The sequence below is a fragment of the Eumetopias jubatus genome, unplaced genomic scaffold, assembly GCF_037043125.1.
Source record: "Eumetopias jubatus isolate StellerSeaLion01/CBP00866 unplaced genomic scaffold, mEumJub1_p1.0 scaffold_2, whole genome shotgun sequence".
In the NCBI taxonomy this organism is placed as follows: Eukaryota; Metazoa; Chordata; class Mammalia; order Carnivora; family Otariidae; genus Eumetopias; species Eumetopias jubatus.
In genome coordinates this window covers 130,489,494-130,561,582 of record NW_028274808.1, presented here as the reverse complement: position 1 = coordinate 130,561,582, position 72,089 = coordinate 130,489,494, and the positions used below count along the sequence as shown (strand labels likewise).

Here is a 72,089-nt window from a genome sequence, read left to right as displayed (position 1 = left end):
CTGTGAGGTAGTTTCAAAATAATATATTCCAACCTTCTCTTTTATATCTAAGGAGAGTTGAAGAGATATCATCAATTCCCTAAAGTACTAAGCCACTCAGCAGTAAAGCAAGCACTTGAATAAAATGCTCCTACCACCAGTTCATTTGTTAATCTTATTATTTTGCTTCCAACTTTGAGGGGCCTTTGATAGTGTATTTTCAATCAAATTTTGATGATTAAAGATTTATTTTATGCTTAATTAAGAAAAAAACCATTGGGGCACCTGGGTAGTCGTTAAGCGTCTGCCTTCGGCTCAGGTCGTGATCTCAGGGTCTTGGGATCGAGCCCCGCAACGGGCTCCCTGCTCTGCGGGAAGCCTGCTTTTCTCTCTCTCCCTCTCCCCCTGCTTGTGTTCCCTCTCTCACTGTGTCTCTGTCAAATAAATAAAATCTTTAATAAAAAAAAAAAAACACAAAAAACAAAACAAAAAACATTAAGAAACTAAAATATATATCATGGATATTTATATAGATTGATTTGTTTATCTCTATCTCTACCTGTATAGATATCTATATGTATACATATAACCAGCTTATTTTTTTTTTAAAGATTTTATTTATTAATTTGCTAGAGAGAGAGAGCATGGGTGAGAGAGAGTGAGCGCGAGTACAAGCAGGGGGAGCTGCAGGCACAGGGAGAAGCAGGCTTCCAGGCGAGCAGGGAGCCAGATGTGGGACTCGATCCCAGGGCCCTGGGATCATGATCTGAGCCGAAGGCAGACGCTTAACTGAATGAGCCACCCAGGCGCCCCTAACCAGCTCATTTTATCTATAGGTTTATGCTTTACTTTGTTTTTAATATTCCTACATCACTACCAACACTTGGCATTTTACCTATTTCTAATTTTGACCAGTCCTAAGGATGTGAAGTGATAGTTCTTAAAAACAATCCTCTGATTACTGAAGAGTTTGAACATCTCTTTATACACTTATTACTCTCCTATGAACTATCTGTTCATTATCCTTTGTTCAGTTTTCTTTACCATTCAGGAGTTTGGGTTTTTTTGTTTTGTATATTCTAGATATAAATCTTTTGGTAGTTTTAAACATTCCAAGTGTCTTCTCTGAGCCTGTCATTTGTCATCTTTTATTGACAAAAATCTTTAATTTTGATATAATAAAATTCATTTTTTGATTTCTCCATATGGTTTGTGCTTTGGGGATTTTATTTAAGAAGTTCTTCCCTTTCCCTAGATCACAACAGTATCCTCCTCTACTTTATTCATTTTATAATTTTTCTTTTTTTTTAAATTACATTTATTTATTTATTAGAGGGAGAGAGAGCACAAGCAGGGGGAAACAGCAGAGGGAGAGGGAGAAGTGGGCTCCCCACTAAGCAGGGAGCCCGACATGGGGCTCCATCCCAGGACCCCAGAATCATGACCTGAGCCAAAGGCAGACACTTAACCGAATGAGCACCCAGGTGCCCCCATTTTATAATTTTCCTTTTCATATTTAAACCTTGAGTCTATCCAGAGTCTACCTTTGGACATGATGCTAGTTAGGTATCCCATTTCCTTTTTTCTCCATGTTAAAGAAGCCAGTTGTCCAACACCATCTACTAAAACAAGTGCATAGGTTTTGGTTTATGTGTAGGTTTACATTTTAAGTAAGTAGAATTGATAACCTAAGTACTAAAAAGGAAAAGTGCTAAGAGATTCACTAGTATTTTGTTCTTCTTTGAAGCCATTTTCAAAAAAGAAAAACTAAGTTGTAAAACTAATAACCCAATGTTGCTCTATTTTAATATTAATTAAGCTTAAAATATCCCAGTCTTTAAACTCCCAGACCACCCCATTTTCCCATCATCCAGATTGTTTGATATAGGTAAGCAAACCCCAAGTTATAAACTATATATCAGGCTTTGTACATCTGAGATTTTTATTTTATTTTTTAAAGATTTTAAATAGAGCTACCCTATGACCCAGCAATTGCACTACTGGGTATTTACCCCAAAGACACAGATGTAGTGAAAAGAAGATGTAGTGAAAGATGTACTGTAATTAGCCTTGGACCCCAATGTTCATAGTAGCAACGTCTGCAACAGCCGAACTGTGGAAAGAGCCGAGATGCCCTTCAACAGATGAATGGATAAAGAAGATGTGGTCCATATATACAATGGAATATTACTCAGCCATCAGAAAGGATGAATACCCAACTTTTACATCAACATGGATGGGACTGGAGGAGATTATGCTAAGTGAAGTAAGTCAAGCAGAGAAAGTCAATTATCATATGGTTTCACTTATTTGTGGAACATGAGGAATAGCACGGAGGACATTAGGAGAAGGAAGGGAAAAATGAAGGGGGGGAAATCGGAGGGGGAGACGATGGACTCTGAGAAACAAACTGAGGGTTCTAGAGGGGAGGGCGTGGGGGGATGGGTTAGCCTGGTGATGGGTATTAAGGAGGGCACGTATTGTATGGAGCACTGGGTGTTATATGAAAACAATGAATCGTGGGTCATTACATCAAAAACTAATGATGTATTGTATGGTGACTAACAAAATAAAATTTAAAAAAAGATTTTATTTATGTGAGAGAGAGAGAGAGAGAGGGAGAGCAAGTGGGGGGAGGGAGAGGGACAGGCAGCCTCTTCACTGAGCTCAGAGCCAAATGTGGGGTTTGCTCTCACAACCCTGAGATCACGACCTGAGTCAAAATCAACAGTTGGATGCTTAACTGACTGAACTACCCAGGCACCCCATCCTAGTTTTAGTACATCAATCTAACTTAATCTAATTCTGCCATTTCTCAGGGTAAACATGAACTCTCCAGTAAGGAAAGCACTTTCATTTCTTCATGCGCACCTGATTTTATGTAGAGAGAACAAAGGTGTGTACCTGATTGAGCACATGGAATAAGAAAGGGGTGAATTCAGGGCATAGCTGGAGATAAACTACTATTTCCCTGAGTCACCTTGGTTTCTCTAAGATAATTAGATTTGGAATAGGACCATTTTATCCATTAGATAGAGAGCCTAGGGCTTAAGAGTTTTTATGAGACAATAAAAATGTTTGAGATCTCAGAATTCCAAAATGTAACAACAAAACTCAAACAAAAAAACAAACAAAAATCCCTGAAGACTACAAAATTAAAATTGGTACTTAAATGTCTTAAAATATAATATTGTAGCAGTTATTTAATCACAGCTCAATAGAAATCAATTTTAAAAATACATTATGATTAATATGGATTGTGGGTGCATTTTAACACATTTGAGATGATGTGGTGTGGAGCTGCCAAAAGCAAGAGAGTTTAGGACCTGGGAGAGTCTTTGAAAAGATGAAAACAAAAAAAGGTCTAGAAAAGCAATACACTGAACTAAATGAAAGGAATATTTGCCTTCTATGTTTAAAAGTATGTCTATAAGTAAGATTAATCCCCTAGATTAACTGATGCTCATGGAAATTACATTTTATGGTAGAAATTAATATTCTACCTAACTTTAATCGTACCTAACTTTATATACGTCCCTGGGCTTCTCTCTCCCCGAAGACACGGAGTTGTGTCCTATTTTAAGGATAAATTTGCCATTTTAATTCTGTCACTGATCTGAAACACCATGATGGGTAAATTTGCAAACTGAAGTGAATTTGCTTTTTTAGAAAATCACTAAGCAATAATAATATTAGTACATTCCAGGAAATGTTCCAAGTCTCACATATATTATGTAAATATATATATTCATGTATACACTCACACACATGTATGTTCATAATATCAATGACCACTATGTAAGATAGTATTTGTATCCCTAAAGAAATGAGAGGTTAAATAACTTGCCTCAAGTCTCATTCATAGAAAACAATGGAGCAAAGTTTAAAACTGAGCTAGTCTGGTGATATTGCCTTCCTTTATAAAATTATATAAAACCTGAATTGTAAATTTTGTTACATCTTGGTTTATCACAAAATTGTTCCCATGATCCAACAAAGTAATTCTCTTGGCTCATTAGGAAGGAAAAAAATTTGCTTATTAGCAACATCAAGGAGAACAAGATACTGTAAGACTAAGTCTGCTTTTAAATGTTCTATTAGTCTTTACTCATGACTGGGGTCTCTTTATTTCTAGTTGTAATAGTTAAATCTTTAAAAACCAAACTGATTTAACCTACCTGAGCCCAATCCAACACAAAAATATTCCAATCAACTATGTATACATATAGCAAACATGTTATTCAGTCAGATTCTATAAAATTCATATAAAATTAGGTCATCATTCATTTACATTCTGCTTTTGGAATCAAACTAGAAAACCTACCTTCACATTTTCCCCTTTTGCTCTCTCATGGATAACTTAGAGGTGGACTGACAAATTTAACAAAGACCGTATGAGATGGTAAAAAGTTGAGAACTTTAAGTTTAAAAATTGAGTCAGTCACAATTTATATTAATACATCTTAAATGAGTACTAATTCCAGAAACAGAGGTTTCTTTTCTGGTCCTAAAGAGTTAATTTTTTCCCCCATGTAACATTATGCTTCTTATAATATTTTCTCAATGAGTGTTATTCAGAAGATTGTTCCTTTGGAAACTGTGTGAAGTGTCACTGTGTCTGCAATTATTGGTTTGAATGACCTCTACATCTCCAAATCCAGGACACGTTCCTCAGTTCTCTTTTTTCTTGATCTCTTTCTATACTTCACCCTTTCTTTGAAGTTCTGTTTTCTTTGGCTTTGGTGCTGCTACACTAGCTTATATTCCTATGATCTCTCCGACTGTTTTTTCCAATCTCTTAACTATGGACATTCTCCAGGATGCCACTGTTCTTGGAGAGTTTGTCCATTTTGTTTTCAAGAAATAAATTAGAATGACTTTTCAATACTAGCTCAGCCTCCAGATTTTCCTCTGACTTAATTACAGTTGCCTATCTCCAAATCCCTAATGGAGAGCTCTTGGGAAGTAGTGGCAACAAGTTGAGCCTCCACAAGAAATTACAAACAAAATCATTAAAGGCTTTGAATGCCGTAGGAGAGAAAAGAGATGGAGGTTTTGGAAGCAAGACAGGGGTATGATCGTATTTTTTAAATATGTAATTCTAGGGCGCCTGGGTGGCTCAGTTGGTTAAGTGACTGCCTTCGGCTCAGGTCATGATCCTGGAGTCCTGGGATCGAGTCCCACATCGGGCTTCCTGCTCGGCAGAGAGTCTGCTTCTCCCTCTGACCCTCTTCCTTCTCGTGCTCTCTCTCTCTCATTCTCTCTCTCAAATAAATAAATAAAATCTTTAAAAAAAATGTAATTCTAGCAATACACGTTTTTGGGGTTGAAGTGGGAAAAGGAAAACCAGAAATTATCAAAACCAGCAAAAGAAGAGATGAAGAGATCTGGCAGGGGGATGCGGAGTGCATGAAAAAGGAGGCATCTAAGTCAACTAAGTTTGAATGAAGCACAAGCAAGCCACTTCTCTGGCATACACACTCATAAATTCACATGATCAGGATCTCCATTATTCCACTGCAACACATATCACAACTGTAATTCAGTAATTATCTAAGGAATCTCCTCTTTTCCTCATATTGTATAGTTCCCTGAGGGCAGAACCATGATGTTTGGCCAACATCCGGTACATTGTCTGTTGACACATGGTATATGCTTTAAAAATATTTAGCAAATTAATAAATTCACCAAATTAGTAAATAACAATTACAGAAAACTAAAATCATATAACAAAAATCTTACTGCTGAAAAGAAATTTACATATCTAGTAGCAAATAGTGGGTTAGAAAAATTAAGTGATTTGCTTGAAGTCATAAAGCTAGTTAATAACAGAGAAAGGAGAATTCTGTTCCTCCAAGACTGGGTCTCTATACTAAACCTCATGGGAGAAAATAAAAGACAAGTGTATATGCAGAAGGCAGACATGGAGGTGTTAGATAATAATTTCTGAAGACTATTATATAAGTGTACATACACACTCCCACAATGTTGAGAGTATAAATTTGCCACTGGATTTTGTCAACAGCTAAGAAACATGACTCTCCCTCCCTATCTCCCTTTCTTTCTTTCTCTCTCTCTCTATCTATATATACATATATATGTGTGTGTATGTCTATATATATATATTTTTTTTTTTTTGCATGTATGCCAAAATTTGCCACTTGTCATCACTGGATGAGATTCGGGGAGTTTAAAAGGTCACAGCTATTTTCAAGATTATGTTGAACAAGACATATGGCACTAGTTTTAATTTTGAAGTCTTATAGACAGCAACCACACTCCATTAGTAAAATGATCTTGCTTTCACTTTTTCTTTTAGAGCCATTTAAAATAAGAAAAATAGAATTATTAGATTCCACATTTGCTGTTTTTTTCCCCAAAGAAAAGACTATTTGCTTTAAATTCTTTCATTTCTTCAAGCCTGTACTTTATACACACATGGGCCACATCAAGGCAAGTGCTACAACACAGATCATGACTGGCAAGAAAAAGTATGGTGCAGTAAACAACATCTATAATATTATCTTAAGAAAATATGTGATCTAGTAGAAAACATAGCAGGCTAGGAGTATGTAGGCACCCTATTCTTAGTCTTCCTGCTTGGTAGTTAGATAACTTGAGGCCAATTATTGACACCCACCCCTCTATCAGCCACCCCATGGAACCTCATGTCAGCCTTTATAAATGAAATCATCTGGCTTGTTCTCTAAGACTGATATAAGAAATAAGCAAATCATGAATGTAGAAGTCCTTTGAAAGTATGTTAGAAAAGAAACATGCAATTTTATTTTTTAAAGTAGTATTTAGCAGAGTAGTGTTGATATCTTCTGGCTGGGCATTTCTCTTTAATAAAAAACCGACTGACTTAAAGGACCTTGAATTTATGCTGGACCATATATTTCTCCAGATGATCATTAACTGCCAGACAGATGTTACTGCTTAATCACTGCATTCCCAAAGAGATTGAAGGGCTCCAGGGATTATTTTTAAAAGGATAAGAAATCTTTGACTCTGACCCCAATCAGCAATGTTCAACCACTAAGCGTGGTTATTTCTCTAGAGAGGTATATTCCAGAGAAGAGTTCACACATTTTAAAAACATTGCATCACAGTGATGTGGTAAAAGACTACAAACCACAGTGATGTGGTAAAAGACTACAAACTACATATTTCATCTTTTCTCATATCAGCACTGACTTATAATGCACTAAACTAAGATTAGTAGGAAAAACAAAATCCCTGCTCTTTGCAATATAACAAAGTAAATTATTTCACATAAGAAAAAATGTAAATTACACTGTTTATTTATCAGTACTATTGGTTGCTTATTTAATTTATTACAAACAAGCAATCAATATGCTGGGCAACCACTTATAGATCTACTACCACCTCTCAAGTGAGACCAAGGTCAAAAAACATTTTTTCTGATTACTTCTGTTTGAAAAACCAAGGTTTGAAGTATCATTATTACCACTAAAGTAATACAGTTTACCCTTCACACAGAATATCAGAAGCAATACTATGTATGGTTTATATAAACTTATAAAACATCATGATTTCTGAAAAAAAATAAGTGGACATCTAATGGAAAATGTATAGTACTGTTTTCAGTATGCATATTGTAATTTCTTATGATCCAATTTCATGGTCTTAACTGATAATACTAGAAACAGACTTGAGCTTACTATTAGATTGAATTATATGAATTTCAGTATTGGACCATTTTGAATTAGAAAAATAGCAGTTTTATATGGTCAACATAATACTTTAATCTATCTGATAACAAATCCAAGGAACAATGATAATGTAGAAATCTTTCGGCACCAATTTGGTTTTTACTCTCTTTAAAAAGCAATTGATTATTCTCTTGCCTACTTCCGAGTGTCAATTGGAATGGACCAAAATATATTCTAGCAGTTCTATTTTAGCTCTGTAATCCCAGAAAATGATATTTCATATACTTCAGTTGTTTAGCCATGTAAGTATGAGACTACCAGTTATGTTTTTGGATTCCCCATGAGAAACAGATGATTGTACTTGTTGTACACACACAGAGTTTAATAAATACAAGTCTCTCATCTTCTGTATAAAAAGTCCTGGCTATCGGGGCGCCTGGGTGGCTCAGCCGTTAAGCGTCTGCCTTCGGCTCAGGTCATGGTCCCAGGGTCCTGGGATCGAGTCCCACATTGGGCTCCCTGCTCAGTGGGAAGCCTGCTTCTCTCTCTCCCACTCACCCTGCTTGTGTTCCTGCTCTCGCTCTCTCTCTCTCTGTCAAATAAATTAAAAAAATCTTAAAAAAAAAAAAAAGGCCTGGCTATGAGCAATTAGAAAATGATGTAAACCAACAGATTTCAGTGACATGGGAGAGCTTTATAATTTAATGTTCTGTAAAAATGCAGGATTAAAAATGTATATGAAATAGAACACTGATAAAATTTTTAAAAAGTATCTATACCTGGGGGAAAAGCTGGAAGAAAATAGATAAAAAATTTAAAGTCATTATTTTTAAGTAATACAACTAGTGGATGATTTTTCACTGTATACCTTGCAATTTTACATATTTTTTTAAGCCTCTCTAATTTTATGAAACAAAAATACATAAGTAAAAACTGGACCAAATGAGGGGATATGTCCTTTTATTAAATGAATGATTCAATATTAAATATTTCAACTATACCTGAAAAAACCTAAAAGCTCATTGGGAATTTTTAGATCTAGAAAAATATGCTGAAGTTCTTTTGGGAGAAAATATGCCATAATTAACCAGGACAATCCTGAAAAAAGGAGAATTAAATGGAAAAATACCACACATGTCATTAAAATATAAAGCTTATGATACTTGCACCAGAGAAGCAGACAGATCAGGGTAGTGGAAGAGAGCCTGGGGAAGCCAAAATATATTTAAGAACTTGATATAATGATAAAAGTGCCATTTCAAATTACTTGGCAAAGCATGAATTACTCTCTAGATACTGTGTGGTTAACAGGTTAACTATTCAGTGAAAAACTATTTCCCTAAATCATACCTCATCCCAAAATAAATTTCACTAAAATTCAGTACCTAAATGTTAAAAAATGGCATATACCCTAAGATAAAATCTAAGAGAATATTTAATAACTGTTAGATTCCCATAGCATACTTGCTGTAAAACAATGTTCACATATATTCTAAGTATAAATATTAAAATACAAACCTCAAAAACACAGATAGTACTAGTAAATATTCTTATAACCTTGAGGTTGAAGGCCTTTTAAGGACAACATCAAACCCAAACAACACAAACTGACATATATAGCATTAATAAAATCTCTCAACTTCTTTATGGCAAAAGAATTATAAGGTTCTAACATGAATTATAGGATTTATAATTATATAAATTATTATTAACGTGAATTATAATTATATGAAATATAAGCTGTGAGAAACATTTTCAATGTATAACAATAAATTAATAGTGATACTCAAAAGGAGCTCCTACAAATCAGTAACAACAACAATAAAAACAACAAGAGTACCATCATAGAAAAACTGAAAAAAGAGTTAAAAGGCAATTGACAAAAAAACTATTTGGGGAAAATAGGCTTTTAAATGTTATACCTCACAATAGTCAAATAAGCAAGAATTTTAAAAAGAAATAATGTTCACTTATTATATTGGCAAACACATCAAGGTAGGATAACATCAGTGTTGGAGAATGTGGGAAAGGAGACACGGTCCTAGACTGCTGCCCACAGCATGAACTGGTACACCCTTTTTTTTTTTTTAAGACTTTATTTGACAGACAGCGAGGGAGGGAACACAAGCAGGGGGAGTGGGAGAGGGAGAAGCAGGCTTCCCGCTGAGCAGGGAGCCTGATGTGGGACTCGATCCCAGGACCCTGGGATCATGACCTGAGCCGAAGGTAGACCCTTAACGACTGAGCTACCCAGGTGCCCTGGTACACCCTTTCAATGAAGAAAAAAATTGCTAATACGAGTATTCCTTGACCAGGCAAGTCTACTTCCAAAAGTACATCCAAAGAAAATAATTAGTGAAGTGTGAAAAATGTATGCTCAAGAATAGTCACTGTGATGCTGTTAATAGGGGAAACACTTACAGAGCAGTGATTAGAGCTTGGAGCTCAGGAGCCAGCCTGTCTGGATTCAAAACCCTGACTCAAACTTCTTCTTAGCCATGTGACCTTGAGCAAGTTAAAATTTCTGTGCTCCAGCTTCTTCATGTGAAAAGTAGAGATAAGAATAGTATCTGCCTCATAAGGTTTTGAGGATAAATAAGCAAATAAATAAAAAACACCTAGAACACTACCAGGAATTGAGTAAGCACTCAATAAATACTACCTGTAATTATTGCTGAGAAAAAACAACCGTGAAATGCCCCCCCTTTTTATAAGATTTTTATTTATTTATTTGACAGAGACAGAGACAGTGGGAGCAGGAACACAAGCAGGGGGAGTGGGAGAGGGAGAAGCAGGCTTCCCGCTGAGCACGGATCCCGATGTGGGACTCGATCCCAGGACTCTGGGATCATGACCTGAGCCAAAGGCAGACACTTAACGACTGAGCCACCCAGGCGCCCCCATGAAATGCCCTTTATAGGGACAGCTTAAATAAAGGATATTGATCAAAGGATGAGAATGCAATACTGTCATCAGAAATGATGATGTAGAATTTTAAGTATGGAAAAAATGTCATGATAGAGGACATTAAGTTTTAAAATAAAGGTTAAAACCAGTATTTTATTACCCCATCTTTAATCAGACATCAATATAAATATACATGTGAGGATGCAAAGAATATGGAAGCACATAAGCCTAAGTGTGAATAGTGACTAGGTCTGGATAATAGAATTATGGATGATTTTCATCTTCATCCTTATTCCTGGGTTTTTTGGTTTGAAAAAAAATTTTTTTTACAATGAACATATGTTACTCTTGTAATAAAAAATAAACTTACACCCATTTGGGGGGAAAAAGGCAACTGCAAAGTTAATTATCACAGTTACAAGTGACAGTGGGATAAGACAGACTTAAGGCAATGAGATAACCACTGAAAAGTGCAGGTACAGGTTTCAGTAGAGACAGGAGGAACTTTCCAATCACCCACTCTTTAATATGCCAAAAACATGTTTATGGAGGATAGCAGCAATAAGTACAATTGTGCTAAAAATTAAATGAACAGGGCGCCTGGGTGGCTCAGTTGGTTAAGCGACTGCCTTCAGCTCAGGTCATGATCCTGAAGTCCTGGGATCGAGTCCCACATCGGGCTCCCTGCTCGGTGGGCAATCTGCTTCTCCCTCTGACCCTCCCCCTTCTCATGCTCTCTCTCAAATAAATAAAATCTTAAAAAAAAATTAAATGAACAACTTGCATTTTATAAATAGTATGTTAATGAGGTTATAAACATATGACTACATGAAACCAGGGTTGGGCTTCATTTTTAAAAAATTTCAACTATCTATATTTTTCAATCCAAATTACCAATTTTCTAAAAGTAACATTTGGGCTACAAACCAAACAAAGCTGCTTAGTAGCTATTAGCAGATAACATGATGGCAACATTATAGGCTTATCTGGTTACACATCCTGTTTGTGTCTATGAATTTAGCTGATCTCATCTAATATTTACTGATGTTGTCCAAATACATAATTACATACACATACACTGAAAGATCATGAACTACAGGTTACAAGTTAGTGATCTGGTACCATTAACTTACCGTGTTATTTTTCTGCAAGATTTGAAGGAGCCCCAAAACAGTTTAAAAATCTTTTTTAGGGATGCCTGGGTGGCTCAGTTGGTTAAGCGACTGCCTTCGGCTCAGGTCATGATCCCGGAGTCCCGGGATCGAGTCCCACATCGGGCTCCCTGCTCAGCAGGGAGTCTGCTTCTCCCTCTGACCCTCTTCCCTCTCATGCTCTCTATCTCTCATTCTCTCTCTCTCAAATAAATAAAATCTTTAAAAAAAAAAAATAAAAAAAAATAAAAATCTTTTTTATACTTTTTTATAAGCAAAAATGTGACATCTTGGATTAAGGCACACATTGGAGGCTTTATTCAAACTCTAAAATTCCTTTTCCTCTTTAAGCATCAGAAATAGCTAGAATATTACCAATTACCTTATTGATTAAATTGATACACAGGTTTCAAACAATAGGATTAATTTACAGATCTATAGACAAAAGTCAAAGGAAGCAAAGAAATGACACGGAATTTGATCAAAATGGATCATCATCAGTAGCAATCAGCAAATTTAATTACTGGAGATTACATTTTGATGTTACTGATGTTATTAAAAGATGGAAACTAAGTGTGCACAGTAGGTTTAATGCAAAGTGTCAAGAATATTAACAAAAAATGGGGCACCTGAGTGGCTGAGTCGGTTAGGTGTATGCCTTTGGCTCAGGTCATAATCCCAGGGCCCTGGGATGGAGCCCCGCATCGGGCTCTCTGTTCAGCAGAGAGCCTGCTTCTCCCTCTGCCTGCCGCTCTGCCTATCTGTGCTCTCTATCTCTCTGTCAAATAAATAAATAAAATCTTGAAAAAAAAAAGAATATTAACAAAAAAAACTCAGCTAAAGGTCTTTAAGGATCTTCAGTATCTTTGTTAGTGTCATTTAACAAATACATTTTTCAATTAACTTTAAATAACAGTGGAAACAAATATGTAGTTTTTTCTAACATTCTCAACTTTTGAACACTTTTTTGTCAAAGGAAACTTTAAATTCAAAGGAGTCATATAATAGTATTGGGGAAGTATAACATTTACAGTGGAATTGCTACTTATAGGGAATTTAGCTTCCAGTCAGCATTTGAAAAAAAAAATCATGCATAGCTAACAGTATCCTTTAAAATACTTAAAGTATAACATCTTTCATCATATCTTAAGAAAACAAATTTTCCTCCTGTACTGGAACAGTCTGCTCTCTGTAGGTGCATAGGTGCAGAGTGCCCTAAAAATTTTCAAAAAATTTTTGGGAGTCTCAAAAAAAAAAACCCAAAAAACAAACCTGAGGCTGAGCCAAGAATAAGGATTTTGGTGCGCTATTTTGGGATGGGGTATGGGACAGCATGGGTGAGGAAGGAAGGGAAGTAGGGATGTGAAACAAAGTAAAATGTCAATAGCTATTTCACAAAGAAACCCCAAGCCACACAACAGTTTGCTTGACAGATGCTTTGTTTGGCAGCCTGGAATTCACCAGGTTGGCAGCAAGAAGAAACCATGGGATAGAGAATTCCATGGGAGGGAGAAAAAAGGGATCTACCTAGTTCCCTCCTGATTTCTATTTCCCATTGCCAAGGTTCACTCAGAGGAATTTAACTGTTCTAGACTTTCAGATTACCTTATCCAGCTCCTCTGGCAACCCATCAGGAATTCAGAGCCTAGTACAGGGTCCAATGGTGGGGAAAGCCAGAAACTCCGTGCAAGTGGCTGGTTGACCCAGCTTCAAGGCAGCAGCCAAGGATAAGAATCCAGCATTCCCAAGGCAGGCAGAAGGTCAAACACTGGTGGCAGATTGGTCTGGGAAGTGGGTAATGCCAAGGCAATCTGAGGACAGCATAAGACTTGCGTCTGCTACAAATACTAAAGTTGAAGAAGTTGGTCTGTATTTAGAAGTTTTATTGGACCAGAAAATTTTTCTTTAAATATTAAAAAGTATACTCAATACTGTAAGAAGCTTGTACCAAATGTAAGAATAAAGTGAAAACTAAGATAACTGAGGTAAGAAAAAAGTCATATCCCGATCTCATGTTTCTAAGGAGCCCAGTTCACTAACTGGTATGATGGACAGAATCTATAAAACCTGATCTTTCCCTTAATTTTAAATGTGTTCAGTTAAATGCACACGTTTTCCAACACTACTCTACTAATTGAGTACCATGAACCAAGACTTTCTCTTATGGTCTTAAGTTTCAAAGCAAACCTTGTATGTCGCATTTTACATAAAAAGTAACGGAAAAATAAATAAGGCAGAATATCAAACCTACCAAATGGCAGAAGACTAGATTAACTTTCTTTTATTAGGTCATACCATCCAAACCACTGAAACTCCAGTACCCATTTTAATAACTATCAAAACTTAGGGAAAACAATTCCTATTAATCTCTAAGAATAATATTCCTTAGGAGGGCTTTTACTGGTCCTAGAAATAAGGATACTAGAAATTTCCTTAGGGCACTTGGGTGGCTTAGTTAAGTGTCTGCCTTCAGCTCAGGTCATGGTCCCAGGGTTCTGGGATCGAGCCCCACATCAGGCTCCCTGCTCAGCAGAAAGCCTACTTCTCCCTCTTCCATTCCCCCTGTTTGTGTTCCCTCTCTCACTGTGTCTCTGTCAAATAAATAAAATCTTTTAAAAAAATTTCCTTAGAAAAGTCACATATAACAAACATAGCTTACCGTCCAATGGTTGCTTCATAGAAAATATTACTGTGCCATGGTATACTATAAAAACATTATTATCACATTATAAAAATATAGTGGTTTCTGTGGAATGATATCAGATTCCCTTTTCATGTTTTATTCATTAGCCCAGCTGCTGAGAATGTTGCCTGCTTACGGCTCATGGCTACCCCAAGATTATACCACCTTCTTAGGCACAGCTCATCTCCAGTGACTGATGGAAATGGGTTAAATGGATCAGTCTCCTTGACTCAATTTGAGATAACTCTGAAAGGCCATCTAAACTTCTAAGTAAATTGGGGACTGATTGAGGCTTTTGTTACAACTGCATGAAAGTTCAACTTCTTCTCCCTAATCCTACATTTCGCTATGGTTTATAGGAGTAACTCTAAAGAGCATTACCCAATACAACTACTGTTTGAAACCTCAGTCTCAGGGTTTATATCTTGGACAATTCAACCCATAACAAAAAGTAATACAGTGACAATGAAAGTAATGTTCTAAAATGATACTGAGAGAAAAATTCATTTTAAATGTGTTTATTAGAGGATAGAGAGGCTAAAAATAAATATAAGTTCAACAAGGAAAAAAAAACCCTTAAAGACTTCACAGGAAAATGGGCAAAAGACAGGAATAAACACATCACAAGAAAGAAACACAAATGGCCCTTAAACAGTTATTCAGTAAAGATGTCTAACTTTATTCATAATAAAATGAATGAGAATTAGAACTATGTTAGTACCACCAATGAACAAAAAACAAAATTAAGAAAACTGTATTTAGAATAGCACCCAAAAGAAATATTTAAGATTCAACAAAAGAAGTATAAAATTTGTACCCGAAAGTGATAAAACACTGTTGAAATAAATTAGAGATAAGTAAATGGAAAGATATCCCATATTCATGGATTGAAAAATATAATATTAAGATGGCAATACTCCCTAAACTGATCTACAGATTCAACAAAATTCTTATAAAAATACGTCCAGACTTTTTTACAGAAATTTATAAGATGATCCTATATTCATTTGGAAAAACAAGGGACCTAGAATAGGTAAAACAACCTTGAAAAAAAAAAAACAGCTGGAAATTGACATTTCCTGATTTGAAAACTTACTAAAAAGCTACAGTAATCAAGACAATCGGTACTGGACTAAGTATAGATGTATAGAGATCAATGGAATAAAACTGAGAGTCTAAAAATAAACCCTGGCAATCACAGTCCATTAATTTTCAAAAAGACTAAGATAATTCAATGGGAAAAATAGTACCTTCAAGAAATGGTACTAGGATAACTGCACATCACATGCAAAGGAATGAAATTGGATTCCTTCCTTACACGGCACAAAAATGAACTTGAAATGAACTTCATAATGAGAAGAGTTAAAACTATAAACCTCTCAGAGAAAATATCTTCATAAGTTAGGCAAAATCTTCTTAGATGCAACACCAAAGCATAAGCAACAGAAAAAAAAAATCGATATACTGAACATCATCAAAATTTTAAAAATCATGCTTAAAAACACACAATAAAGAAACGAAAATAGTAGGGGATTGCTGGCAGACGACTGAGTAGGAGGACCCTTACCTCACCTCATACCACAGTTACAATTAGATAACACCTATATCAGTGTAAATAACCCAGAAAATGACCTGAAGCTTGGCAGAATTAACTCCATAATTAAATGTAGAGAAAAGGCTATATCAAAGAGGGTAGAAAGGGCAGAGATAGGGTCCAGAGCTAAATGGACCCAAAGGACTGTCCTCTGGAGGGAGGACACTAATGTGAAGAGGGGAGAGAAACAGACCTTCACACCAGAGAACACGCATGGGGCCAAATTTCATGACTTCTTACAACCAGTGGGACTTAAAACCTGGAATTTTAAAAATCAACAGGCTCCCTCTGGGAAAGCCAGGAAGGCAAGAAGAAATGAGTCTCCAACCTCAAGAAGACAGCACAAAAAGACCCTATAGAGATATAGCTTGGAAGCAGCAGTTTGAAAAACACCTGGGACATATGGGAGGGAGAGCTGTTTACTCCTCCCCCTACCATGGTTTAGATATATACTGTCATACTTTACTCCTTTTATTTTGTGAGTCCCTTGACTGATTTTTATAAATCTCAGAGGGAATCCTGGAGGGATAGAGATCAATGGGAGACTCCTCCAGGAGCAAAGGAGTTGACAGGTACCATTTCCCTCCCCTGACCCCCAGCATAAACACACAGCTACCTGCAGAAACCACCATGATGCCTATATTAGCTACCTAACTTGCTAACACCATGTCTCCCCTGCCCCCTCTTGCCAGGCTTGCCTCAGTCCCTGCATAGCAGGTCCCCTCCAAAAGAAAATCAGCACAAAACTTGCTAATACCATGCCTCTCCCCACATCACTTTGTGGATCCACCTGCACCAACCTGACTGACCTTGGTTCTGGCAGTGGCAGGTCCCTTCTTGAAGAGGACCAGCTGCAAACCTTGCTAACACTGTGAGTCCTGCCCCAACTCATTTTGGATATGCCCCCTCCAATATGCTCTTGGCCAGAGTCCATCCAAAGTGGTGTCATAAGCTAGGCAGTGTGCAAGCAGCCCTTACAGGGGCTAGCACTACTTCAAAGGGACTCCTGCCCCAGGGAGAGGGAAAGATAACCATACACACCAGTGAGACTGGCTCCAGCAGTAGGCTGGAGGCAGACATCTGGTCTGACTGCAGCTCTGCCTACAAATGAAACCTTCCCAGGGGAAAATTCAGGCAAAGCACCCTGCAGTTTGGTGTTACTGCATCTCTGACAAACGAAAAAGCAGCTCAGCCCCAACAACAGGGTACAATAAACACACATAGGAGACGCCCCTCAGGTGCCAGGTTCTAGTGAATGGGGGGATACTGCACTGCAGAGCAGGACCTCTTCTTCATAAGGCCATTACTTTCAAGAGCAAGAGACATAGATGACTTTTCTAACACACAGAAACAGACCCAGAGAGTTAGATAAAACGAGGAGACAGAGGAATATGTTCTAAATGAAAGAACAGAACAAAATTACAGCAAGACAGCCAGACAAAAAGGAGATAAGTAATTTGCCTGATAGAGAATTTAAAGTAATGATCATAAAAATACTCACTGGACTTGTAAAAAGACTGCAGGACATCAGTGAGACCCTTAACAAAGAGATAAGAAAGAATCAATCAGAGATGAACACAATAAAACTAAAAATACACTAGATGGAATAAAGAGTAGATTAGAGGAAGCAGAATGAATCAGCAACCTAGAGGACAGAGGAATGGAAAGTAAGCTGAGCAGGTGAGAGAAAAAAATTATGAAAATGAGAATAGACTGAGGGAACTCAGCAACACCATCAAGTGTAATAACATGCACATTATAAGGATCTCAGAAGAGAATATGGGGCAGAAAATTTATTTTAAGAAATAATAGTTTAAAACTTCTCAAATCTGAGGAAGGAAACAGAAATCCAGATCAAGGAGGCATAGAGATCCCCCAACAAAAACAACCCAAGGAGGTCCATACCAAGAAATATAGTAATTAAAATGGCAAAAAGTAGTGATAAAGAGAGAATTTTAAAAGCAGCAAGAGAAAAGAAAACAGTTACATATGAAGGAAACCCCATAAGGCTATCAGCTGAAAGGGAGTGGGACGGTATATTCAAAGTGCTGAAAGGTAAAAACCTGCGAGCAAAAAATACACTATTCAGCAAGGCTATCATTCAGAATAAAAGCAGAGATAGAGTTTCCCAGCTAATAGTTAAAGACATTCATTATCAAAGAAATGTTAAAGGGGACTCTTTGGATGGAAAGGAAAGACCATACATATGAACAAGAAAAGTAGGAAGCACAAAAGGAGTGTTTATATTTATAAAAATCAGTCAAGGGACTCACAAAATAAAAGGAGGTAAAGTATGACACTATATATCTAAAACATGGTGGGGGGGGAGGAGTAAAGAACAGTTTCAAACTTAAATGACCATCAACTTAAAACAGAATGCTATATGCAAAAGATGTTATATACAAACCCATGGTAACCACAAATCAAAAACCAGTAATAGATATTCAAAGAATAAAATTAAGAAATCAAGTATATCATTAAAAAGCCAAATAATGAGAGCACAAGGGAAGAAAGGAACAGAAAAAAACTACAAAATCAACCATAAAACAAGTAACAAAATGGCAATAAAAACATACTATCAGTAATTACTTTGAATGTAAATGGACTAAATCCTCCAATCAAGAAACATAGGGTGACTGAAATGGATAAAAAAACAAGACCATCTACATGCTGCCTAGAAGAGACTCATTTGAGACCTAAAGACACCTGCAGATTGAAAGTGAGGGGATGAAGAAACATATATCCTGCAAAAGGATGTCAAAAGAAAGCCAGAGTAGCAATACTTATATCAGATGAAACAGACTTTAAAACAAACACTGTCACAAGACATGTCACCGTATAACCATAAAGGGAACATTCCAACAAGAAGATATAACTGCTGTAAATGTTTATGCACTAAACATGGGAACACCCAAACACATAAAGGAGTTAATAGCAAACATAAAAGAACCACTTGATAGTAATACAATAACAGTAGGGGACATTAACACTCCACTCACGTCAATGCATAGATTATCCAAATAGAAAATTAACAAGAAAGCTGTGGCTTTGAATGAACCAGGTGGATGTAACAGATATATTCAAAACATTCCCTTCCCCCAAAAAATCCACCCTGAAACAGCAGAATACACATTATTTTCAAGTGCACATAGAACATTCTCCAGAAGAGATCACATATTAGGCCACAAAACAAGTCTGAACACATTCAAAAAGATCAAAGACATACCATGCATCTTTTCTGACCACAATACTATGATATTAGAAATCAACCACAAGAAAAAATCTGGAAAGAGCACAAATACATGGAGGTTAAAGAACATGCTACTAACTAATGAATGGGTCAACCAAGAAATCAAAGAAGAAATTAAAAAGCATATGGAGATAATTGAAAATGAAAACACAACAGTCTGAAATCTTTAGGATACAGCAAAAGCTGTTCTAAGAGGGAAGTTTATAGCAATACAGGCCTACCTCAAGCAAGAAAAATCTCAAACAACTTAACTTTATACCTAAAGGAGCTAGAAAAACAACAAACAATACCCCTAATCAGCAGAGGGAAGGAAATAATAAAGATTAGAGTAGAAATAAATGAAATAGAAACTAAAAAAAAAAAAAAAAAAATTGAAAAACAACAAACAAAACCCCAGAACAATAGAAGAGATCAATGAAACTAGGAGCTGGTTTTTTTTTTTTTTTTTTTTTAAGATTTTATATATTTGAGAGAGAGAGAGAAAGATTGAGAGAACGAGTGGGGAGGGGGCAGAGGGAGAAACAGACTCCCCACTGAGCAAGGAGCCCAATGTGGGACTCGATCCCAGGACCCTGGGATCATGACCTGAACCAAAGGCAGATGCTTAACTGACTGAGCCACCCAGGCACCCAGGAGCTGGTTCTTTGAAAAGAACAAAATTGATAAGCCTTTACCAGTTACATCAAAAAAAAAAAAAAAAAGGACTCAAACAAAATCACAATAAAAGAGTAGAAACAACTGATACCACAGATTTGTAAAGGATTGAAAGAGTATTATGAAAAATTATATGCCAACAAACTGGACAACCTAGGAGAAATGGTTAAATTCCCAGAAAAACATAACCTCCTAAAACTGAATCAGGAAAAATAGAAAATTTGAACAGATGGATTACTAGCAATGAAATTGAATCAGTAATTGAAAAACTCCCAGTAAACAAAAGCCCAGGACCACACGTCTTCACAAGCAAATTTACCAAACATTTAAAGAAGAGTTAATACTTATTCTTCTCAAACTATTGTAAAAAATGGAAGAGGAAGGAAATCTTCCAAATTCATTCTAAAAGGCCAGCATTACCCTGATATCAAAACCAGGTGAAGACACTACAAAAAAAGAAAACTACAGGCCAGCACCTTTCATGAACACAGATGCAAAAATCTTCCACAAAATATTAGCAAACCAATTCAACAACACATTAAAAAAATCATGATCAAGTGGAATTTATTCTTGGGGAGGCAATATTCACAAAGCAATCAATGTGATACATCACAGCAATAAGAGAAAGGATAAAAACCATATGGTCATTTCATTTGATATGGAAAAAGCACTTGACAAAGCACAACATCATTCATGATAAAAATCCTCAACAAAGTAGGTTCCGAGGGAACATACCTCAACATATTGAAGGTCATATACAAAAAACTTACAGTTAACATCATACTCAATGGGGAAAAACAGAGATTTTTCTCCTAAGGTCAGGAATAAGACAAGAATGTCCATTTTCACCACTTTTATTCAACATAGTACTGGAAGTCCTAGCCAGAACAATCAAACCAGAAAAAGGAATAAAAGGCATCCATCCAAGTTGGGAAGGAAGAAGTTAAACTTTCACTATTTGCAGCTGACATGATACTATATATAGAAAACCCTAAAGATTTCAACAAAAAAAACTACTAGAATGATAAATGAATTCAGTAAGGCTGCAGGATAGAAAAATCAATGTACAGAAATCTGTTGTTTTTCTATATACTAATAATGAAGCAGCAGAAAAATTGAGAAAAAAATCCCATTTACAATTGCACCAAAATAATAAAATATCTAGGAATAAACTTAACCAAAGAAGGGAAAGACCTGTACTCTGAAAACTATAAAACACTGATGAAAGAAACTGAAAATGACACAAATGGAAAGATATTCCACGCTCATGGGTTGGAAGAACATTGTTAAAATGTCCATACTTCTCAAAGCAATGTATAGATTTAACGCAATCCTTATCAAAATACCAACAGCATTTTTCACAGAAGTAGAACAAACAATCCTAAAATTTGTATGGAACCACAAGAGTAGCCAAATAGCCAGAGCAATCTTGAAAAAGAAAGCTGGAGGTATCACAATTCCACACTTCAAGTTACACTACAAAGCTATAGTAATCAAAACTGATATGGTACTGGTACAAAAACAGACACATAGATCAATAGAACAGAATAGAAAATCCAGAAATACACCCACAATTACATGGTCAATTAATCTTCAACAAAGCATGAAAGAACATGCAATAGGAAAATAATAGTCTCTTCCACAAATGGTGTTGGGTAAACATGCAAAGGATTGAAACTGGATCTCTTTCTTACACCATACACAAAAATAAATTCAAAATGAATTGAGGACATAATATGAGACCTAAAACCATAAAAATCCTGGAAGAATCACAGGCAGTAATTTCTCTGACATCGGCTGTAGCAACATTTTTCTAGATATGTCTCCTGAGGCAAGGAAAACAGAAGGAAAAATAAATTATTGGGACTATATGGAAATAAAAAGCTTCTGCACAGCAAAGGAAACAACCAGCCAAACTAAAAGGCAACCTACCGAATGGGAGAAGATATTTGCAAATGACATATTTGATAAGGGGTTAGTATCCAAAATATATAAAGAACTGATACAACTCAACACCCAAAAAACAATCCAATTAAAAAGGGGACAGAAGACATGAATAGACATTTCTCCAAAGGACATACAAATGGCCAACAGACACATGAAAACATGTTCATCACTCACCATCAGGGAAATGCAAATCAAAACCACAATGTGATATCACCTTACACCTTTCAGAATGGCTAAAATAAAAACTCAGGAAACAAGTGTTGGTGAGGATGTGGAGAAAAAGAAGCACTTGTACACTGTTGGTGAGAATGCAAACTGGTGCAGCCACTGTAGAAGACAGTATGGAAGTTCTTCAAAAAATCAAAAACAGAACTAGCCTATGATCCTGTAATTGCACTACTGGCTATTTATCCAAAGAATATGAAACACTAATTCAAAGGGATACATGCACCCCTATATTTATTGTAGCATTATTTACAATAGCCAAATTAGGAAAGTAGCCTGTGTCCATCAATGATGAATGGATAAAGAAGATGTAGTGTGTGTGTGTGTGTGTGTGTGTGTGTGTATAAATACACACACAATGGATTATTTAGTCATAAAAGAATGAAATCTTGCCATTGACAACAACATGGATAGATCTAGAGAGTATAATGCTAAGTGAGATAAATCAAAGAAACACCATATAATTTCACTCAAATGTGGACTTTAAGAAACAAAAGAAATGAACAAAGGAAAAAAGAGACAAACAAAAAAACAGACTTTTAACTATAGAGAACAAACTGATGGTTACCAGAGGGAGGTAGGTGGGGATATGGGTGAAATAAGTGAAGGGGATTGAGGGTACACTTATCCTGATGAGAACTGAGTAACAGAATTGCTGAATCACCACACTGTACACCTGAAACTAATATAATACTGTATGTTGACTATACTGGAATTAAAATCTAAAAAAAAAGGAAATGAAAAGGCAACTCAGAATGAGAGAAAATATTTGCATATCCTATATTTAATAAGGGACTTATATCCAGAATTATGAAAGACTCTTATAACTCAATAATAAAGAAAATCTGATTAAAATATGGGTAGAGAATCTGAACAGACATTTCTCCAAAAATATATAAATGGCCAATAAGTACATGAAAAGATATTCAACATCTGGGAAATGCAAATCAAAACAATGAGATACCAGGATGCCTGGGTGGCTCAGTTGGTTAAGCATCTGCCTTCGGCTCAGGCCATGATCTCAGGGTCCTGGGATCGAGTCCTGCATCGGGCTCCCTGCTCAGCAGGGAACCTGCTTCTCCCTCTGCCTCTGCCTCTCCTCCCTGTTCCTGCTCTCTCTCTCTCAAATAAATAAATAAAATCTTAAAAAAAAAATGAGCTACCACTTACCAGGGAAATTCCAAAATTCCTCTGAAAGAGAAAATTTGATAGAAAAATAGAGGAGCACAAGAATAAGCCATATAAAAGCCAGAAACAAACTGAGGTATGTGTGCAAAGTTAATATGTGATAGAGCTGGCACTGTAAATTAGCAAAGAGGTAATGCTGCTCAGTGTATTATTTGGCAACAATTAGCTATCTGAAGAAAATCAAACAATCTATACATGACACATGATACATTTTAGATAAAAGTGTAAAGTTATTTATCATAAAAAAGCTATAAATATAACAAAAGAATATATATTATAATACCTTTGTTATTATTAAGACAATATTACTAAGCAAGAAATAGTATTCAGATTTATTATTAAGCAAAATACAAATCCCAATAAACAGAAAGGGGAAGAGTTGACAAATTTAAGTGAATTAAAAATTTTAAAAATTTAATATAATAAATCACCATAAAGCTAAAAGGCAAACATAATAGGAACAAAGTTCTGCATTTTTTTTAGCAAAGGATTAGTGTTTAGAAAACCTAAAGAACTCCTACAAAGCAAGAAGAGCCATAAATATAAAATAAAGTAAAAAGCAATCATAAGACAGAAGCAGAAACTACAGAGAAACACAAATACTAATGCCACCCACCACATAAATCTAAAATATACACAACCTCACAATTGGGAGAGCATTTTTTCCCATTAGATCAACAAATATTTAAACATGTGTTAACACTCAGTATAGCAAGCTTACAGGGAAATGAGTATTCCTAAACACCAATGGTAGAATCATATAAATTGTTACAGCCTCATGAAGGGCACCACACATTAATTTTAAAATGTGTAAACTCCTCAGCCAAGCAATTCCACTTCTAGGTTATCTATTCTAGAGAAATAGTTGCAGATTTACATAAAGAGTTACAACATTCAACATGTTCACTGCAACTCTGTCTTAATATATAAGAATTGACACCTCAGTGCTTATCAGTACAGGGAAAATTAACCAAGTTAGGGAAAATTCATAGTATTCAAAATATTAAAGAATGAGGTATATAAGAGTGATATTAAAAGTTCTAGTGGTACTGTAAAAAAATCAAGCTTCATAATATATGCATCATGATCAGACTTATATTTAAAAAATAAAGATCTATGGCTGTGTTCAGAAATTAGGAAGGATATCTACCTAGTGGTTACGGATTTTATCCCTGGGAAGGAGAGGTTGGTGTGGGAGGTACTAATGGGGGATACTTTATTTTTATCCTATATATCTCTATACTATTTGAGTATTTACAATGATAATATCACATGATCATCTAAATTTAATAAACTTATAACTGGAATTACATGTTGAAAACCTATAATTAAAGAGCCACCCAAAAGCCCAGCATTCAGAGCACCATTCATCTATTGTTGGTGCATATTCTTTCATTTTATGATTATACACTTCATAGCCAATACCTTTTTATATCTGAAATTTTATGTTCTTTCAGAAGTTAACATTATTTCATGAGGATGTTCCCTTATTAAAAAAACAAACACTTTTCCTCATCTATTGACTAAGGCAATATAGTCATCTTACGTATTAAGAAAAGCATTTCCTTTGATTGTCTTTTTGTGGTTCATGTGAGAATTATCCTTGAATCATAGTCCATACATGTGATAAAGATGATCAGCGGAAAGCTAAGTGAGGTCACTGGAGTTGAAGTGTTTGCTTTTCCTTAACCTAAACAGAAGAACTTCAAGGACAACATAAACCACTTCTGCCTCTTTAGAATCAATCAGATAAATGAGACAGTATAGTACTTGGTAAAAGCTCAATAAACAGCTGTTTTAAGAAGTATACTCTATTTCTTTTTTTTTTTAATTTTTTAAAAATTATACTCTATTTCAATGTGAAAAGTACCTAGTGGCAACTTCTATATTTGTAAGTTTAGAAATACGTACCAAGTTGATCACAACAATGCACATGTACTTAATGCCACTGAACTGTACACTTAAAAACGGTAAAATGGTAGATTTTGTTATGTATATTTTACCACAATACAATAAGCTTAAAAGCTATACTAATTAGTAGAGCCTATAATAAAAACTCATTACTTATTTGATATTTGATTGATTGAAGGTTACCAGAAATTCCAGATCAAGCCCAATCCAGAAAGTCAGCAACAAAGTATGGATCTGTGTGTTATAAAATAAGTACTCTAGGTGCACCTGGGTGGCTCAGTTGGTTAAGCATCTGACTTCAGCTCAGGTCATGATCCCAGGGTCCTGGGATCAAGTCCCACATTGGCTCCTTGCTCAGTGAGGAGCCTGTTTCTCCCTCTGTGTGCCACTCCCCCTGCTTGTGCTCTCTCTATGTCTCTCTCTCTCTGACAAATAAATAAAATATTAAAAAAATAAAAATAAAAATTTGCTTTCACCTCTCTTAGAATCTAGGGTTTCAAAGTTACTGAACAGTTTTCCACTTATCTTAATTTCTTACACGTAAATCACCAAGGTTTATTCTGAACGTAGGAGTAAAAAGAATAAATACAGCTTATTTCATTAACACAAAGTTCGTGAGTAAAAAGTTAGTGGAGCCTATGTTTGAGATATTTATTCATGAGACCCTAACATATCCTATGAAATGCTACTATTTAAAATTTAAATCTCAGGACACCTGGGTGGCTCAGTCAGCTAAGCATCTGCCTTCGCCTTGGGTCAGGGTCCCAGGGCCCTGGGATTGATTCCCACAACAGGTTCCTTGCTCAGCAGGGAGCCTGCTTCTCCCTCTGCCTGCCACTCCCCCTGCTTGTGCTCCTCTCTCTCTCTCTGACAAATAAATAAAATCTTAAAAAAAAAATTAAAAAAAATTTAAATCTCTAAGGTTACAATGGGAATAGTTATTAAGGTAGAACTTCTTGGGGCACTTTGGTAGCTCAGTCGGGTAAGTGTCTGACTCTTGGTTTCAGCTCAGGTTATGATCTCAAGGATCCTGAGATTGAGCCTGCAGAGGTCTCTAAGCTAAGCAGGGAGACTACTTGAAGATTCTCTTCCTCAGCCCCACCCACCCCCACGTGCACATGCGCAAATACGCCCGCATGTGCTCTCCTCGCTCTATTTTTTTTTTTTTTTTTAAGGTAGAACTTCCCACCATAGGCTGTGCATGTCCTGGAATCCTACACTCACTGTGATCTAAGCCAGAGTTTATATTTGGACAGTTATTCTGAGAACTGTAATATTACTAGTTCTGGGCTGATGAATGAGTCTATAGATGAACTGAGTAGTATAAGCAGATACACTATTTAAAAAATTGCTGAGAATTTATGAGAGCTTTTAAAGTGTGAGTATATTCTTTCTCTGTCCTTATAACTAGAAGAAATGTGTTTGGTATCAGTGGAGATTAATAGGTTAATAGGAGAGTTAAAAGAAAAGTCCCTGGATTGCAAAATCATGTTTCACATATCAACAAGGAATTAACAGGGAAAAGAAAATATGAAGTTTTACAAAAATTCTTGTGGCCAGTGCTATAGCACCCGCCAAGGAGATGAGTTTATTTCTAGTCTAGTTTATTCCTAGAAAACAAATGTAGCAAAGGTTAATTTTTCTGTCACTGACATACTGAGCCTGTATTTTTCTGTTAGCAATGATTTTATCACTTTAAAAAATTATGCAATATATTACACTCCTTCCCTTTCTGCTAATCAATGTTTCACATTAAAAATTTTTAAATGCCCTTTTTAGTGAAAGTAAAACTTATTTCCAGAATTTTAAATAAAGTTGTTGGAAATATTATAAATTGTGGTTTTCATGAGAAGGTGTTACCTGCCTTCTTCAACATTGGGATGAAAAACAAGGCTAAAATGCCCAATAGCAAGCTAGAACTCCTCCACCATAAATTGGTTGACTTTTCAGTCTGAAATACGATTCTACAACCCAAGTAATTTCAGGCAGCGATAAAGAAAAAGTGGTATGTAATATTAACAGCAAAACTCCACTAACTTACTGAAAGCAATTTGGCCCAAATACAGTGGCGAGGTTGTGGATGTTCATGCGATTCTGCACATGGTGCTTGGCTACTTTTGTCAAGAACTGGCATAGGTACTTGAGGAGGCAGTAGTGGGTGTCTGGCAGCTCTTCTATTAAGTTTCTTAAGCTACTCTCCTGGGCATCATTTCTGTCATCTGGAAAGAAAAAGGATAAAAAATGCTCTCAGGCATATTTCACAGTAACAAAAACAAAAGCACAGAGGCATAATAAGGTCTAACATTTTATTCAGGAAAAAATTCCTGAAGACTTAAAACAGCCATTGGAAAAGGGGGGGGGGCAGTTTTGCCCTTTCTTTGATTTTAGAGCATTTAACTTTTTTTAATGTTAAAGATTTACTAACTTATTCAAGACATCCTAAAAATCACGAGCTTTACTCAGTGCATAAAATGGGTTCATATTTCACTTCTGTGTGTTCCTTACCCAAAATTAAGATAAAGGTTGGCTTTTTATCCATAGTGGAACCTCCCATTTGATTACTGTCTTCAAGTTGTTTAAAAACAAGAATCTCTTAGTTGAATAAAATTTACTACAAGAGACATTCCTGGGTCATCATGAACAAGACTAAACTTAGTTGTCAGGAAATCTGTAGCTAGAGAAAAATGAAGGAAACTTTTAATTTCTATATAGCTTTTTATCTCTCCCATGTCAGAGTTTAGAATTTGATATGTGCCTCTCATCAAAAACCAAAAATATCTAACAGTGAGCCAAAATTCAGACATATGGAAAGTTTCCTTCAATTCTCAGATTTACGTGTTTTGTCAATATCTAAATACAGTCCTTTTAGGCACATGTCTAAGACAATGAAAACTTAATCCAGTTACTACTAATATACATTGGATTCCTTAATTTAGATAGGTCAGCTGCTTTAGCCAGTCAAGTGAATAAGAAACAGTAAAGCGAGGCAAATGTGACACAAAGGAAGTGGACTAGTCAGTGGTACAAAATTTATGCATAGCATTAGGCTATCGAAGGAAGTGAAAATCCAGAAAACATGCACAAAGTCACAGAAAGTGTGGCTGAGTGGCTGCAGAGCAAGGATTAGGAAGGTAGGCTCAGGAGTCACTTTCTGGGTAAGGATCCTGGTTCTGCCACTATGTGACCTTAGACTCTATAGTAAACCATTTCCTCATTTATAAATGGAAATACTAACTACCTCATAGGGTTGTGATGAGGATTAAGAGTTTCAATTTGCAAAGTACTTAAAACACAGAGGTTGACACATGGTAAGCACTATGTAACTACTGTTAAACAGAGTAACTTCTTTTACTTTACCTTCATTAATTTGGTTTTAGGAGAACACTGAGGTTTTAATGAAATGCTTTTAATATGAGTCCATTTCACCCTTTTGAATGCTAGAATAAGGGATGCTGCCAAAAATAGCAATGCCAAAAATGTGTAGACTTCAATTATTGTTACAATCGTTTTGGAGAACATTCTATATATGATTGGAGTAATTATTTCTCACTGATCACCAACAACGTGATCCAATAATCTATACAAGGTTTATGGAAAAACAGTTTTCTTGATATTAGAAAATTTTCACATTAAATTACTTAAAAAAAAGAAATATATACAAATACTTTGATATTCCCTAAAAATATGTGGTGTGTTGCTTATGATGGCATTATTTTCCACTGAATTATGATCTTGACTATGTAAGAAATGGAAATAATTAAGTTTGGAGTAAAAACTGAAAACTACCCATTTCTCATACCTTTATGGTTAGAAATAAATATGATCTACAAGAAAATGAATTCTATTTTGTCTTTTTAATTTTCTTACAGTGACTAATCCAAAGTGAATCTGGATGTTTTCATGGGTGTGTACTGTCTGTTTAAAACTGTGGTTTAATTCCAGCATTTAAGGATACAGGCAACAGCATTCCAACAGCCTTGATAATGGGGCCGTTTGTCTTCTGGCTCTGAAATGAAACCTCAAATCCTAAGGCAGGCAATGTGTGAAGACACCAGATTGAATAAAAGAAATATTGAAAACAGCTATGAGTGGGACACCTGGGTGGCTCAGTCGTTAAGCGTCTGCCTTCGGCTCAGGTCATGATCCCAGGGTCCTGGGATGGAGCCCTGCATCGGGCTCCCTGCTCAGCAGGAACCTGCTTCTCCCTCTCCCACTCCCCCTGCTTGTGTTCCTGCTCTCACTATCTCTCACTATCTCTCTCTAATAAAAAAAAAAAAAAGAAAAGAAAACAGTTATGAGTTTATGACAATAACATCTTTGAAAGAGCGGGAGTACTTTCATCATTTACTTCCAATTTTTGAAATATGATAAATAATTTTCCCAGGAAATAAAACTGACAATAGGAAGGGAGACAAATACATTCAGAGAATCTCAAACTTAAAAAAAAAACATAATTCCTTTAGAGCATGAATGGAAGAATCAACAAATATGTTCTCAAAAAGAAAAAGTAGTTGAGGAAAAAGTATCTTCCGTCTCCTGTGATGGAAGACAGATTCAGTGATTCACTCACTAAGCGAGTATGTCAGTGTCTTCTACCTCAGAAGTTGTAATGGCAACACGCTCACTTTGAACCCTGAATATTCAAAATTTACCTCCCAACTCTGTTCAAATATACTGACAGTGCAGTAGAGACCTTGATTTATTAGCATAACATTTCTCATCACCTCTTTTCCTACTAATTATGTGTTAACATACTGAGAATCTGTAATTTGTGCTGTTTCTAGAAATGTGGTAAATATCACTGCTACACTCAGCCTGCAGCAATCTTATAGACAAGATTTCCAATACATGAGAATAACTGCTCAACACCTTTAAAAGAGGCTTCTAGGGGAGGCTGGGTGGCTCAGTTGGTTAAGCATCTGCCTTCAGCTCAGGTCTTGATCTCAGGGTCCTGGGATTGAGTCCTGCATCAGGTTCTCTGCTTGGTGGGGAGCCTGCTTCTCCCTCTCCCTCTGTTCTCTTTCTTTCTGTCTCTCCCCCTCTCGCTCTCTCTCTCAATAAATAAAATCTTTAAAAAAATGTTGAAAAAAAAAACCTAAGGAGGCTTCTAGAGGTATGCCTAGCACAGCAAGTGGGGGTGGGGATGATTGGAGGGGAAGCAGTATTGGTATAAATGTGCCTTTTGATGCCTGAGAGCAAAAGCTTATAATAATTACTTTATTATTGTTTGCATTATTTTTTGATTTGCTGATACCTAAATATAATAAACACTGCCTTGCCATTCATGTTCTTGCATTGATATTGGTAATTACAACGGCTTCAAGGTCTCATATTATTAGAAAAGTAAGCAATGCTTCTATTTTTGTGAACATTTATTCATTATACTTATGCTATGTGTGATATTTATCACAGCTTTCTGTGTGTCTGGCATTCTCTAGGGATACAGCACTGCAAACAAACTTTTATAAAAGTTATAATGGGAGAGAGACAGTAGTCTAATAATATATATGTGAGTGGTAACATAAATGCTCTGAAGAAATAGAAGGTAGGACAATGAGGAATAAAGCAGAGTGATATGGGAGTGGGAACGTTATTCCACTCAGCATGATCTGGGAAGGCCCCTCGGACATGGCGACAATTAAGCAGAGAGCTGAAGGAAAGAGGGAAGCGCATGCTAAGCAGTAGAAATGGCAAGGGTGAAGGCCAAGTGTTGGGAGAGTGGCAGGAAATGAAAACAGGAGACAGTGGAGGAAAGAGCTAGGGAAGATCATTACAGTCTTATTATAAACCATGTTCCCTCCCCTTCAACCCTGAGTGAGGAGGGTTTTGAGCTGTGAGATTTGCAAAGGACCACTCTGGTTGCTGTGTTGAGTCTGGACTGTAGGGGGCGCAGTGGAAAGCCGGCTGCTGAGCTGGGAGAGGCCAGACCCAGAGAGGCTGGTCGCCTGGAGCAGGTTGATAGCAGTGAGATGGTAATGCAGGGGCCAAATTCTGGATATAGTTTGTACCTTGTCTGTTTTACACATGGAAGTTGTTCATTTTATATATGAAAAATGCATGCATGGAATACACATTCAGTCATTCAACAACTATTTACTGAGTGGCTATTCTGTGCCTGGCACAATTCTAAGCATTTGGGATATATCCGAAAACACAAACAGAAATCCCTGCCCTCAGGGAACTTATATTCTAGTAGGTGAGACCTTAAGCAATAAAAACAGAATTCAGAGCACCGGTTGGGGTAAGGGTGGTGATTACAATATAAATAAGATTGTCAGCAAGGCCTCATTGAGAAAATATTTGATGTTTATTGGCAGTTAAAAAAAAATCCACAAACCAGCAAATGTAAGCTCATTCAGAGCTGGTTGGAGGCTGAGGTTTAAACATCTTTTAAAAGCCTTGCATATAAAAAGTGATAGTTTTAATAGACTGATACACACTTTTAAGATACACGGATAGTAACATTAACTAGTATACAAATAAAGAGACATCTATATTCCAAATATATCTTGAAGAAATAACGAATAATTTAGTCCATTTACACAACTAGCTGAGCTGAAGTGTTAAGTAGGAAGGGGATCAGCGTATTCAAATCATAACAAAAGTGTCATTTGGTGGTCAGAGGATAAGAATACTCAGCAATGAAATTCCACAGAATGGTCTCTGTTTGAAACAGAAGTGAAATGTACCTCTGCAGTTGTATTAAAATATTTTAACCGTTGGGGCACCTGGGTGGCTCAGGTGGTTAAGCGTCCGTCTGCCTTCTGCTCAGGTCATGATCTCAAGGTCCTGGGATCCAGCCCCTCCTCCCGCTCCCTGCTCAGTGGGGAGCCTGCTCCTCCCTCCCACTTGTGCTCTCTCTTGCTCTCTCTGGCTCTCTCTCTCTCTCTCAAATCTTTAAAAAAATATTTTTTAACTGTTTAAACTTATAGTTATTTCTAGAATTAAAATCAAATAAAAATTAGAATACGTTATAATTTATGAGCCAAAAGGTTTAAGAAAACTTTGCAAATGGAGTAATGGTTAATAATTGAAATAGTCATCATTTTCCTTAACATTAATCTTTTCCTAGGACAAGAACTTTCTCCACTAGTGAAAGCCACTTCAAATTATACAAGTTTTCTTGAAAGCTTTCATTTGTTGTTGGCTAAATTTCACCCATTTCTCAAGCTAAAGCACAAAAATAAAACAAGCACAGTATATATGCAGAGCAAACTACTCAGACTTAAAGACTGTGCCATGAAAACTTGCATCCCAGAGTAAGTAGCAAACACTGAACCATGTGACAAGTATTTGTTCTCATTAAAAAAAGATTATGATCATAATCAGCAATGCTGAACCTATATCACAGGATGGCACTTAACTCTAATCTGGACATTTATCCTGGTGCTTGTCACGTGCTTTGATTTTTCAATGGCCATGAAGTTATACTGTACTTACAACCTTAGCCTCAAGGAGAAAAAACAAAAACAAAAACAGGCAAAATGCTAATCTCTACCATGATATATCTCAGAGCCATGAGAAGGTCAACATTAAAAGAACCAAAATATTTAGCCTCATGGAGCCAGATTTATCGAAGTAGCTTTTTATTTCCTCATTAAGTCTCACAAAGGATTTATGAAAACTTGCTAATCTGTTAGATAGAACAATAAGCTGTTGCTGACTTTGAAGATGAAGAAAGGTCACAAGCCTGAGCATGTGGACAGCCTCTTAAAGCCAAGAAGAAGCTAGCAAGAAAACAGGGATCTTGGCCTTACAACTATACGGAATGGAAAAGTGCCAAGGATCCAAGTGAGCATGGAAGCAGCTTCTCCCCTGGAACCTTCAGATAAGAATCCAGGCTGACCAACACCTTGACTTTGGCCTTCTGAACCTGGAGTAGAGACACCAGCTGAGCCCACAAACTTCTCACCCATAGAATACTGAGATAATTTGTGTGGTTTTTAAACCATTAAATTTGTGGAAATCTGTCACAGCAACAATAGGAGCCTAATATATCTCCAGTTAGAGAGGACTAGACTGAAAGAGATTAATTGACTTGTCCACGTTCACACAGTTACCAAGTAGCCAAGTTGCAATTCACATGTGGCAGTCTGACCTCAGAGCATGTGATCTGATCAGTGCACTCTAACAAAGTTAGATACTGTCACTGTTACTATCATAGAGCAACTACCACACTGTCTCCTACATGTAAATGTTTAACAAATGTTTCCTGAATCAACAAATGAACAAGCAAAATTGGTAAGTGGTGGAGGTGGGAATCTTAATTCATTTATGATAAATTATAGCTTCTTAAGGTCCTGAGGTGCATAGGGGGGAATGTTTTAATAAAAACCTCCATGAATGTCTGGGCACAAAATGTTTTGTAGAACACATGAGAACAAAACATGAATTGTATTTCTTTCTAAATATGCAGGTGGAAAGAATGGGGAAAAATAATCATAAAATGCCAGCTACACTGGATTAGACTGGGTTTTACCCCTGCATTTCATACCCCAGGAATGGAATTACTTCTTTAGAGTGAAGAGAAGCTTATCTAAACAACATAATTATATTTTCTGGTTAATGGAATCGGTATATTTCTATATAAAAGGAAAGGTTATATGTTTACAGCTCTCTTGCAACCCTTGCCATGACAAAGTTCTCAAAGCCTTACATAAATTTCTGAAAGGACAGGATGATAAAGTAACTAATAAAATTTAATAAATTACAGTCTATTCTTAGACATTAATGAAATTGCAAATCTCATTCTGATTAGATTCTACAAATGCAGAGGTATATTTATTACTAAATTAGCCAATATCTACACTCAACTCCCGGCTCCCAGAATGAGCCGTCACATAAAGACAAGGACTGCAGGATGAAAAAAGAATTAGATGATACTTTACCTTTCAGTCCCATAGTACTCCCAATGATACCTAAATAGTATGTCAGCAAGTCTACTCTGTGGGCTTTTATTTACTGAATGCTGAATGCTTGCTAATGGGGGCAGACTGGCATAGATAAAAATGTAAGAAACACATGAAATAGGGGCGCCTGGGTGGCTCAGTTGGTTAAGTGTCTGCCTTCGGCTCAGGTCATGATCCCAAGGTCCTGGGATCGAGCCCCGCATCCAGCCCCGCATCGGGCTCCCTGCTCAGCGGGAAGCCTGCTTCTCCCTCTCCCACTTCCCCTGCTTGTGTTCCTGCTCTCGCTGTGTCTCTGTCAAATAAATAAATAAAATCTTAAAAAACAAAACAAAACAAAACAACGAAACACATGAAATAGCCTATTTGAAGTCAAAGCTGGGAGCTCCTATCTAGGCTAGATTAGAAACAAGCATTTACCAGCTAAAGAACCTGTTTATGTGGGAATGTCAGCACACAGGAGAATAGAAAAAACAATCATAGCACTTTGGAAGGGGAGCCTCCACAATATAATATGCTAATCTTGAACAATATTGGCAATATCCCAGCTAACAAACTTGGCTCTTTCCATAAATCTAGTGCTATATTAAATGGGCAAAGTACAGTAAGTGTATAATCTCAATGGGAATCACTTTACCACCAGTTTCCCACCCTCTAAAAGACTAGTGATTAAATGCTCAGCTGTAACGGACTTATCTGGTGTCATATGAGATAAACCATCAAACCCAGAGTTTTTAAGCCTCTTTTGAATGTTGCCTCTTTCTCCGGTAAGTCCTCAAATTGTTTATGGACTCAGTGTAAAGGTTGATTATTTCCATGGGTTTAGCAAAATACTGGTATTGAGAATACAGCTTAACAGCGTTGGGGCAGAGCTTTAGGTGACTAGCAAGCTAATCATTTGTCATCCCTTCAAATTGATATTCTTTAAACTTTCATTATTTTACATGAGTTGATTTTCTACTAATACAAATTATATATATAATACATACAAATATATACTTATACATATTAAAAATTCATTTACTAGCTGTTGTATTTCTCTTCCAGCTCAATTAAGATACTCTTCACATAAAAGCATTAGTGAAAAACACGGAATTAACTGAGGATTTCATTCAATTAACAATTCATTCTAAAAATCCCTAACAGACATTATCATCTTGGCCTTTAAGCAGCTGGTCTCCTCTCTGTTTTTCCTCTTCAAGACCATAATCTTTCTACTATTAAAAATTCTATTCCCTGTACTAGAAGAATAACTAAAAACACAGACAATAATAGGTGTTAGCAAGGATGTAGAAAAATTAAACCTTCATTCATTGCTGATGGGAATGGAAAATAGGACACCTATTTTGGAAAACCGTTCCTTAAAATGTTAAACAATGTCACTCTATGGTCCAGCAATTCCACTCCTAGGTAGATACCCAAGAGAAATGAAAACATATGTCCCTACAAAAATGTGTACATAAATGTTCATAACAGTACTCTTAATAGCCGAAAGGTAAAAACAACCCAATGTCCATCAATGGGTAAAGGTGATATATTCATACAACAGAGTATTAACCAGCCATAAAAAGGAAAAAAGTACTGATGTTCCAACATGGATGAACCTTGAAACACATGCTAAATGCAAAAGGTCAGTCACAAAGGACCACATACTGTGTGACCCTATTTACATGAAATGTTCCTAAGTCCAGGCAAATCTATGTAGCCAGAAAGATCAGTGTATGCTTAGGGCTGGGAGAAGTGGGAGAGACGTAGAGGAAGGGATGGGAGTATCTGCTAATGGGTCTGGAGTTTCTTTTTCTTCTGGAGTGATAAAAATGTTCTAAAACTAAATAGTCATGATGGTTGTCTTCTGAAAATACTAAAAACCACTGAATTATATGCCTTAAAAGGGGCAATTTTATGTTGTATAAGTTGTATCTCAATAAATTTGTTCTAAGGAAATTCTGTTGGCTTTAAAATCAAGTATAAGAAAAAGAAAGTCAGAGGAGACCTTTTAGTTAAAGATAAGCTTATCTACTCTTCTAATACCTCACTAAAATGACAATGAAAGAATTTTTTAAAAGATTTAAGCCATCAACACACACACACACACACACACACACACACACACTTTACAACCAGTTGTTCTAATGCAGATTAATTGCTCAACCATGGCCTCTCTATCCAAATTTGCATAATCCCACTCACTACTCGATGCTATCTCCTAGGGTCAAAAAGGAAAATAAAAGATTTATACATGGGCTCAGGAAACAAAAGATCCTAGATCTAGTTATCAGGATCTACAATCTTAGAGGTCATGGGGGGTTATAAAGACAAATAATATTTTCCTGTCACAGGGTTCTGGACGGAAGTAGAACCAACAGGAATGTCATCAAATGTATAGAGTCAGGTGTGGAAACCTCGTTTTCCTGGCACAACCTTTCCGATTTATTCCAGTGGAGGTTTTGCACATTTGACTAACTGGCTTCTTGGGCAGATATGCAGGTAGCAACCTCGAACTCTTTTCTGGGTTTAGGTCTACCCAGAAAAACAGAATAATTTATATATTTGGCATTGCTTATAGAAAACCTAAGAGGAACATACTGGAAATGGAAAGGGCTTAAATATGGAGTTTAGTATAATGATTCTGTTTTTCATAGAAACAGAGCCTGAAAGGTTTTAGAACAGACAGGGTTTTTCAGTCACTTGGATTCACTTCCCAAGTCTTTGAAATATTTGCCTCTCTTCTCGGCTGTTCTTTTTTGTCCTTGGGTGCTTATACTTTTTAAACATCTTACTGTCATTTTAGTGTATTCTGGGGTTGAATAATTTCAAAAGAAAAGGAATTTCTCAGTAAGAAGGAATTAACCCAGGGAAGTAAATATGTCGTATGCTTCCTATGGAGCTCATACTATCCAAAGAGTGATTACTTAATAACCAGTATTATAACTAGCCAAGAATTGTGTGGTACTTTTAAATTTGCAAGGCAGGGGTGTCTGGGTGGCTAAGTCATTAAGCGTCTGCCTTCGGCTCAGGTCATCATCCCAGGTATCCTGGGATCCAGCCCCGCATAGGGCTCCCGGCTCCACAGGAAGCCTGCTTCTCCCTCTCCCACTCCCCCTGTTTGTGTTCCCTCTTTTCACTGTGTCTCTCTCTGTCAAATAAATAAAATCTTAAAAAAATAAAATAAAATTTGCAAGGCAAAATTACTCAGCTAAACTCCAACAATAAAAATGGCATTATGATACATAGTATGGATAAAAGACAGGCTTAACTCAAACTTACTCTGGTGAATTCCTCACGTAATGAAGAAAAACATAACTCAATCTTAAGCACAACTCAGTTTATTAAATTAGATTTCTTTACAATTAGGCATTGTACTGATTAAAATGACCCTGTTATTAGGGTGGTTTCCTTAAAAAAAAAAAAAAAAAAAAACAGTTGCTGTCTAAATTATCAAATTCTCATAAGCTAAAATTCACAGGCTCTTAACTCTCACATATTGTTTGCACAGCTGCTACTATAAAATTCTGTTCCATTTAAAATCAAGTACAGGAGGAGAAAAAGGAAAGGGAGAATATCCATTTTAAGAGAAGGATTGATCACTTGCGTTCATCTAATTAAATCTTCTTCCCCAGAATCCACTAAAGTGACAGTAAGATGTTTTACAAAGTATAAGCACAAGGACAAAAAAGAACAGCAGAGAAGAGAGAGGCAAGTATTTCAAAGACTTGGGAAGTGAATCCAAGTGACTGAAAAACGCTGTCTGTCCTAAAACCTTTCAGGCTCAGAGGAGCCCTCCACCACCCTGTGCATCCAGGCACGCATGTGGTCTGACGGCAGGAGGGGTGAGGCTTAGTCTTTGGATACTGTTAATAGATTCTTGCATGCCAGAGATAGCGAAGGGCTAGAGCAAGGAGAACAGTTGAAAATGTGAGGACTAGTGAAAATCTGCTAAGAAAGGGCCCACTAGCATACTTCCTACTTCCCTGTTCTTGAGGAACACAATGGCTGAAAAGAAAAATATGTCTACATACAGACATTTGTGGGTCCCCAAATCAAATAGGTTACATTTCCCTCCATCTATACGCACTATCTAATCCTCCTAAAGCAAAGTACACCTTTGTCCCAATATACAAATGTTTTTCTTAAATCACAATAGCCAAGACCACTTATGTTTACATGAAGAGATGCACGAAATCCCACAGACAAAACAAATATAGGGAAAAGAAAACTTAAAAACAAACCCTTGTTAGTATTCTCAGAAAGATAGGATTAGGAATAGGATGTTATAAAAAAAGAATAGAGTGCTTTGAAAAGGAAATAGCACTAATAGTTTGGATATTAACAATATAAAACTAAAATTTAAAAAATGAGGTTGGAAAATAAAGTTGAGAAAATTTCATAGAAAACAGAATTAAGAGACTGTGATAGGAGAATAAGCATTCAAGATGGTGATAGAAGATCCCAAACATATCTCCTCCCACAGATGCAACCAATCTACAGCTACAAACAGAAAAATTTCCTCTGAAAAAGACCTGAAAAATAGTGGAACAGCACCTGCATAACAAAGTATAAAAGCAGCACACTGAGATGGGCAGGAGAGGCAGAGACATGGTCTCACACACACACAGAAAAAACCCACCTCAGGCATAGCAACCACAATAAAGAGGGATCTCAAAAATATGTAGCTTTTTCCTGAGAACCAAGGAGTTTGTGTCCCACATCAGGCACCCCAACTCTTGGGATCTACAATGGAGAGATAGGCTGCCAAAACATCTTGGCCTTGAAAACCAAGAGGGCTTACATGCAGAAGAACCACAGAGCTGAGGGAATGAACAGCCCACTCTCAAAGGGTGTGTAGGCGGACCCACTTGCTCCAAGACCTAGTGCACAAATAGCAGTTTCAATAGTGCCTACATCCACTGCTAATCTTAAAGCATCTGCTGGGGAGACAGGAACCTACTGCAACTCCCTGGGGATGGAGGCACTGGCAGGTGCCATTTTTGCATTATTCTATCTTAGTTGTGCCAGTGCTGGTGGGTGTCATCTTGGTACTCTCTCTCTAACCTGCTACCACTGGTAGGTACACTGCTGCCACAGCACCATCACAGCCAACTAAGTGAATAACCTGCCTCTTGTGCCACAACTGCAGCCCCATTACAGCTGCCTGGGCAAACACCCCAGCTCCCCTTGCCACAGCAGTGACCCCACCAAAGCTGCAGGTGTATGTAGCCCACACATGGGACGTCCCTTGAGCACCTGGCTCTAGAAGCCAGGGGTGATGCACATCTGGGCCCCATGGGTCAAATCCTACACATGGCAAGTCCTTCAAGACCAGGAGAGGTACCCATTTTGCCTAATATATAGAAATTAATATACAAAGTCAAATGGAATGAGGAGGCAGAGGAATATGTTTCAAAAGAACAAGATAAACCCTCAGAAAAGACCTTAATGAAATGGAGATTAAAAAAAAAAAAAAGTCTACCTGATAAAGAGTTCAGAGCAATAGTCATAAAGATGCTTATAAAACTTGGGAGAAGAATGGAAGAACATAGTGAGAACTTCAACGAAGAGACAGAAAACATGGCAAAAATATGAAACAGAAGTCACAGAGCAGAACAATACAATAGCTGAACTGAAAAATACACTAAAGGGGTTCAACAGCAGACTAGATTAAGTAGAGGAGTGGATCACTGACCTGAATGACAGGGCACCAAAAATCACCCAAACAGAGCAGAAAAAAGGAAAAAGAATTTTTAAAAAGGAAGATAGCTTAAGGGACCTATGGTACATCAAGCAGAACAACACCTGCATTATAAAGAACCCAGAAGGAGAAGAAAAAGAAAGGGGGCAGAAAACTTATTTGAAGAAATAATGGTTGAAAGCTTCCCTAACCTAGGGAACAAAACAGAAATTCAGGTTCAAGAAGTATAGGAGTGCCAGATAAAATAAACCCAAAGAGATCTACACCAAGACACACTATAATTAAAATGTTAAACGTTAAAGAGAATCTTAAAAGTAGCAAAGGTAAAACAACTTATCACAAACAAGGGAACCTTCCTAAAACTATCAGCTGATTTTTCAGCAGAAATTTTGCAGGCCAGGAGAAAGTGGCATGATATATTCAAAGTGCTGAAAGGAAAACAAAACAAAACAAAACTTCTAACTAAAAATACTCCACTGGAAAAGCTATCATTCAGAACTGAAAGTGATTAAGAGTTTTCCAGACAAGTAAGACCTAAAGGAGCTCATTATCACTCTTCCAGCTTACAAAACATATTACAAGGACTTCTTAGAGCTGAAATGGTGCTAACTAGTAACAAGAAAGCAAAATGGCAATAAGCACATACCTATCGATAACTACTTCAAATATAAACCAACTAGATTCTCCAATACAAAGATACAGAATGGCTAAATGAATTAAACAAAAAAAAAAAAAAAACACATCACTCATCTATAAGGAGCAAACAAGAGGCTCACTTCAGATTTAGGGAGACATACAGACTGAAAGTGAAGGGATGAAAAAAGATGTTCCATGAAAGTGGAAACAAATGGAAAGCTGGTGTAGCTATAGTTGTATCAGAGAAAATAGACTGTTGAAAAAAAGACTAATAAAAGACAAAGGACTCATAATTATAAAGGGGTCAAAACAACAAGAGGATATAACATTTGTAACTATTTCTGTACTCACCATAGGAGCACCTGAATATATAAAACAAATATTAACAGACTTAAAGGGAGATATTAACAGCAATAATAGTAGGTAACCTTAACACCCAATTTATATCAATGGATAGATTATCCAGACAGAAAAATAAGGAAACATTGGCCTTTAAATGACACATTAGACCAGATGGACTTAATATATACAGAACATTTCATCCAGAAGCAGAATACACATACTTCTCAAGTGAAGATTCTCCAGGATAGAACACATGTTGGGTCACCAAACAAGTCTCAAATTTAAGAAGATTAAAATCATATCAAGGATCACAAAATACACACATACATTAATGGAACAGGGTAGTGAGTCCAGAAATAAACCCATAATTTTATGGTCAATTAATCTACAACAAAGGAGGCAAGAATATATAACAAGTGTTGGTGAGGATGTGGAGAAAAAGGAACCCACATGCAGTATTGGTGGGAATGAATATTGGTGCACCTACTGTGGAAAACAGTATGGAGATTCTTCTAAAATGTAAAAATAGAAATATTATATGATCCAGTAATTCCACTACTGGTATTTACCAAAGAAAATGTCAACACTAATTTGAAAAGATATATGCATCCCTATGTTTATGGCAGCATTATTTACAATAGCCAAGATATGGAAGCAACTCAAGTATCCATCAATAGATGAATGGACAAAGAAGATATACTATGAAATATTATTCAGCCATAAAAAAGAATGAAATCTTGCCATTTGCAACAACATGGATGGACCTAGAAGGCATAATACTGAGTGAAATAAGTCAGACAGAAAAAGACAAATACCATATGATTTCATGGACATGTGGAATGTAAGAAACAAAAGAACCAACAAACAACAAAAGACTCTTAAACACAGAGAATAAACTGGTGGTTACCAGAAGAGGTGAGTAGGAGGATGGGTGAAATAGTTAGAGGGGATTGAGAATACATTTATCTTGATCAGCAATGAGAAATGTATAGAGTTGCTGAATCATATTGTATACCTGAAATTAATATAACACTATATTAATTTTACTTGAATTAAAAAAAGAAACCATATCAAGCATCTTTTCCAATAACAATGGTATGAAACTAGAAATCAATTATAAGAAGAAAACTGGGGGGGGGAATCAAATATCAAAAAGGTAATACAACAGTTCAAAAATGTATGGGATGGGGGCGCCTGGGTGGCTCAGTCGTTAAGCGTCTGCCTTTGGCTCGGGTCGTGATCCCAGGGTCCTGGGTTCGAGCCCCACATCGGGCTCCTTGCTCAGCGGGAGGCCTGCTTCTCCCTCTCCCACTCCCCCTGCCTGTGTTCCCTCTCTCGCTGTGTCTCTATCTGTCAAATAAATAAATAAAATCTATAAAAAACAAAAAACAAAAATGTATGGGATGCAGCAAAGCAGTACTAATAGGGAAATTTATAGCAATACAGGCCTACCACAAGAAAAAGAATCTGAAATACATAATCTAACTTTACACCTAAGCAGCTAGAAAAAAATAAATGAAGCCCAAATTAGAAGGAAACAAAAATCAGAGCAGAAATAGATGAAACAGAAAATAAAAGGACAATAGAAAAGATCAATAAAACTAAGAGCTGATCTTTGAAAATATAAACCAAACTGACAAACCTTTAGTTAGACTCACCAAGAACAAAAAAGCACCCAAAATCAGAAATGAAAGGGAGAAAAGTTACAAGTGATATCATAGAAATTTAAAGATCATAAGAGACCACTATGAACAACTATATGCCAACCAGTGTCATAACATAGAAAAAATTGATCAATTCCTAGAAACATGTGATATTCTAAGACTGAATCATGAAAAACAGAATATCTGAATAGACTGATTACTAGTGAGGAAACTGAATCAACAGCGAAAAAAAAAAATCCCAACAAATGTCCAGGACCAGATAGCTTCACAGGTGAATTCTACCAAACATTTAAAGATTTAATACCTATCCTTCACAAATTCTTCCAAAAATTGAAGAGAAAGGAATCCTTCCAAACTGATATTATAAGGCCAGAATTACCCTGATCCCAAAACCAGACAAGGACACTACAAAATTACAAGCTAATATCCCTGATAAACATACTTGTAAAAATTCTCAGCAAAATATTAGCAAACCCAATTCAACAATACATTAAAAGGATCATACACCCTAATCAAGTTGTGCCAGGAATTCAAGAATGGTTTAACATCCGCAAATCAATCAATGTGATATACCATATTAACAATATGAAGGATAAAAATCATATGATCATCTCAATCGGTGCAGTAAAAACATTTGACAAAATTAAATATCCATTTATGATAAAAACTTTTAACCAAGTGGGTATAAAGGGAATGTATCTCAATATAATAAAGGCCATATATAAAAACCTACAGTTAGCATCATACTCAAGGGTAAAAAGTTGAAAGCTTTTTTTCTAAGATCAGGTAAGACAAGGATGGCCACTCTCACCACTTTTATGCAATATAGTATTAGAAATCCTAGCCACAGCAATTAGGCAAGAAAAAGAAATAAAAGCATTCAAATTGGAAAAGGAAAAGTAAAACTGTCACTATTCACAGATGACATAATACCATATCACAAAAACCTTAAAGACTTCACCAATTAACAGTTAGAATAAATGAATTCAGTAAAGTTGCAAGATACAACGTATCAGTGTAAATATCTGTTAGGTATCTAAACACTAATAACAAACTATAAAAAAGAGAAATTAAGAAAATAATCCCATTTACAATTATATAAAAAGAATACCTAGGAATAAATTTAAACCAGGAAGTGAAAGACCTGTACACTGACTACTACAAGACATTATTTAAAGAAATTGAAGAAGACACAAATAAATGGAAAGGTATTCCATGCTCATGGATCAGAAGAATTAACATTATTAAAATGTCCATACTACCCAAGGCAATCTATAGATTCAATGCAATCCCTATCAAAATTCCATTGGCATTTTTCACAGAAGTAGAACAAATAATCCTAAAATGTGTATGGAACCACAAAAGCCTTGAATAGCCAAAGCAATCTTGAGAAACAACAATGATGGTGGTATCATGCTTCCCGATTTCAAATTATACTGCAAAGCTACAGTAATCAAAAACAATATAGTATTAGCATAAATATAGACACAGAGATCAATGGAACATAAACAGAAAGCCCAGAAATAAACCCATGCATATATAGCCAAGTAATTTTCAACAAAGGAGCCAAGAACATAGAATGGGAAAGGACAGTTTACTTTTTTTTTCTTGAACATCTTTAAAAATGTGTTTTTTTTTTTTTTTAAATCAATTGGGTACAAAGTGTTTCACAGGTTTTAATTCTCCAAACAAATACTCAACCCTTTGCCCATGGCACCCCCTGTTTCAATGGTCTTTCTGGTAATCCACCATTTTCCCCTTACAGAAAGTTAATGGCTCAGAATAGACTCTCCTACAGAATTTACCAACACTAACAGATTGCTTAGAATAGAGACCTAGAGAAACTAAGAAGCAAGGTTCCTTCTCAGTGAGGATAATAAGAATCCCTCTAACGGCAGTAGACTTCCCATAGATACCACAACAAAGCACCATCAATTGCTGAAAACTAGAAAATAAATATTATTTCCAATAGTATTTCATTTTCTATTGGAAAAGTCTTCAAATTACATTAAATAAGTCTCTCTTCCCCTAAAGAAACAGTCTAGCTTTTATTAGGATGCCTGTAAAAAGTAAGTAACAGCAAGCACACAAAGTTAGTTTAACAGCACAGGGCAATGAATTGCATCCACTCACTCCCTAGAACCAAACTGATAAACTGTGCCACACCTGATTATATATAGCAGCATGACTGAAATAACCAAGCAAAAGATGATACATTCACAACTTATATTTAGGTGATGATCACAGGTTTATGAGAGTAGATCAGTCCAATAAAACAGTAACATAACAAACAGGGCAAGACAGATACCAACATTTCCCTATCCCTTTGCCAGAAGAGTTTTGATCCATATTGCAACAGTGCAAACAGGACATGTGACATTATATGTTAGACACTGCAGAAAAGTAACATTTAGGGAACAAAGCTTTTTAGTAGTAAATACTTCAAGTTGCCTTCTTCCCCAGTGATAGCAAATAGCTGATATTAAGCGTTTATTTTAAACTGGTACTAAAGGAATGGAAATGCAAAATTTTTAAATCAATGGTTTGTACCCTGGAATTGAAATTTCTTGAACTAGAAAAAGTGATTAATACAACATCATTTTATAAAAGTCTATGAAATAAAGTTAACTGTAAACAGATTCTTTTTTCATATCCAGACATTGTTTCCATCTATGTACAACAAAGTATACTTGGCTTCAACCCTTCCCTGCCTGAATCCATCTTAAATCTTTAAAGCAGTAAAATGCTTTATTTCTGGTGTTGCTACAAGTACTATATTACCATACTCCTATTACAGAGTTTTAGAAGCTCAAATCAGGCAGACACTTATAGCCAAGATCTGCTTTTCACAGTTGAAAACAGAGCTACCCTCCGACCCAGCAAATGCTCCACTGGGTATTTACCTCAAAGATACAAATGTAGTGATCCGAAGGGACACCTGCACCCCAATGTTTATAGCAGCAATGTCATGTCCACAATAGCCAAACTATGGAAAGAGCCCAGATGTCCATCGACAGATGAATGGATAAAGAGGATGTGGTATAGGGGCACCTGGGTGGCTCATTTGGTTGAGTGGCTGCCTTCAGCTCAGGTCATGATTCGAGGGTCCTGGGATCAAGCCCCACATTGGGCTCCCTGCTCATTGGGGAACCTGTTTCTCCCTCTCCCTCTGCCCACAGCTCCCTCTGCTTGTGTGCATGCTCTCTCTCTCTCTCTGTCAAATAAAGAAATAAAAATCTTAAAAAAAAATGATGATGATGATGTGGTACATATATATACAATGGAATACTACTCAGCCATCAAAAACAATGAAATCTTGCCATTTGCAACGATGCGGATGGAACTAGAGGGTATTATGCTAAGTGAAATAAGTCAATCAGAGAAAGACAAATACCATATGATCTCACTGATAATGTCAAATTTAAGTAACAAACAGAGGATCATAGAGGAAGAGAGGAAAAAATAAAACAGGATGACATCAGAGAGGGAGACAATCCATCGAAGACTCTTAATCATAGGAAACAAACTGAGGGTTGCTGGAGGGGAAGGGGTAAGGGGATGGGTAGGTGGGTGATGGACATTAAGGAGGGCAGGTGATGTAACGAGCACCGGGTATTATATAAGACTGACGAATCACTGACCTCTACCTCTGAAACTAGTAATACACTATATGCTAACTGAATTTAAATTAAAAAAAAAATCTGCTTTACATGTCCATAAACTTATTAATAAGCAGCCTAAACAGTAACACAATATACTGCATTCTGTAGTGTATAAATAAGCAATATCCACTTTAACTGCCAATTCTGCCTTATAGATACTTTAAAAAATTATTTTTGCATAGTTTTAAGTGCTACCAACAATCACAAATGTGAAATGCTTCCAAAAAGAAAAAAAAAGTCAGGGACAATCTCTTTAATAAATGATGCTGGGAAAACTGGACATGTGTCAAGAAATGGAACTAGACCACTATCTTACAACGTACAGGAGAATCAACCCAAAGTAGATTAAAGACTTGAATGTAAGACCTGAAACCATAAAACATCTAGAAGAAAACAAAGGTGATAACTTCTTGACACTGATCTTGGTATTGAATTTTTCGATCTGACTCTTTAAGACAACCAAAAGCAAAAATAAGTGGGACTACATCAAACTAAAAAGCTTCTGCATAGAAAGAAAATAAAAAGGTAACCTACTAAATGGGAGAAAGTATTTACAAACTATATATTTGATAAGGAATATCCAAAATATATAAAGAACTCAAGCATCTCAACAGCAAAACAAAACAAACAAAAATCAAAACAATCTGATTTAAAAATGGGCAGAGGATCTAAACACATTTTTCCAAAGACATACCGATGACCAACATACACATGAAATGTTCAATATCACCATTATCAGGGAAATGTAAATCAAAACCACAATGAGATATCATCTCATACCTGTTAGAATGGCTATTATCCAAAAGACAAAAAAGATGTATTGGAGAGGATGTGGACAAAAGGGAACCTCCATACACTGCTGGTGGGAATGTAAACTGGTGCAGCAACTATGAAAAACAGTATGGAGGTTCCTCAAAAAATTAAGAATAGAATTACCATATGATCCAACCATACCACTTCTAGGTATTTATCTGAGGATGACAAAAACACAAATTTGAGAAGATATATGCATCCCTACAGCATTATTTACAGTACCAAGGTATGGAAACAACCTAAAGGTCTGTTGATGGATGCATAGATAAAGATACATACAATGCAAAATATTACTCATCCATAAAAGAGGGAAATCTTATGATTTATAACAATGTGGATGGACCTTGAAGATATTATGCTAAATGAAATAAGTCGTACATACAAAGACAAATACGATTTATACAAAGACAAATATGATTTCACTTATATGTGGAATATAAAAAGTAAAACAAACCAAGCTCATAGATACAGAGAGTTAGATTGGTGGTTATCAGAAGTGAAAGGGTTCAGGGGTGGAAGAAATGGGTGAAGGGGGTTGATTGTATGGTAACAGATGGTAACTAGACTTATTGTGATGACCACTTTGTAGTATATACAAAGATTAAATTATTATTTGTACACCTAAAGCTAATAAAATGTTATACACCAATTTTATCTCAAAAAAGGGGGGGGAAAAGGCAGTGAAAGACACTTGAAGGAAAATAAGAAAGATAATACAGGAAAATTTCCAAGACCAAAATACAGTATTTTCCAGATTGAAGGGACTTACTAAGTGCCTGACAAAATAGATGAAAAAAGACTCCAGGAAAGAGCAGGTCCAGGAAAAAATACTGGTGAGAGAATCTCAGAATCAGCACTGCTACCAAATTAGGTGGGTGAAGAAAAAGGGCCAAAGAGGAACGCCCCCAGATATAAAGAATTGATAAATTATTTGAAAAATTTTTGAAAGATTAGTGGATTTACTGGAAAAAAATTGCAGTTTGAAAAAAAATCTACAGGTATGTTTTCACTCACATAATTTTCTATAAACCTAAGACACTATTTTTTTTTTAAAGATTTTATTTATTTGACAGAGACACAGCAAGAGAGGGAACACAAACAGGGGCAGTGGGAGAGGGAGAAGCAGGCTTCCCGCTGAGCAGGGAGCCCGATGCGGGGCTCGATCCCAGGACCTTGAGATCATGACCTGAGCCGAAGGCAGACGCTTAACGACTGAGCCACCCAGGCGCCCCAAACCTAAGACACATATTAACATTAAGTAGTACATCACACACACACACACACACACACACACACACACACACACACACACACACTTATGTAGTCATAACAAGTCAAACATTAATTAGGATATCAGCTAAACTTGTCATATAACACTACTGGAAGAAATTGTTTGGAGTAAGTTACATTGTCACTTACTAGAGCTAATTCTACATATTTCATAAGCAGAAGTGATGAGATAATGTCTACAAGAAATTAAGATATAACATTATAAGAGTATTATCAAATGGAAGCAAATACCAAAGAACAGCTAAATAAATGACATCTGATTTCCTCTAGGAAAGAATTGAGGGCTGCCAAAGGGTGTGTAGGGGTCAGCTAATTTTCTTTAGGAGTCTTAATTTTATTTGATTTTTTAAAAGACTATATGCATCTATTACATAAAATACTTTCTTTAAATAGAGGAAAAATATGTCCAAGGCAATGAAGTTGCATTTTATTGAGAGTAATAAGATTACTTAAGAATGGCCATTTCACTGTTTGATTAATTTTACTGAAAGATGACCTAATCCAACTGTACTTACACCCCAGCCAACACATACACTGTGCTTACTGTTGAAATCATGTGCCTGTGTTTTCCAGACACCTTTGTTCCTGTAATCCTCTCTTCCTAGAGTGCATACTACCTGTGGGAATTCTAGCAGTCCTCCAAAGCCCAGCTGAAGTACTGCCTTCCTCCTCCACAAAGTCCTGATCATCTGTCTTACAAAGGGTTTCTCCCTTTCAACCCTACTCAAATCTGTGGATCCTGACTTGCTATGTATACATTCTATTCCCAAACAAAACTGCAAGCTCACTGCTGGCAAAATACCCTAATGTTTTATGTAAGCAATAAAATACTAAAGCTAATGCCTTGACCTCAAATTAATAATTGGAAAGGAATTTTTTAATCACCAATTTCATACACATAACAGGCAATGTTCATTTTGCATGCTTCAATTTTCATTAAAATCATACAAAATATTAAAAATTAATAACTTGCAGCCGATACAAAAATATTCCCAAGTCCATCTTGTGTCATTTGCCAACTCAACCAATAATAAAAAATTCAAAGAGTTTCAATTAATTGGGACAAGAATTTTGAAATCTTTATCCTAACTTCAAATTTCTCTTTTCCTCTTTCTTAATCATTAGTCAGGAAGTGCACTTATTCTTCTCTAACTCTTTTGTAATTTTTTTAAAAAGAGATGGCAAAGTTAGGATACAGAAAAGGTAAAGAGACAAGTTTTAAGCTTGAAAGTAAAAACGTGGAGGGAATTGCACTAAATGGTTTGCCTTCTTATAAACAAGAAAACAAGGGGCAGAGGTGTGGGCTGAGGAGGAACTGGGACATAAGCACAGCAAAGGAAGACTGCATTAAAGATGTGAATTGCAGGGTGCCTGAGTGGCACAGTTGGTTAAGTATCCAACTCTTGGTTTTGGCTCAGGTTGTGATCTTAGGGTCATGAGATCGAGCCCCACGTTGGGCTCCATGCTCAGGGTGGAGTCTGCTTCAGACTCTCTCTCCCTCTCCCCCTCCCCCCCCTCAGATAGATAGATAATGCGGATTCCTACATCCCATCTCTATAGAGGATGATTTAATTGGCATGTGATAGGGCTTGATCTCTGGGCTGCCACAGTTGAGAAGCACTGGCTTAACCTTTATTAAATATTTATTTTTGTTCTAAGTGTTTGCATGGATAAACTCAGTTTACCCAATGAGCTCAGGAAGTACACACTACTACGATCTCCATTTAACAGTTAGGGAAACTAAGAGTGGTGGTTTTAAAATGTCCACAAAGCCTGACACTTCTCCCTTCAAAAGAGGGCACCAAATTCCCTTCCCCTTGAATATAAGCCAGATTATTGACTTGATCTTCATGAATAGAATGTGGTACACAAGATGCTATTTGCCTTCTGGGGCTCAGTCATTAAAAGGATAGCTTTCATCTCTCTCGAGTTGCTCATGCTGAGAAAAGCCAGCCAGCAGCCAACTGGAGAGACCTGTATAGAAGAGACCTGTGGCCTCCTGCCAAGAACCAGCACTGAATTGGAGCCATATAAGTGAACCACCTTGGAAGCACATCTTCTAGCTCCAGTTAAGCCTTCAGATAATTGCAGCCCTTGACATTTCTTGATAACTTGACAGACCCTGAACCAGTACTGCCCAGCTAATCTACACCTAAATTTCAAACTCACAGAAACCGTGAAAGAAAGTAAGTGTTTACCATAGTTTTAAGCCACTTCATTTTTTAAAAAGATTTTATTTATTTATTTGTCAGAGAGAGAGAGAGAGCACAAGCAAGGGGAATAGTAGGCAGAGGGGGAAGCAGGCTTCCTGCTGAACAAGGAGCCCAATGTGGGACTTGATCCCAGTACCCTGGGATCATGACCTGAGCTGAAGGCAGACGCTTAACCGACTGAGCCCTCCAGGTATCCCTAAGCCACTACATTTTGGAGTAATTGTTATGTAGCAATAGGCAGTTAACACACTGAGACACAAAAAGGTTAAGTAATTTGATCATATTAATGCAGCTAACAAATGGCAAATGGAGATTTGAAAATAGAATGGATCCAGATCCTCTGCTCTAACCCACATGGTGGTATTTCTTTCTTCAAAAATGAAGATTATCCTGCCTATACCTTTTTAGTGCTGGTGCTGGGATGAAAAGAAATGATATAAATATCTGCTAGCAATTGAACTAAAGAGTCAGTAGTTATTTAGCATCTATTATTAACACTAAAAGGCATAAGTTCTTAAAGAGAATATTAAAATAGAAACAAAAAACATAAATTATCAATACAAATTAAGAAAACACACCCCAGTAAAAAATTTCCCCACAGAAAATCATTTATTTTAAACTCATTTTGTTACTTCCAGCTACGCCAGTCATTTAAGATTTCTAATACAAAAACATCAATTTTGTAATTTCTCACCAATTTAATTAGTATCCACCATAGGTTTTTGCTATTTTTTACCCATACATTCATTAAATTGTGATACATTTTTAAAAACACAGTGTTATGGACTAAATTTTATCCATAAAAAAGTCACAGGTTGAAGCCTTAACCCCCAGTGTGACTCCATTTGGAGATAGGGCCTTAATGGAAGGTAATTAAAGTTACATGAGGCCATAAAGGTAGGACCCTAGTCCAATGCATTGGTGTCCTTATAAGAAAGAAAAGAAACACCGGGAGAGCTCACACACAGAAAAGGCCATGTGAGAACACAGTGAGAAGGTACCATCTGCAAGCCAAGGAGAGAGGTCTTATCAGAAACCACCCCTGCCAGCACTTTGATCTTGGACTTCCAGCTTCCAGAACTATGAGAAAACAAATTTCTGTTGTTCAGATGAGTCGACATAGAGGACTATGAAATTCAAATCTTTACCTTTCATCCCTTTCTCCTAAGCACTGACAGTCATTTTAGTCATCTATTTAAAATGAGGTCCTCTTCATGGCCTCATAATTACCTTCCCCTTGTGACTTCCATTATTTATATTAATGGACCAACTGTCAAGATGCCACATCGGGATCTCTCTTCCTTCCTCAATAGCAATAGCAGGATCTGAGAAAGATGACTAATAAAGCCCCACAAAGAGATCATCAGACCCTACCAAGCTAATAGCATGTGAGACTTTGGCTTAAGTCCCAGATTCACCTGAGGACAGGTAAAGGAGCATTAGCGAGCTGCGAAAGTTCATGACTGTGCTTCTTCCTTTCCTGACAAAAGATCAGGTCTGACAGCCTAAAGCATTTGAATAAGTAAAGGCCCCACCCTAGGTACAGACTGAAAAGATATGAATTACTATAGACAAAAAAACAACAGTTGCCTCAGGTCTCCTCAAAGCACTAAATTAGCAGGGAGCTCTCCCTGGTGCTACTTCCACTTTATCTTAAAACGTTCTTCCTGATTTATTAGTTTCTACTCACAACAGTGTGACAAACTGGTCTTCTGGCAGCACGGCCCTCCCCAAACATATGGACATCAGGGTTGGGCCACCACACTACTCCCTAACAGTGGGTTAGTTCTTCACTGTTCTTCAAGTCACATAAACTCAAAACTGTAGAGTTATCTCTGACTCCTTTCTTACTCTCATTAACTACTGGCCACCTGTAATGTTTATGTTTTCTTTAAAATTCCATTACCAGTTTCTGTTGGGATGCTGAGAAAGTTCTGGAGATGGATAGTGGTGATGGCTGTACAAAAGTATGAAGTGCTTAATGCCACTGAGGTGTGTACTTAAAAGTGGTTAAAATAGTCCATTTTATGTTACATACACTTTACTACAATTTAAAAAAATTCCACTGCCAATTATTTGTCAGATGCAGGTCCTTAGGACCAAGACCTAGGTTTCTGTGGGTCTTCTAGAGATTCTCCCCGCACCTTCCCATCCATCCATCTTACAGAGCACCGCTAAAAATATTGCTTCCATCCTAGGACTTCTTTCTTCAAAAATGGACTGTTTGTAGGTCAATATTAATTCCTTAACCTAACATTCAAAATGCTCTATCATCTAGTCTCAGCCTACATTTATTTATTGTTTGTTTTGAAGAGAGCACGAGCATGTGAGGGGGGAGGGGCAGAGGGAAAGGGAGAGAGAGAATCTTATGCAGGCTCCTCGCCCAGTGCAGAGCCTGACTCAGGGCTTGGGGCTCTCAAGATGGAGATCCTCCATCCTGAGATCATGACCTGAGCCAAAATCAAGAGTTGGATGCTTATCCCACTGAGCCACCCAGGTGCCCCTCAGCCTACTTTTAAAGTTATTCCATTTGCTAATTTCCTGTAGCTATGCACAGCTCTGTTAGACATTTCTGTCTCACACTGACAGTTTTTGCTCATGCCCTTTTCCTTGCCTATATGATTTTCCTCTCCATCCAAAGTGATGTGCCCCATTTTACCTTTTCCACAAAGTGTTCTCTGACCACCATAATCCAGACTGATTTCCCTCTCTCCTTGTTACCACTGACTGGATGTCCTTACCACTCATTTGAAGTACTGTAGAATGTACACCACACACATTCCAACTCCTCAATTAAAATCACACACTCCTTAAAGTCAGAATGTTTAATCTTTTATTTCTTGGTATCATCCTGCGTCTAAGTAGGAGGGGCTAAATAAATAATGATGGACTGATCCAATTCCAATTCATCAAGTAACAAAAAACATTCATTGTGAGATGGGCATACTTGCATTTATACTGCAGAAGATTTTCAATAGGGAACATTCAAATAAAGGAATTTCTAGTTAATCCTAAATGAAATGAATGGTATCCTAAAATCTTTTTATTGCTTATAATCCACATCTATTCCCAAAACATAACTGAGACTGTTAAAATAAAAAAGTGGATATGTTATTGGCCCACCTAGGTAAGGATAAGAGATCAAAAATCATGAAATACTGCCAAGCTGAGACAATTATCCTGGAAACCTCAGTCAAGAAAGGCAAGTTGTTGCAGTCAGAGGTAAGTTTAACAATACCACGGGAAAGGATGATCGCACAAGTCCTTTAGAGTCTCTCTTAAATACGAACTGTCTAAACCAGGGCTGTGCCTCAAGCAAAAGGTTCTGGCAGACATCAACTTTAGATGGAAGTTTTTGATAAATACCTGGTATGCAGAAATATTGGTATGCGAACTCAAGATACAATCTCAGAACTTTAGACACCAGTCAAGTCTAAAATTGATAATCTGTTATACAAGAGAAAGAATCTAAATGGTGTTCTTCACACAGAGGGTCATTGTTGATCTGCATGATCAAAGGATGATCTAGAACTGCAGGAATGCTTACAGGCAACAGACTGTCCTCAATGGAAGTTTTGGTTTAGCTTAAATGTCTGAAAAAATACTTAGTTGAGGCTCTACAGTTCTATCCCATAAAGCACGGAAGAGAGGATCCTGATGTGAAAAATTATGAAATACTCTGCTCTTTACACAGGATAGAATTTGAAGGCCCTTAATATTTAAAAAAAAAAAAAGAAATCTGGCATAGGATTGTGACAGAATATAAAAGCTATTTAATCCGTTATGATGAGGACTGAAATATAAAAGTAGGGTAATCTTTTTTATCAAAACACGTTTATTACATATTTATTGCATTTTAATGTCCAAGTGTAACATCTGCCTTTAGTGAGTCTGTAAAGAGCCTTGCCACTTCCAGCTTTCGAGTGACCAGCTGAGCGTGTACCCTCCACTCTAAGAGTACCACATACAGCATAAACCAAGAGAAGCACCATAGCTCTTTTCTACCTGAATTATTAAAGAGAAATTTATTTTCAAGAGGCTGTACTATCTGATAGCTAAAAGCATACTTTATTTCCTTCCGTCACTTAGCAGCCTGCAACTAGTAGTGTACTTCCATTAATAGCTCCTTTATTGAACATCTCAGATCTAGCCCTAAAGGTTTTTAGGAAGTGAGAGACTACTACTACTGTGGCAAAAGTATCTCCGCCCCATTTAGAATTTGTTATTTGTGCATAATCACACAACCCCTTAGGTTGCGTATATAACCAGCTTTACTTTTAGAATGATACCACTTCCTTTTTATGATGCAAATCAGTTTTTCTGGCTACCAGGGAGAAAGGTCATAAATGAGAAGATAATTTACAAAGAAGAGCTAAAGTATAACAAAATATTACTATAATGTAACAAAAAATAAAACACTGCATTCCCTTTATCAAATGAAAGCTATTCTAAGAAACCTGATAAAACCTTTTAAAATTCACAAGTATTCACAAATATTAATATAGTATCATTAATATTAATATCTTAAAATTAAGACATATTAATAATAAAGATTCTTAGCAATACTAAGTATTTGATTACTAAATATTTTGTATGAAGGACATATTTAAATCTTCAACTAGCTTTTGTAGCAATTATTTTAAAATGATTTTCAGAAATTTATCTTAAAATTTAACATCTCCGTGACAAGGATAAAATAATATTCTTAGAAGAATCAGTTAAGGAGCAATGGCTACCTCCTTCAGATCCTCATAGATATAAACACGAAAAAGTTCAGTTTCTAATGAACAAGCCTCAAATAGGTCACTTACTATCACTTACCGATATGGAAATCTTTATTAAAAGCACTTAGATCACCCGAACAAATGGTTCTGCAATTTTTGCTTTCATATTTGATCACTATTTTTCAGTAGACTACAACATACAATGTTGTAGTTGGCTTTCTCACTTACCCATTCTTTAGCATACTTACTACATGTGAATAATTATACCACTGCTTTAAAGGAATGTGGTTTTAAGCAACATCCTTTTTAACCTGGCAATTAGCACTCTTAAAAATATATGTTCTCTTTTTCACTCTGACATGGCACAAATCAGGAAAGAAATGGCTTTTCAAGACTAAATCATTTCTCTTACTATATTTGAGAGGGAGAACTAAATAATGATTATGCCTATAATTACTACCTTTAAATGTGAAGTTTCTTCATTCAAAATCACTTCATAATGCAATCAAAAACCAATTTTCCTCCAGTTGTGTAAAATGAACACAATTATTTTAGGAATCAGTTTTGCTTGTGAGAGAAAGACAGCACACTACTGACCATTCAGTCTCAAAAGGTCACTAACCAAATACAATTTAATTAATACTTCCAACTTAATGCCTTATTGTCACTCCTTCTAGGAGAGCCACTAGTCAGAAAAGAATTTCTCTGGCCCACAAATATTAAGGCTTTTCAATATTAAGTATTCATCTGCCAACAGTCTCAGAGATTACACTTAATAGTGGTATTTCATAACCAGTTTAGTATTATTTTAGGGTAGATAATGGGGCCCTAGAGTAACTAAAATAGAAAGATGGTGGTGATGGAGAGACCACTAATATTTAAAAGCTTAGCTTAATATTTAAAATTTAGGTGTTTAATATGTAAAGGCTTACTTTTAGCTGAAAAATAAAACTGGTTGAAGTGCTAGAAGGATTTAACCGCACTAACCCCGAAAGAGCTGAATGAATCGAGGGTGCAACGCGGAGGTGACCACACTCTCCGGCAGCTCCCTCAGGAAGAGCTTCAACAGACTGGCTGCTGAGCAGACGTCCCCGTCTCTCCCAAGCTCCACTGGGGCTCCACTCTCGAACTTGCATCGGAGCTGTTCCACCACCTTCACGTTGCCATTCACTCTAAAAAGGCCTTCCTGGGTGAGTCCTGGAGCAGGGGAGCAGACACGTAGAAAATAAACGGAGATCTCGCACAGACACTAACTCTAGAGAACAGTAACCACAAAATAAATAAATCTCACTACAGGATTTTCTAAAGGATTATCCAGTTCTGGAAAATGTTCACATTTTGCAAAAAACATTTTCCTACAGTAATCAATTTTCACACCTACTATGTATCAACTAAAACGATCATACAGGATTGTTCTAAAAGCTGACCTCGAAGAATAAGGTTAGGACACATATAAACATAAAACAGATTCTTCCACAAAGAAACTGCATTCATATAATCTGCAGTACATTACAGGAAACTTACCCTGGGCTCCAACAGTGGCTCAGCGTTTTGAAAACTATTGAAAAGAAAAACTAATAGGTATGTAGGGAACTTCTTAACTGTATGTGATTATATTTGTAATAATTAAGAAATATTCTCTAGTGATCACTGAATTCCAAGGATAAGACTCTATGAGATTAAAAAAGTAGCATAAGACAAGTTCGTTGCCTTCAGCCAGTTGACAGGGGATGTTACTGTTGGCTGGGGTCAGCACAGAAGGCTCCACAAAGGTGCCTTTGGGTGCTCTGCACCATCTCTGACTGAAGCACTGGGACGATGGGAAGACAGGCTGATGAACTGTGAAGCTAATGCAGTTTAAGCTTCAGGGCCCTGTCATTTATTTAGGCCCTTTCCAATGCTTGTCCCTAATTCTTATTCTTAATTTTGTATTCTTTTTCTTGAAAAGGGCCACCAGAGGGTTAAGTAGCAGGACATATAAAACCCTGATTTATCCCCAACAAAGAGGAACAAATATATGAATTAAGAGGCAGAGACAAGGCAGCATAAAGGAAGATAAACACATGGAAATGTGGAGTGTTTAGGTCAAAAGCAATGGGGTAATAAAATGGAAGAAATGGGAGAGGGCCACAAATGTCAAGTTCAACAGTGAAGACCTGGGGTGCCCAGAGGGCTCAGTCTGTAGAGTATGCAACTCTTGATCTCAGGGTCGTGAGTTTGAGCCCCACGTTGGGCATGGAGCTTACTTAAAAACAAAAAGGGAAGACTTTATCATGGGAGCGTTAAGGGGTAGGGGGAACACAATATAATCAAGCATTAAGAACATCCTGCTAGCTGAGAAGAGAATGGAGAGGGCAGAAAGCCTGCCTTAGGGAACCACATTCTACCCTAAGACAGTAAGACAGAGATTCCAGTGGGAAGGGTGAAAAGCAGAGAAAAAAAGATGCTTGGGTAACTTAGTACAAAAAGGGAGTAAGGAAGAAGAGTTGAAAGGTAATTTTAAGGTTTAAAAACTAGTAAGGTTTAAAAACTAGGAATCCAGGAAAAAGCACTGTTAAAGGATAAGGTGAAGTGGGGATGAGGGATGGTAGCTGGTTTAGGGGAAAGGTAATGATTCCCAGCTGGGTTCAAGGAGACAGAACACAATATAAGGCGGCCAGCCAGCTTGTGGAGGCATGCTGAAGGTACAAGGAACAATCTTTCTAGTAAAGAGCAACCCAAGGACTCAACCAGCCACTCTTCCTTTGAGAGCCTAATAGTGAAATTCAGCAATGATATAGGCATTGAAGCCCATGAGAATTATTTAGATGGGGGGGGGTTTGTTTATATCAGCCTTTGCTTCTTTCTCTTACCTGCTAATTGTAACGCTCTTTCTAAAGAAAAAGAAGAATGCTAATTTCATTTTAATTTGTAATTTGATAAAACATTTTATGAACCCTTCAATTCAATAAATATGTAATAAGTACCTGGCACTGTGTTAAGAAACTTAAAAAAAAAATTCAAACACTACCATTATCTTTATGGAGTTTGTAGACTGATAAGATGTTTGCATATAAACTTTGGATGTGAAGAACATGAATATCAAAAGTTGATGAGAATTTTAGCTCCAATTTTGATAAAAGTTTGTGAAACCAGTGAGGATATTAAAAGTATTTCACCAACCAGTGTGACCAGGGCAGATAAGGAGATAAGAGTCAGCGTGTGTGGTAGGCAGCTTCTCAAATGGCCCTAATGATCCCCATCTCCTGGTATCCACACTCATGTGTAATCCCTTCCCCTAGCATGTGGTCTGGATCTAGTGCCTTGCTTCTAACCAGGAGAATATAACAAAATTATGTGATTAGGTTCTAGTCTTGCTTTTGAGATTAGACTATACAAGATCGATGTTCATCTACTTGTTTATTTCTCTCTGGCTTTGCAGGCTTGCTCACTCTGATGAATCAGATGCTTTTTATTTGGTTAGCTATCTTATGAGCGGTCCACGTGGCAAGGAACAGAGGGTGGTTTCTGGAACACCAGTCAGTGAGTAACTAGTGAGTAACTGAGACCCTCAGGTCAACAGCCCACAAGGAACTGAATCCTGCTAACAACCACATGAATGAGCTTGGAAGTGAACCTTCCCCCAGTCAAGTACTGTTATGACTGCAGCCTTATAAGGGACCCTAAGATAGAAGACACAACTAGATTGTGCCCAGATTCCTGACCCACAGAAACTATGAGACGATAAACACTGTTGTTTTAAACTACTATGTTTTGGGGCAATCTGTTACACAGCAACAAACATGATGCCATTCCCTTTAATACTGCAGAATCTCAGTTATTGAGAGACTTCCCGTTTAACTCATTTTTAAAGCTTTCAAGGTCTATTTCCTCCATTCTACAAGCTTTATCTGTAACTTCAGAAATGTGTACTGCCTTCAACAGACAGCACCCAAAAAAAGGCACCCATCTCTGGTCAAGGCCCAAATCATGAAAATTTAGAATTCTGCATCTCAGTCCTATATCTACCCAGCTCCTGAGCCTGTTTTTGGCCAGCAAACGCCTCATGGACCTGATTTCACAGTGTTTTTCTAGCTTTGACCTTAGGTTTTCTTTTCCAACTAGGCTTTTGGACCCTTCCCTCAAATAAATATTTCCAGTTATTCCAAAATAACTACCCAGCTCTAAGAACTGGCTTTGGTCCTTCAAGGTCCCTGATCCCACTGTCCTTTATTGGCAGAGAGATAAGGTATAAATGGGAGTCATTGAGGTTCATGCTTCTTCTCGACTGTTTTTTCGCCCCTATTCCATTTATTTAACTCTCTTCCCTCAAAAATATCTCTCACCCAAACAATTCTTATGATATCCAGTGATTTTCAACTAGGGGCAATTTCCCCCTGGCTGTATTATAGTTTGGGGGAAAAGAAACCCATACAATTTTTTAAAGCCCCTTACAAGTTTATAATATATCCAATACCCATATGAGGCTTACCAGACTGTCATCTCTCAATTTTCCTACTCCAAATTCTTAGGAAAAAGAAATGTTCAGAGGACGGAAATGCTTAGAAGGCTTTGTGAAGTTATTCTCACTTATTTCTGAGATTCTCTTATATTTGACTTCAGGAGGTACAGGTTAATCAACACAGAACAGCAACTTAATAATTGGTTTAAAAATGAAAAAATTATATAAATGAAATAACATCTACCCCATTGACAGTCACTTTCCTGCACAATTAAGATTTATTTCAAAACAGTATGAATACATTGTTAAAAACTGAAAATGCCAGAAGTCAGAATTCGCTTAACTGGCACACTTTGGCCCAGAAAGTAGTAATTACTCAAAGTAATAAATGAGCATATTCTGACACCTGGTGGTAAGTGGAGAGTTCTACACTATTAAAATGGTATATCCCATAGGATCTTCACTCTAAAGAGAAGGAATCCAATAACACTGTCAGCAAGATTTTTAAAACAGTATAAAGATGATCTAGATTATAACTTGTAAGATTTTCCTTCAAATGGGAAAAATTACATATTTTTCCTTTTTTAGGAAAATAAGTTCAAAGTCTTTTTAAAAGCCTTCATATTGATCTTAACCCTTTCTGTCCTAAAATTCTTTCATAATGTAGGGTTTTCCCTCAAGTCGTTAAAGTTCTACATGTACTGTGATCATACTTTAATGTTTAATGTAACTACCTAGGGTTAAATAATATGACCAATCATCCCTACCTCTGATACCTGACAGAGGGCCTACTGGATTGTGCACAGTAGGTGCACAATAAGGAGAGGCACAATAAATACTTGTTGACTTAAAAAAAATACGAAATAATTAATGAAACTAATTGATGTATCTCTCCCACAAACTTCATTCCACCCTTCAGACTTACACAAAGTTTTTGGTTTATTAACATGATAGTTTCAGACATAGTATGGAACTTCTAGTTGTCTCCATAGTAATTAACTACACTAATTAACTACACAGGATAGGTGCCCTACCCACCTTAACTTGCCAAGCCAAGATTCAATCTGATTCCGTTGGTCTGAAATATCACCAATGGATAGGTATTCTGAAAAGATTCCACTAGTGATTCTATTTCACATTTCTAGTTAAGGATAACTGATTTTCTATTTTACATCTCTAGTTAAGAAGGACTGATTTAGCCCATGAAAATATTTAGTTCGCATTACCTGAATATACCTGACTAAACGATAAGTATGGGTAAGAAGAGACAGAAGAAAACCAATACCTAACTCAGATTTTGCCAAAAAGTTCATAGAATGATGTTGTGAATTTAACTGGTTCAACTCCTACAGAGTTGATTATAAATGCACATATCCTTGACCCAGGGCTACAGATAAAACCACAGTGCTTGAAATGAACCGTGTGAAAGGCTGGTCACTGAATCATTGCTTACAGATCGCAGAAGACTACCTACAACTCAGTATTCATCAGCATGTGACTGCTTAAAGAAATGATACATGTATATAGTCAGTGTGTAAGGGAAAAAAGGATCACATGGGTAAAGATTTTTATGCAATATGGAAAGATCTCCCCAAATACTGCTAAATGACTTTTTAAAAAGATTTTGTAACTGTGAAATGCTGTTTTATATTCAAGGGGAAAAAAGAACATATGCATATATGATTATATATCTTCATAAATTATCTTGGTAAGACTGTATCAGACACCGGTAAAGTAATGTTTTGGGAGGGGAAATGAATAATCGGGGGACAGGTTTTGGAGGGAGAGATTTTTCAGTGCATATCCAGTATCTTGTACCACATAAAGATACTAACTAGTCAATAATTTTTTTTTTTAAGATTTTATTTATTTGACAGAGAGAGAGAGAGACAGCGAGAGAGGGAACACAAGCAGGGGGAGTGGCAGAGGGAGAAGCAGGCTTCCCGCGGAGCAGGGAGCCCGATGCAGGGCTCGATCCCAGGACCCTGGATCATGACCTGAGCCGAAGGCAGACGCTTAACAACTGAGCCACCCAGGCACCCCTAATTTTTTAAAACTTAAAAATGAAAATGATTTTACATAAGAGTAACCCCAAGAGACTATTAGTCATTATTAGGTAAAAGATCAGAACACTGACTATAACAAAACCAAAATAATTTAGGTAGTCACACTTTGGTATCCAAATGAATATTACTGAACAACCCTATTTAAGAGATTAAATGAATTACCTAGAGATCCATTTATATCTAAATCAGGATACAGTTTTACTCAATACTGAATGTTTCTGAGTCCTTTAAAGCTCTAACAATTTGATGTGGCTTCAAGATCCTACAGGCCAACGTCCCATCTTACTGCCATTCTGTATACCACACCTTTTTTGTTTAACCTGTTTAATGTATTTGGATAAACCCAGAGCTATTCTCTAAGAATCTTTCCTGTCTGCAGCCTATCATCCTCTAAAGATACGGGGATATCTCCTATGAAGTAAGAGTGCAAGACTGGCTCTTCAGTTTTCAGAACAAAATATCATTTTGTCATCTACATACCTAGGAACCTGAGCAAATAGTTGCTTTTTCAGTTAACGCAAAACACCTGACCTTCTGAGGGCTGAACTACGTGCCATACCCTTCCTGTCACAAGCTGACTCACATTCCTACAGAGTAACAGATGCACTGTGCTTCTCACGTATTTCCAATAAAGGATTGTTCTTAGTGGGGGGCAGGGGGGAGGAATGGACTCGTAATCATGGGAAGATAAGGAAACAAACTGCACAAAGTACAGAATGCCTCTGAAGTCTCAAGTTCTCCCTTTAAAAATTCCTAATTTTAAACCCTATTCTGCAATGAGTCTTTTGTGTAGAAATGTTGTTTCCCTATAGAAAACAATGAAAATTCTAAGCTTTTCCCTCACAAGATTTCCTTCCCAAACCTGCTAAAGTTTACTGATATTTATTATGTAGTTTGGGGTTTTCCTATCATATTGCCCTAGTTTGAACAACATGAATATAGGGGATATGGAAGAATTTTCTCTCTACTTATCCAGGTTTTTAAGACCCATTTTAATTAAAATCATTAAAAAAAGCTGTAAAATAGCTCTCAATAACAGAGATTTATCTTTTTATCATTCAATGAACTATGTTATTCTCCAATTGTTTTACATGCTTAATTGTATCACTTCAAAAGCAAATGACCCCCATAATAGGCGCTATACCATACTTTTTTTTTCTTTAGCATCCCCACTAATGGGGTTATGAAACCAATCAAGGCATCCAGTAAGTTCAGGATTGAACTCAGCTGCAAAAGATACCCCAAAAGTGTTGTTACACTAAACATTACTCTCAGTTGGAATTTAATGAATCAAGAGAAGTCACTATTGTTAGAACATGTATTTTATTTTTAAGATTTATTTGAGAGAGAGAAAGAGTGCGCACGCACACATGCATGAGCAGGGAGAACGACAGTGAGGCAGAGGGAGAAGCAGGCTCCCCACTGAGCAAGGAGCCCAATTCAGGACTTGATCCCAGGACCCTGGGATCATGACCTGAGCCCAAGGCAGATGCTTAACCAACTGAGCCACCGAGGCGCCCTGGAACAGTGTATTTTAGAACTCAAAACTAGGAATCATTCCAAACTAGAAACTTCAATGATTAAATTGGCCCATGGTAAATTGAACAGTAGTGTCAAAATAACATCACGCAGTAATACTGCTCTTAATGTCCTTTTTAAAAGAAAAGGTATATTACATAATTTGATATTCTAATTAAGGTGTTTTAGGGAATATTCTAACACATCGTGAAGTAGCTCACACAGAAACCTTCTTGTATGCAGGAACAGTAAGCAAAACAGAGTGAAACCACGACTTACCATGCTTCACCAAGTACTCCACGATAGTCCCCACTATAGCTGGAATGCCGTTCTCCGTGAGCCCCTGCTGCTGAAGGTCTTGGAGGCTGACTCCAAATAACTTCTTATAGGTTGAATTCCTCTGCTCATTTAGTGGCACTGCCACTATCTTTTTCATGTCTTCTTTCAGCCAAACCGCTGCTTTACTTTGCTTAAAAAAACATAAGAAAAAAGAGCAGTCAGTCATATTTACCACAGGAGGTTGCATGGTTACCTGAATTGAAATGTAGGCATCTGGAGACCCGTAGGAGTGGTCTTTACTAGTTTTTACTTCCACTCAAGTCAAAACTATTAACATCTCTCACAGGTTGCTCAGTGTCATGAATGGCACATACTGATAGAATAGTTAAAAGAATGAAAAATGAGAAACCTAAAGCCACAACTTAACTGTAGCTAAGGGAGGGAGCAATACACTTCAGTATCTAAGATAGATTATTACAGTAACCAAGGGGTGTGACTCAGAAGTACCTGGTTAACAGGAAAAGAAAACATTTATAAGATCACTGAAACTCCATGCAGATCCTAGAACAAGAGGTTTCTGAAGATGAAAATGTATCTAGATGCCATTTTAAGGTAGCTTTAATTTGGAGTCTTAGAAAAAATATATTTAAGTAGAGTGAACATTGGTTTCTCTGATTTAATTACATCTGTGAATATCTCATCATTATTTTGGCACATAAAATCAGTTCAATTCTCACTGAAGTTCAAAATATTCTATCTCTGAAACAGCAACATTTCATGTAGTCACAATTTAAACATTTTCACAAGATTGTACATATTATAAGTAAAAAGTGCAGCTTATATTTAATTCAAATTATCACAATGAAAAATCCACACAAATGTTTCTTCCTTTTAATAGAAATTTGTACCCCAAGGAAGTACTACATTAAACCATATTAAAATTTATCTTTTATAACTAAATGAGGGATTTTCTTTTTGAAGCATGTGTACTATATAAATGTTATGTATTTATGAGTCTAAACACTGAGAAGCTGGAAAAATACAAACCATTTTATCTGGGGACAGAGGCAGTGGATTGGGGGAAACTTTCACTCTTTGAGAATGAATGTAGCAACCAACTGAAGTGTAAATATTGTAAGTACAAACTCATGTAGCTATTACCATCTAAAAGTAGACACCTTACCTCCAGTTTAGAATTGAGGAAACAAAGATCAGAGTTAAGTAATTTAGCAAAAGTCACAGAACTGATAGGTTTCATCCTCCTCTAGGTCCATGTTCCTCTTCTTAAAGTTAGATTTATATTTAAGTCCTAGTGCAGTTTGTATATAATTATAGTAACATACTACAATCAACTCTATATATGACCTGAGAAAATGACAAAGTTAATTCTACAATCTTGATTTTGAGTATGGTCCCTGTATTCTCAACTTGATTTTGAATCTTATAATCTACAGAATCACACCAACTTCCATTGAGATGTTTACATATTTTGGTAGGTCATATTTAAAAGCCAGATTTTTCTAGTGAAAATTCAGCAAATGTAAAGTTACAATACAGATTTAGTATCTACTATTATTTTATCTATAGTATCTATAGATATTATTTATGATAATCTATAGTATTATCATAGTGTTAGTTACTACAGAGTAGTAGTATGGGCAGTAACTATGATCTGTTGCTACGGAAATTATGAATTAAGCAAAATTTATAATAGCCAATAATTTTTTGTGGGGGTTAAAAACCTATCAATCTCCTTCAACTGAACATAGGAGAAATTTCAGTCAACCAGGTGTATCTGGTGAGCAAGAAGCCAAAAAGTAACCAGTATAAATGATACGTTGAAAATACTCTCAAAATGTAGCACTAAAAACGGCTGACGATATAAGGTTAAATCCTACACATTTTATCTTACTTTTGTTTTATCTTCTTACAGGGACAATACAGCATAGTGTTTTGGAGCATAGAACCAGGCTTCTTGTTTCAAGTTTCATTCTGCTCTAATTAGCTGTGAACCTTGGACAAGTCACTTGACTTCTGTGTGCCTATTTCCCCATCTGTGAAACAGTGATACTAAGAGTTCCTCTCTCATGTGGATGGATATAGGAGACTGCAATGAATTCACATACATAAAGGAATGAGAAGAACACTTGGCACACTGATTATGGATTGTTACAAATCATTACAACCATCATCATCATCATCATCCTTATTCTTCCAGGAAATAATTCTGATTTCTTCTTCAAAAAATGGAGATACACTCAATTATTTCTATACTCAATGTGTGTCTATAAAGTTTGCCTTTTTTTTTTTTTAAAGATCTATTTATTTGACAGAGAGAGAGAGACACACAGAGAGCGAGGGAACGCAAGCAGGGGGGCAGTGGGAGAGGGAGAAGCAGGCCTCCCGCTGAGCAGGGAGCCCAGTGTGGGGCTCGATCCCAGGACCCTGGGACCATGACCTGAGCCGAAGGCAGATGCTTAACGACTAAGCCACCCAGGCGCCCCTAAAGTTTGCTTTTTTAGAAGGCATCATGGTCAAGACATGTTTGGTTGGTAGTCTGATGATCTAATTATCCTCTATATATCTCTAATCTCCTAAAATATATAAGAATGACTTCTGAATGATAAAGATAAAACAATATTGTATATATATATCAGAATTCCCTAAATTTTTATTAGAAAGTCAAGGTTTCCTTGGAAATGCTTGAGTTTAAATTAGTGGTCTTTCTGCTAACACCCCTAATCTTCATTATGTCCTTTAGTCAGAATTGCAGACAGCAGTTTGTGTCTCCTGTTAGTAGACAGTGTAGATAAGCAATCCTGGTGTTATGGATTAGAAAGTTTTCAAGGAAGAGCCAGGCAATGGACCTCATAGACTTTGAAGTGACTACAAATTAAATTAGCTGTTTACTCAATTTAGAGCCACACTACACAGAAAATTTATATGTAATCATAATAAAAGAACCTCTGTTTTTAACTGGTAATGTAATTCAGGTTAACATTTTAAAAATAAATATTGTTTAAAAAAACACAATGAAACAAAACAACTATTTCCTGAGTCATCACAATCAATTTGTCAGTGACCACAAATATAAAAGTCTAGCCTGGTTAATGAAGAAATCAGCTAGCAGGAAGCAATGAGATGTTACCACCTAAACTACTATACTACTTCAGTAGTTTATACCTAAATTATTATTTTTTTAAAGATTTTATTTATTTATTTGACAGAGAGAGAGCACAAGCAGGCAGAGAGGCAGGCAGAGAGAGAGGGAGGGAGAAGCAGGCCCTCCACCGAGCAGGGAGCCCGATGCGGGACTCGATCCCAGGACTCCAGGACCACGACCGGAGCTGAAGGCAGCCGCCCAAACAACTGAGCCACTCAGGTGCCCCTATAGCTAAATTATTAAAAAAAAAATATACAGCAGCTTACAGCAAATATAATGACCCCTCTGGTAAGTAATAAATATTCAATAGTCCTTTAGTCATGGAAAAATAACTGTAGAAATAAAGTCATTTATGATTAATTCTACTTAAACTGAAATTATTTTCTACTCTTAGACAATGATATATCATTACTTCTTTATGTCAATATCTATGTAATTTTACCTTTTCAAACATATATCTTACCTTGATTTAAAATAAGCTAAAAATGACTAATTGAGATATTTTGAGTCAAACTTAACTCTTTAAACTTTGCTTTGTGTATATTCCCATTCATCAAGTATTTGTTGGTTTGGGGTCACCTCATCTCCACTTCCCCTTTTTTTTCTAGTAACATATCCTAACTGTCTTTTGGGGAATGACTATACCCTTGTTGTGAATAACGTCGTAGGGACTGCCACTGAAAAGGACCACCCTTTCACAAGAACTGTCCTCAGGCTCCCTACCAGGTACATCAGACCCTTCTCTCTTGCAGGCCACTGACGCTTGAGTGGATGGTCACAAGCACAGAAAAAGGCTGGAGCTAACTGGTTCCAGCTGCAGTGTTCCCACAAGCCATTAATTAACCATTAGATTAACTCTTGCCACCTGCACTGTTGGAGCTACTATGGTTCTTGAGCCGCCCTGACATTGGTGTTTCAACTGTTCTTTCATGTGGTGATCCACTCCATAACTTGCTACTGAAGTTTCTTTGGGCTTAAGGTAGCCAGAATCCATTTCTGTTCTGAGATAGACAGATAGACAGACAGACACACACACACAACTGATAAAAGTCCTTTGAAAAAAATAAAATAATAATCAGAGCATATAGAAAACCAGGACTTTAGAAGAGATATAATCAGAAGGATAATGATGGCTGACTTATATGAAGTCAGCTGACTATGTCATGGCTTCAGATACTTCAGATGGTTTCACTTGTTAAACCCCAGAAAAGAAATACTAGGAAGGAAGAGCCTTCTGTGATCCCCATTTTACAGAGGCACAGAGGATCTGAGTAACGCGCTCTAGGTTGCATCAAGGATGTGGTGCAGCCAAGAGTCACACTAAGGCAATCTGACTCCAGAGGGCAGATGCTTAATTCTGCCTCCACAAAAGATGTGGTGAGTACAAAAAGCATACGCTGCGCAGTCCACTGCCCTTGTTAGAAATGAGAAAAGTCCTATTTTTGTGAAACAGGAAAATAGGATCATTTACAAGTTTCTTGGTCACCTTAAAGTCAGATATGCTCAGAAGCAACATCAATATTTCTGCTGTTAAAACCTGAAAAGAGAATACTTCCAACAATCTTGTAAATGGGATGAGTTTCAGAAGCCTTGAGTTTTTTTAATAGCTAACATTTACTGGGTGCTGATTTGTGCCAGCTCTGTTGTAAGTACTTTAAAATTAACATCTCTAAATTTTAAAACAACCTTATCAGTAGGCATGTTTACTATTCCCACCGGGACAAGTAAACTAAGGCACAAAGAAAAAGGAACTTGGCTAAGTTTACACAACTAGTAAGTTTTATAGAGTATAACCCCCAGGTGCTCTGGCTCTGGCACTTGGGCTCTTAAAGAACCTTTAATATTGGTGGTTCTACATAGGCCCAAGAAAGACAACACTACATGCAGCTCTTTGTCTTCAGAGCTTAATAAAAAAATCAATTTGTGACTACTGAAATCAATAGCTTGTATTTCCTTAAGGCAATCCTCCAAGAATTTAAGTACCAGCATTTTAAGGTACTTTGAAGAACAATCAGATTACATTGCCAGTTAAATTCAGAACTGCGAGCCTTAAAACTCTCTGGAATTGGGACTAGAACTAATACATTTAACCAGGAATGTGGAGAGTAGCAAGCCACTCCACCACCAAATAAAAGGAGTGCAAGGAAAGCGCAAGATAAACCTGAGACTTCTTGTTCCAGAAAGCGAGGAAATGGTCAAGGACTAATGGGACTAAGAAGACCTGTGGGCCAGATTAAACGGGCTCCTATGGCCAAATCTGGAATAGGTAGACCACCAGGAGTAACAACAACTGTAAGTAATTATAATATACTGTGTAAATAAAAAAGAGATTTGGAAGAGAAGGGGATTTTAGTAAAGGTCCTCCATGCAGAAAATCCTGCAGCCAAATGTAGGAAAAATAGCAGAATCAAAAAATCTCCAGCTTCCACAAATCATTTAACAAATGACCCAAACAAGGATTATCAAGACACTAAAATGTCATGTGAAAAGCTGATGGAGAACAGGCTCTTCACAGCATCAAAGATGACAGTTTTTGCAAGGGAAAAAACTGCCCTTACAATTGATATCTGGGTATATTCACTTTATCTAAAAAAAAAATCAAATTTATCATCATTTATCATGAGAAGACTTGACATTATGTTCTCCTGATGTAATGTAACATGCAGAACACCTCATTTACAATGTATTCTTGCCAGAAATGTTTAAACTGATGCAAATCTAGCCTCTAAATCTAACTGATAGTCTACAGGAAATACAACAGCTAAAAGAATAAAGTGGAAGAGACCGTGAGAAAACAGTCAATCTAGACAAACGTATTCTCTTCAAATTCCAATTAAAAAAAATAATTGTGGGATTATTCCTACACAGAGACCTAGAGAATCATATTAACTTGGATAGGTTTGGATCACTGGGAAGGCACTCCATTGGAAATTAGGGTACCTGGGTTTGAAAACCTGTTTTGCCACTGACTTGTGTATTCTCAATAGGAATGCCAGCCTCTGGTCAAATGTGAAGCTTTGGAGAGGGGCAAAGGCAACAATAAGAATGACCCATGGTCTCTGTCCAGCTATTAACAGCTGAGTCAACTTAGGGGTCACCGGGAGGGCAAGTACTGCAGCCAAATCATCATCACTTTCAGCCTGTTGAGCTTATAAAATATTTCATCTACCCCAAGACTGGGTCTTCATCTTATAAAAATTTTCCATCTACACCAAGATTGGGTCTTCATCTAATAAATGCAGTAACGCCACCTACTTTAAAGTGTTATGAAAGTTTAATAAGAATGCATGTTCAAGTTTACCTGTCACATAACCAGAAGAGAGTCAGTGATGAAAAATGTTAAGAATTTCTTTGGGGTAACCAATTCTTTGAAAAGACACTGAAGCAGAGTTTGTAGTTGCTTACTAATGGGTCATTTTTTTCTTCTTCCCCATTAACAGAACTCTGATTTTGTTTGATAGGAGGAGGAACAAAGTACCCAGTTAAAATATACCACCTTCCTCGCAGCATTATCCTTGTAGATATGGATGGCCATATACCTAAGTTTGGCCAATGAGATGTAAATGGAAATTGTTAGGACCACCCAAAAAAACTCCTTTTATTAAATGGGAGGACAACCCATTCTGATCCCCATATCCTTGTTCCCTGCTGAGATCATAGGTATGAGGCCTGGTAGCCCTGTGACTATGTAGCAATCCAGAAACTAGAAGCTAAGCTCTAGTACAGTAAAGTAGAAAAAAAAAAGGGGGGGGGACTTGTACCTTGATAACATCATAGAGTTCACTCAGAATACTTATCTATAGACTTTTTTTTTTTTTTACATGAAACGGGGAAAATCCAGTTTCAAATAACGCTGTCAGAATTTCAACATTTATTGAACATTTATTGTTAAGACAATAAGAAGCATTCTATAAATCAGTTTTTTCCAAATTTAGTTCATTAATTTTAAAAATCAAAGCAGGTTAGGGGTATCTTATTAGTTATCCTTAGGCAAACATGTTGTAGGATCTATCAATATCTACATGCTTTGTAAATCTAAATAATGGTTCTTAAGCTAGAATCCATGGGTAATGAATTCAACAAAGTACATGAAACATTCTATCTTTAGAAAGCATAAAGTTGACACAAATGAATATAATGATAACCCATGCTCATGTATCAGAAGGATGTTGTTAAAGTGTCCATACTACCCAAAGCAATCTACAGATTCAATGCAATCCCTATCAAAATTCCAATAGCATTTTTCATGGAAATAGAATAATTCTAAAATTTGTATGCAACTACAAAAGGCCCAAATAACCAAAGCAATCTTGAGGAAGAAGAAAGCTATATTACAAAGCTATAGTAATCAAAATAGTGTGGTATTGACACTATTAAAAACACATAGATCAATCTAACAGACTAGAGAGCCCAGAAATAAATCTACACATATTTGGTGAATTAATTTACAACAAAGGAGCCAAGAATATACAATGGGAAAGGACAGTTTCTTCAATAAGTGATGTTGGAAAAACTAGACAGTCACATGCAAAAGAATGAACCTAGACCACTATTTTATACAATGCACAAAAATTAACTCAAAATGGATTAAAGACTCGAACATAAAACCTGAAGCCATAAAACTCCTAGGAGAAAACATAGGCACTAAGCTCCTTGACATCACTCTTGGCAATAATTTGTTTGGATTTGATACCAAAAGCAAAGGCAACAAAAGCAAAAATAAGTAAGTGGGACTACACCAAACTAAAAAGCTTCTGCACAGCAAAGGAAACCATTAACAAAATAAAAAAGCAACCTAATTAATGAGAGAAGATATTTGCAAATCATATCTGAAAAGAGGTGAATATCCAAAATGTATAAAGAGTTCATACAACTCAGTAGCAAAAACAGAAAAACAAAAAGATCTCATTAAAAAATGGACTAAAGATCTGAATAGACATTTTTCCAAAAAAGACAAACCAAGAGCCAACAGGTGTATGAAGAGATGCTCAACATCATAATCGGAGAAATGAAAATCAAAACCACAATGAGCTATCACCTCACAGCTGTTAGAGTGGCTCTTATAAAATAGAAATAACAAGTGCTGGCAAAAATGTGAAAAGGTAAGCCTTGTTCACTTTTAGGGGGAATTTAAATTGGTGCAGCCACTATGGAAAAGAGTATAGAGGTTCCTCAAAACTAAAAATAGAACTACCATTTGATCCAGCAATTCTACTTCTGGGTATTTATCTAAAGACAAAAACACTAATTCAAAAAGATATGTGCACCCCATGTTCACTGAAGCATTATTTGCAATAGCCAAGACATGGAAACAATCTTGTGTCCCTCAAAGAATGAATGGATAAAAAAAAGTGGTATGTGTATATATATGTATGTGTATCTATACATACACATATACACACATATATTTACACACACACACACACACACACAAAGGAATATTAATTAGCCATAAGAATAAACAAAACCTTTCCATCTTTGACAATATGGATGGACCCTGAGGGCATTATGGTAAATA

General features: G+C 36.6%; 1 protein-coding gene across 1 annotated transcript; it reads right to left on the bottom strand.

Annotated features, from left to right (window-relative positions):
* Window positions 1–27,202: 27,202 nt before the first annotated feature.
* LOC114220140 (protein FAM13A-like) lies at window positions 27,203–67,565 on the bottom strand. Its single transcript, XM_028117827.2, has 5 exons — window positions 67,478–67,565; window positions 65,756–65,814; window positions 63,409–63,598; window positions 56,092–56,301; window positions 27,203–27,384 (listed from the first exon to the last, which is right to left on the bottom strand). The coding sequence occupies exons 1-5, from the start codon at window positions 67,563–67,565 to the stop codon at window positions 27,203–27,205; spliced, it is 729 nt and encodes a 242-aa protein (XP_027973628.2).
* Window positions 67,566–72,089: the final 4,524 nt, after the last annotated feature.

Coding starts and splice junctions, on each gene's coding strand:
- LOC114220140 (XM_028117827.2), bottom strand. CDS start 67,565: ATGGATTCTGGCTACCTTAAGCCCAAAGAAACTTCAGTAGCAAGTTAT. Junction 56,302..63,408: donor GGAGTACTTGGTGAAGCATG/GTAAGTCGTGGT, acceptor CCCCTGCTCCAG/GACTCACCCAGGAAGGCCTT. Junction 27,385..56,091: donor ATTCATTCAGCTCTTTCGGG/GTTAGTGCGGTT, acceptor TTTTCTTTCCAG/ATGACAGAAATGATGCCCAG.